The sequence below is a fragment of the Equus caballus genome, chromosome 5, assembly GCF_041296265.1.
Source record: "Equus caballus isolate H_3958 breed thoroughbred chromosome 5, TB-T2T, whole genome shotgun sequence".
Lineage (NCBI taxonomy): Eukaryota > Metazoa > Chordata > Mammalia > Perissodactyla > Equidae > Equus > Equus caballus.
In genome coordinates, this window is record NC_091688.1 from 20,118,380 (window position 1) to 20,184,133 (window position 65,754).

The 65,754-nt window shown below is 42.2% G+C and overlaps 1 long non-coding RNA gene and 1 other non-coding gene across 2 annotated transcripts; both read right to left on the bottom strand.

Annotated features, from left to right (window-relative positions):
• Positions 1–27,944: 27,944 nt before the first annotated feature.
• Positions 27,945–47,140, bottom strand: LOC138924025 (uncharacterized). Its single transcript, XR_011438495.1, has 5 exons — positions 47,019–47,140; positions 43,206–43,343; positions 42,397–42,440; positions 35,240–35,436; positions 27,945–30,414 (listed from the first exon to the last, which is right to left on the bottom strand). It is a non-coding gene; the product is annotated as an uncharacterized lncRNA (long non-coding RNA).
• A 9,535-nt stretch (positions 47,141–56,675) lies between these two features.
• On the bottom strand, positions 56,676–56,812 carry MIR8969 (microRNA mir-8969). Its single transcript, NR_127975.1, has one exon. It is a non-coding gene; the product is annotated as a microRNA mir-8969 (primary transcript).
• Positions 56,813–65,754: the final 8,942 nt, after the last annotated feature.

The window sequence follows — 65,754 nt, forward strand, 5'->3', positions numbered from 1 at the left end:
GGAGGTAGGAAGATCAGAGATCAGAAGGAGATATGACAACGGAAGCAGAGGTAGTGATGGAGCCACGAGCCAAAGAGTGTAGGCAGCCTCCACGAACTGGAAAAGGCAAGGAAAAGATCCTCCCCTAAGAGCCTCGAGAAGGAATGCAATCCTACTGACGCCTTAATTTTAGCCTCATAAGATCCTTTTCAGACTTCTGACCTCCAAAACTGTAAGATAATAAATCTGTGTCATTTTAAGCTACTGAGTTTGTGGTAATTTGTTACAATAGCAACAGAAAACCGATAAACCATCCATGCTACCTGATCAGCCCAACAAAAATGTGTTAATATCATATACCCCCTGAGATGGTATTAAACCAGTCATCTGTATGGACTTTGGCAACCATGGAAGAACATGAACTTGTAGCAGACTGGCATCAACATATTTTTAAGAACTATATCTTCAAGTGGGTCTGTGATTCAAAATCAAATCTGTTTCTTTGGGAATATGCGATACATACTAAATACCAGAGCCCTTGCAAAAGACTGAGTAGAATTCTTGCCAAAGATTTATGTGTTAAGTCATGATCATTTTCCTTAGCACTTTTAACAAGACTGATTCATCTTTACTGAAATTCATTCATTTCACAATTTTGAAGGGAAAATTTTGACTTATATTATAATGCACTCAATTAGCTTAGCTCATGGGGTACTATAATAAATTGATATACTATAGACCCAACATCAGCTTCTTGTGAAACCTCTAAAGAGTTGCTTGTGCTTGCTGGGTGCGCTTGTCTACAGAAGAAGAACAGTGCACTATTCTCCCAGAAACAGTGTAGAGAGACCATCAGGCAGTGATCAGCAACTACATGTTGCCTCTATGCTGGAGGCCAGATATGATTTCTGTTTGGTAATTCATTTTCCCTCTCTGGAGTTTAGAGTGACTAAGGACTCTTGTATTTTAAGGTATTTTGTTGTTTGCTTATTTTCTTTTAAAGATTTTATTCTTTTCCTTTTTCTCCCCAAAGCCCCCCAGTACATAGCTGTATATTCTTCGTTGTGGGTCCTTCTAGTTGTGGCATGTGGGACGCTGCCTCAGCGTGGCTTGATGAGCAGTGCAATGTCCGCGCCCAGGATTTGAACCAACGAAACACTGGGCCGCCTGCAGCGGAGCGCGAGAACTTAACCACTAGGCCACGGGGCCAGCCCCTTGTTTGCTTATTTTTAATCCTAAGAGACAAAGATATAATCAATGCTACCATCAATTCCCTTCGTGTTTTCTAACTTACTAATTTGATAAATTCCCATGGTTAGTGTGTTTCTTAGTTCATATTCTTAGGAATAAGCATCTGGTCCAAGTTCGCCCAGTCATTAACAGGGCCACTAACATTCCCATTAATCTCATATTTTTCTGATACTCTTAAACGCATACTCTACAACCTCTGATAATACTTCTAGCCCCTCACAAAGCACTTTCTCCAAGAGACGCTTAATACAGATTGCGCCCATTTCTATCCTGCTGCATTTTTGCCTGTCACATCTAGGGAAAATAACCAGAAAATCACCTATTTTCAGGATTCTTCCTGATGTTCCTCTGGGTTCAGGGATATTAACAATTCAAACTGGATGAACACTTGCAGCAAGGGAAATAGAAATTATATTTTTCTGGGAACTCCTGTTTTGTCACCATTAAATCATACTGTAAAATGGTTTCGGATTGGAAAAATTCCATCTCTGCTACATTGGCTTCAACTGGGCATTTTCCTTCAAACTATAAACTTCCTTTAGCTTAGTTTCAATTTAAATTAACTTTAGCAGGAAAGTGCGTAAAGAAAAATATTACGTTTCAACTGTAAGTTTGGAAGGGGTTCTGTTTTTGTGTCCCTTTGCAGATTTTGTAATGGCAAAATTGCATTGACTGCAAACAACGCTTCTTTTACCAGACGTGTGTGATACACATGATTTAGGAAAAGGAAACCAATTACGGTCTGAGATCCATTTGTAATGAAGTAATGTCTCTCAAATTCCCATTGACATTCTGCCTTCTTTGGTGGCCAGTCTTGTGAAAGCAACAGCTAAATGAATAAATTTGTTTCTTCAATTTGGGGAGGTTTATAACTGGTACTTCCCTTCATGAGTGCCTTAATGTTTCACTAATTGAGAGCTGCGTTCTAAATTAATTAAAGAGGACCCAGTAGGAGAAAATAGGACTGGCTGACTTCATTGTGAAGCCTGGGGATGTAACAAGTGTCTAGAAGTTAAATTTCCTAAACTGACTCTGCCTTTAAGGAAATGCAAACTGCTCTTCTAAAGACTCTAACTAATTAGCTTCTCCATCATGGTTTGGGAGAGTGAGGCACTGGATGCTAAGTTATTCTTTGTAAGAAGAGTTCATAAAAATGTCATATCTAGATTTCTAATTTTATGCAGGAACTTTAAGGATAATAAGATATAGTTGATTTTTTTGAAAGTTATATTGTATGGACTTGTGCTTCTGAAGGAATGGCAGGCCAAGCCTTCCACTGAAGATAACTAGAAAATCTAGATAAATTTGTTTTTAAAACTGCTTGATGGAATCTTAGCGCTAATAAAATAGTGAAGAAATAGTGAGCCGGAAGCCAGTGGAGGACACAGGCCTGGGAAGGAAGCCTGGAGTCTGGGGTCATTTTTCCTCTAGGGATATTTGCCAAGCCTGGAGGGATCATTTACCAATCCCTGGGGAGGAGGCTAAGGTTGAATGGTGCTTTTAACAGTCTCACAAGGCTTGAGGAGCAGAGAACGAGGTTCAGAACCTACCAAAGTGTATCTAACGAACCTCTTTCTTCATTTCAGAGAGACTGCACCCCAGGAGCAAGGGTGAACCAAAAGTTGACAGCACTCACGGAAAATGAAGGTCAGCTTCGAGTTATCTCAAGGCCTAAACTTGGAATAACGTCAATGAGCTAGACAGAAGCAAATGTAAATCTACCCTGGAGGAAGATTACATCTTCTTAGGACTCTGATTATTTCTATATTTTGCAGATGCAAAGTCTGGCATAATCCAAAATAACCAGGCACACAAAGGAACCTCATGACATGGATGAAAACTAGAAAATAAAAACAGACCTGCGGGGGCTTCAGATAGTGGAGTTAACAGACAGGGACCCGTAAGTGTTGAAAAAGAAAAAAAAGTTTGATCTCTGGTTATTCAGCCCCTCTACCCTCATCTCTCCCTAGAACCACTCAAACCTTATAGGAAGCCCCCCCTACACCCCCTTGCTGACACACCCCATGGTTCCTTCTGAGCGCGTTCTCCTTGCTGCTGAGAACTGAATAAATCAATCTAACTTAATTAGAAGTGTATTTCTTGTAGTCTTTGGCTGGTGGCTTTGACACAATGCAGTGAGAAAGTTAGGATCATTTCCCTCCATAAAGGATGAGAAAGCTCTATGCCTTTCCAGCAGTTTTAGACATGGTAACTTAAGAGTGAAAACATGAAATTTGATTTTTTGTGGGGTCATCCAAATGGTCTTGGACATTTCGCGCCTACTGATCACCTATCTGGAAAAGTTAATAATAACAACTGCATAATTCAGAGATTGTTAAAGCTATATATATATACACAAAGCAGTTCCTGGAAGGAGATAAAATAATATGACATAGACATCATGATTTAGCACTTCTCACACAGATGATACAGTCCCTGAAGTTTTGTATAATTCTTTTTCACTTCAACTTTTTAAAGTTGTAATTTAGCAACTTTAGCTTAAGATAAGTTTTGCCTTGGTCCCCAGTTTATAATTTACTTGAATTATATAAATATTGAAAGGTAATATTATTTGATTTCGTTTTACTTTACTTTTGATGGCTTTTCCAGTTGAGTGCCACACATAACATTCTTCTCAGTGCCTGAGCCGTGAAATCAAAATCTCTGGGGATGAGGCCCAGGCATTGGAATATTTCAAAGCTCCAGGTGATTCTGAAGTTCATCCAGGATTGCGAATCACTAGTTGACACTTCTATATCTTAAAGCAAAAACAAGCAGAAAACCTTGTTTAGGATAATGAAGAACATTTTTTCAGGTTAAATTATCTTGAGTGAATTAACCAAATAATTGAAACAAGGTTTGAATTATAATGATAGTAAAAGTCCATTTCATAACAAAGAGAAAGGTGCCATGTAGATCAGACTTCCCACTATATTTTTTCATTCTACAAAGATATATTGAGTACCTACTGTAAGTCAGGACTTGTATATTGGGAAAAAGAATGAACACGATAGATGTGGTCCCTCAAGGACCTTATGGTCCAGAGGAGCTGCCAGACATTAAACAAATAGTCATAGAATTAAGCATTTAAGAATGATCTTCGACAAATGCTATGAAGAAACAGGACAGAATGCTCTGAGAGAATCCATGGGAGGTGCCTGTCCTGGTCTGAAATGTCAGGGAAGTTTGCATTTGGGTTGAAATGTTTCAGTTGGGAAATTAGTACGATGGGCAAGAGTAGCCCAGAAAAAGGAAAAATCGTGTGCAATGTCCTCAAGAAGAGAAGCAGTGTAGGACAGTTCTTCTCAAGTTTTAATGTGCATAGGAATTATCTGGGGGGTGGTTACTGTTAAAAGGCAATAGATCTGAAGTGGAACCTGACACTTTCGTTTCTAACAAGTCACAGATGATACTGATACTGCTGGTCCACAGAACACACTCTGAGCATCAAGAGAAGGACAGTCAAGAAACCCAATGACTTTTGGTTTGACTGGACCACAGTGAGTCAGGCAGAAATGAGACAGGAGCCACATTATGCTTAGGGCCACAAACATCACTGAGTTCTAACAGTTTGCCACTCGATTCACTTGGTTTTTCTAGATTGATCATCATTATCATCAGTTTTTTTTCTCTTTTCTTCCAATCTTTACAACTCATTTTATTGCATTTCTTAGAACCTCCAGGACAATGTTGAATAGTTGAGAAGAGAGGGTCGTCCTTTTCTTTTTCGTGACTTTAATGGGGATGCTTCTAAGTTTCACCTATAGGTGTATTTGCTTTAGTCTTTATTATAAATGATTTTTCAAGCCAAGACAAATTTCTTGTATTCTTTGTCTGTTAAGTGGATCTGTGTGTGTGTGTGTTTACTTGTGAATAGATGTTGGATTCTATTCAATGATTTTCAACATCTCTTAAGATATCAAACGGTCTTCCTCACTTAATATAACAAATTATAATAATAATTTTCTAACGTAGAACCATCCTTACATTTCTGAGAACAGTCCAAGTAGGCTGCAGTATGTAATTTACTAATGTTTTACTCACATATGTGTTCATAAATAAAATGGGCTTAAAGTTTTCTTGTGCAGTTCTTATCTAATTTTGGCACAGGGTATATCCCACCTTCATAAAATAAATTGAGTAGCTTTCTATATTTACCTAGATTCTGGGACATTTGTATAAATGGGAATTATCTGTTTGTTGCTTGAAGACGGGCAAAGCTTGTCCACAATACTATGGGGATCTGGGACCTTTAGAGTTATATCTTTTGCTACCACACAAGCTTCTTATATGAATCTTGGTCTATTCAGGTTTTTCACTACTTGATGAGCTGATGTTGGTAATATATGTTTTATAAAACTGTTGGTATAATGTGATATATAGTATACTCATACTTTTTAAAAATCTCTTCAGTGTCTGAGGTACGTCCCATTTTTCTTTCTTGATGATGTTTATTTGTGGATTTTTCCTTTTTCACTTGAATATCTGGACACTCTTTTCCACTTCTTTGGTCTTAACCTTAGGTTTTCTTTTATTGAGCAAATTTTCTTATTTCTTTAGTTTCCTATTTCATTAATTTTTCCTTTTCATTTCTTTTTTTCTGCTTTCTTTGGATTTATTTTGTTTTACTTTATTTGGCTTCTTGAATTGAAAGATTACTGGATTTAATTTTGGTCTTTACTGTTTTCAAATAAACGAATTACCTTAAGTATTTCTTCTAAACGTGACTTTAGCCACATTCCACAGGTCTTATGTCATGCTGTCTTTCACTTATTCATTCAGCAAATATTTTGCAAGCATCTGGAGTTTTCTAAGGACTGTTCTAACTGCTGGGAGTACAACAGTGGGTGAATCAAATAGCTAGTTCTTTTCCCCATGGGACTTACATTCGACTCTTATTGTAGATGGACTGAACCGTCCCTCTCGGGAGGTAAAGTTGAGCAAGAATGAGAAAGAATCTAAAAAAATATCTGGCAGGAAATCATAGTGAGCATAGAGAACAGTAGGTACAAAGGCCTTGAGGTAAAAACTTGCTTGACTTGCTTGTAGCAGAGGAAGGAAGCCAGTGTGGAAGCAGTACATACAGCGAGTGAGGAGGAAAGTGAAAGGAGAGAAATACCCAGAAGAGACCTGGAATGCCATGGTTAAAATTCTTAGGTTTTATTTTAGTTGTGATATGAAGCCAATGGAAGATTTTGAGTAGGGAGGTGACATGCTCTGACTCATATTTTTGAAGTATCTCTCTGGCTACTCTATGGATAGTGGACTGTAGTGAACAAGAGTGTTTCAGTCCTCAGGGTTTTTTTAATTTATACTTTGAATTTTTTTTTTTAAGATTTTTTTTTCCTTTTTCTCCCCAAAGCCCCCCGGTACATAGCTGTACATTCTTCATTGTGGGTCCTTCTAGTTGTGGCATGTGGGACGCTGCCTCAGCGTGGTTTGATGAGCAGTGCCATGTCCACGCCCAGGATTCGAACCAACGAAACACTGGGCTGCCTGCAGCGGAGCACGAGAACTTAAGCACTCGGCCACGGGGCCAGCCCCTACACTTTGAATTTTTTAAACTTCAAAGTCATTTAGAAGATGGTTTCTATTTTATAAATGTACATATTTTTTCTTTTTTGTGTGTGTGTAAGGAAGATTGTTGCTGAGCTAACATCTGTACCAATCTTCCTCTACTTTGTATGTGGGATGCCGCCACAGCATGGTTTGATGAGCAGCATGTAGGTCTGCACCCGGGATCTGAACCCATGAACTCCAGGCTGCCAAAATGGAGCATGTGGACTTAACCACTATGCCATGAGGCCGGCCCCTAATGGATATTTTTTAATTTGACAAATTTCAATATTCATTGCACTGAAGGAAGTGAATATGCCTCATATATTAACAATTGTCTTTTATATTCTTGAAATGGAGGCCCAATTCGTGTTCAAAGTATTTTGTCAGGCTCCATAACCTTTTCATTCAAATCACAGTATCTTTCATATGCTTTGTCTACTTGACTTGTGGATTTCTGTGAAAAGTGTATGAGATTCTCCCTCTGTGACTTGTCAATATTTCCTTGTACTTCTATTGGTTGTTATTTAAGATATTTTGAAGTGATATTGTGATATATAACAATTCACAACCTTCTTCTTGGTACATTGCTCCATATCCCGTTAAGATGTCTCTCTCCTTGTCCCTTTTTTGCCTTAGATAACATTTTGTTCATACTGTTAACCCACTACCTTATTGCTATTATTTGCCTGGAATTCTGTCATACACTCGCTCACTCTCACTCTTGCTCTCTCTCTCTTTCTTCAGCATTCCTATGTCATTTTTCTTTTTTTTTTTTTAAAGAGAGTTGCTATTTAATTTAATTTATGTGTTTATTCTGAGGAGGAAGATTCAGCCTAAGCTAACATCTATTGCCAAACTTCCTCTTTTTGCTTGAGGAAGGTTTGCCCTGAGCTAATATCCATGCCAATCTTCCTCTATTTTGTAAGTGGGTTGCTGCCACAGCATGGCCACCAACGAGTGGTATCAGTCGGCCCCAAGGAAATAAATCTGCTGCAATGGAGTGCGTCAAACTTAACCACTAGGCCACGGGGCTGGCCCTGCCCTTTGGTTATTTTTTATAGTTAATACTTCTCTCCTTATTACAGTCATGGTTTTCTTCAAATCTTTGAACATATTTATAACGGTCATCACCTCTGTCATTTCTGGATCTTTTTCTATTGATTAATTTTTCTCCTCATATATTACAGTTTTCTTCTTTCGTGTCTAGTAATTTTTTATTGGATGTTAAACATTGTTGACATTTTATAGTTGAATCAATGAGTGTTGTTATCTTTCTTTAAAAGTGTTGAGTTTTGTTCTGGCAGACAGTGAATCACCAATTAGTTAACTCACCAGTCAGATTGATCCTTTTTAAGCTTTTCTTTAAGCATCTTTAGGCACATCTAGAAAAGCCTTTACTATAGTTTAGCCCTTTTTTAGGGCATACACTTTCTGGGACCCCTAGTGAATATCCCAAGTGTTTTACAAGATGTCTTCATTCTGGCTGGTCAGAACTGGAGCATGCAGTACTGTGCAAGCTCAGTTCTTGTTTGGTTTATAACTCCTTCGTAGTTATTCTTTCTCCAGTAGTTGCTGTCTGTCCATCCTTGTTATCTGCTCACCCCATGCATGTGCATTTTTTATTTGAGCCAAAACTCAGAGGGTTGTCTCCAGTACTCTGTCCCACAATACCCAATACCTCAGTCTCTCTCATCTCTAATCTCTGTCTCCTCAACTCAGAGAGACTACTGTGTTCTGCTTGAATTCTCCTTTTATGTGGTACAGTTTGGAAAGTGGCTCCAGGTAGAAAACTGGAGTGATTGTAGGCCTTATTTTATTTGTTTCCCATCTCTGAGGAATCAGAGTCCTGCATCATCTATTGTACAATGTCTGAAAACAGTTGTTTTCTATGTAGTGTCCAGTTCTCAAGTTGTTTACAGTTGAAGAGCTGGTCCAGCACCAAATACTCCATCCCAGCCAAAAGTGGAAGTCCACTACTTTTTGTTTTAGGTATATATTTTTATATAGCAAATAGAAGGATTTGGCTTGTTTTTATTTTTGTTTTTTAATAATCGTCTGAGAATCTCTGTTTTATAACGAGTGAGTGTAACCCATTTATAGTCACTGTTTTTACTGTAATATTTGGATTTGACCTTGACATTTTAAATTTTGACTCTCTGTTGACTGTATTTTTTCTTTTTTCCTGTTTTTCCATTTTCTGTAATTTGTTGCATTGTCCAAATTTTATTTGTTCCATTTTTTTCTTAAATGGTTTAGAAATATATATTCTATTCTGATTCTTCCATGAGTCATCCTTAAATTTTAACACAAATATTTAAAGCTACTGTATTCATTTACTTTTGTTATTGTTGTCAATTACCAAAAACTTAATGGCTTAAAACAACACAGAAATATTATTTTATAGTTCTTAAAGTCAGAAGTACAAAATGGGTTGGCAGGGCTGTGTTACTTCTGGAGGCTCTAAGGAAGAATTTGTTTCCTTGCCTTTTCTAACATCCTAGAGGCTTCCCACATCCCTTGGCTCATGGCCCTGCATCCTTCTGAATCTTGCTTCTGTTGTCACATCTCCTTCTCTCTCTTATCTTCCTGAATCCCTCTTATATGGACACTTGTGATTACATTGTGCCTACCTGGATAATCTAAAAAATTATCTCTCTGTGTCAATATTCTTAACTTAACCACATCTGTAAAATTCTTTTTGCTATGTAAGGTAATATATTCATAGATTTGGGGGATTTGGATGTGGATGCCTTTGGGGGACCATTACCCAGCCTAAAGTTAATTTCTAGAGTTAACTGTATTCACCTCTTGCCCTCAAGCCAAATAAGGACTTTAATAGTTTCCTTCATTCACCCTCACTTCAAAGCTACAAGCCTCCCATATTAGTACTTTCATTTTCTGCAGAATTTAATTTAAAATTTTGTTAAAGAATTTGTTTAGAGCTAATAATATGTTTACTGATTTCTTTGCTTTCATTGTTCTTTGTATCTTACTTATTACTCTGAAATTTCAATTTATTTTTTAATACAGCATATCCAGTAGTAATTGATTTAGAGAGAGTCTCTGAGATATAAATGTCTAAGTCTTGGGATTAAATGAAAATCTCTTTATTTTGCCACCACAGTTGATGGATAATTGGCTAAGGTATAGAATTTTATGTTCAAGGATGTTTTCCTACAAAATTTTGAGATTGTCCATTGTTATGTTAGCTATTGCTTAGTTAACCTTCTTTTGTATTTCTTTGTTGGAAATCTCTCAAGAACTTTTAGTAAATTTCTTCCATATTGATATGTAAGGGATTTCAACTAATGGATTCTGCTTAGCAATTAGTGGACCCTTTTGATGAGATAAATTATGTTTTTCTTAAATTCTGGGAAGTGTTTTTCTATTATTTAAGAATTGTGGCTATTTAGTTGTAACTTTTTTGTCCTTGTATATCTTTTCCATTTGTATAGACAGTGGAAGATTTGTCTTCTGTGACCTTTCCTTTCATATTGTCTATATTTTGTCCTTTTGTACTGTATTTTAGGGAAATCCTTGATATGAATTATAAATGCTACAATTTTTTATTTTTTTTACCTAGCTCCAAAATGCCACTAAGGTAATCAATTGACTTTTAATTTTACTGAGCCCATCTTTGTTTGCATAAACTTGAGCTGATTCTTTTTTATAAATCCTTTACATAACTCCAAATACATTAATTATTAATTATATTTATTCTAAATTCTGTTCAAATTGCCCTATTAATTCTATTTATCCGAGTATACCTTCTGCCATTTTCTTCGATGGTAGGGGCTTTCCTCAGATATCTGATGATACTTGTTTGTACGCTAATCTTAATATTTGAAAATCTCTCCTAGACTATTTGCTAGATCTCCATGGGTAGCCTGCTTTGGAAGAGAGTGGCGTGTGCCCTCTTCGCTGACAGTCCCATCAGTGTTATGACCATAGAGGAGTACATTTACAATTAAATCCCAGATTCTTTCTTTTCTTAGTCATTCTTCATAGTTTCTGATTCACCATATCTCTGATTCTCCTTATTTTTGAGCTTTGTTATCTATTAAGTAATTAATTTACTTATGTCATTTCTAGAGATTTTGATAAGAAGGAGATGTAGCATGTATTCAATCCATGATCTTCGAACCAACTTCATAAACAATTATTTGTAATGAAAATTTTATTTTTATATTTCTTAAACAGAGTAAAAATACTTTTGTATAAAAAGAAGTGACTCACAGTGTGGTAACAGAGATAAGGATAAATGTATAGACCAATGAAACAGGATTGAGAGTCCAGAAATAGACACATACATTTATGACCAATTGATTTTTGACAAGAGTGCTAAGACTACTTAATGGGGAAAGAACAGTCTCCTCAACAAACAACTCTGAGACAATTGGATAATCACATGCAAAGGAATTAAGTTGGACCCCTACTTCACACGATATACAAAAATTAACTCTAAATGGATCAGCAGTCTAATAGTTAAAAATCACAAAACTCTTCGAGGAAAACACAGGAATAAAACTGAATTAACTTGGTTTTAGTTATGGATTCTTAGATATGACACCCAAACCATGAGTGATGAAACAAAGAACAGATAAATTAAGACTTTACCAAAATGAAAAACTTTTATGTACCAAAAGTCATTATCAAGAAAGTGAAAAGATAACCTACAGAATGGGAAACATATTTGCATATCATACATCTGACAAAGGTCTAGTATCCAGAGTATAGAAAGAACTCCTATAACTCAACAACGAAAAGAGAAACAATTCAATTAAAACATAGGCAAAGGACTTTAATAGACATTTCTCCATAAAAGATATACAAATGGCCAACAAGCACATGAAAAGATGTTCAACATCATTAGTCTTTAGGGAAATGAAAATCAAAACCACAATGAGTTTCCACTTCACATCCGTTAGAATGACTATAATTTTAAAATAATGGAAAATAACGAATGTTGGTGAGGATATGGAGAAATTGGAACCCTTGTGCATTGCTGCTAGGAATGTAAAATGGTTTAGCTTCTGTGAAAAACAGTTCATTCCTCAAAAAGTTAAATATATAATTACCACATGACCCTGTAATTATACTCCTAGATATATACAAAAGAAGTGAAAACAGATATTCGGACAAGTACATGAACACACATGTTCACAGCAGCACTATTCATAACAGCCAAAAGGTGGAAACAGCGCAAAGGTCTATCAACAGATAAATGGATAAGCGAATAGTGAGATGTACAGACAATGGAAGATTATTCAGGAAAGAAGTACTGATACACGCTACAACATAGATGAACCTCAAAAACGTTATGCTAAGTGAAAGAAGCCAGTCATAAAAGATCACATATCGTACAATTTCATTTATGTGAGATCTAGGGAGTAGATTAATCAGTGGAGACAGAATGAAGATTAGTGGTTGCCAGGGGCTGGGGACAGTGAGGAGCAAGGAGGAAGTGCTTAACAGGTAAGGGGTTTTACTTTAGACTAATGGAAATGTTTCGGAACTACATAGAAGCGGTGGTTGTACAACATTGTGACCATACTAAAACATCACTGAACTGTTCACTTTGAAATGGTTCATTTTCTGTTATGTGGCCTTCACATCAATAAGTAGTTTTTTTAAAGTGGTGACTGACTTCCACTTCCATTTCCGGACTATATGGAGTAGACACACTTTCCCCACTCCTCCCACTAAAAACAGTAAAAACTGCTGCATCTTATATATGAAACATAAGGAAACTCTGAAAGCGGGGGAGGAAAATAAGACTGCTTAGGGACCTTGGGATCTGAGAAGCAACGTAGCCATATGTTTCTTGAGTTTACTTTTTGCTTTCAAAATGGGTAATGGAGAAGCTAGAAACTTGGAAGCCCCAGCAGGTACAGACAAAAAAAAAAAGCCCCCCCCCCCCAAAACAAGACATATACTTTTTAACAATAATTTCCCTACTCCAGCCATATATTACAGCAAAAAATTCCAGCCCCTCTTGACCCCCATCAACAAAGGCTGACGGAAGAACCTAGATTTCCACCCCCACCAGTCAAGAGGGACCTTTCTCCTCCCTGTTGAGGTGGGGTCAGAGGAGGTCTACTGGAGAGTCAGGATGTTTCACTACTGTGTGGTGGCAACAAGGCCGCCCCCTTGCCATGTCAGTGGAGGCCATGTGGGGAACAGGAACGAGACACTCCTTCCCTTCCCAGGCAGGGTGATATCAATGAAAGCCTAATGTGGCTGGAACACCCATCTGCACCAGCTGGGGAAGAAGAGCCCTTCCCTCATCCATCCCGTATGTCAATGGAACCTGGACTTCACTTCCATTTAGCAGTAATAAAGCAGGATTCCTCTTCCCCCACCAGAGCAATGTCAAAGACAGCCTACTGAAACAGAAGATTAAGTAAGATTCAGTGTCTCACGACAGAACATTAAAATGTCCAGGTGTCAAACAAAAATCCCTTGTCTTACTAACATCCAGGAAAACCTCAACTTGAATCAACAGACACCAAAACCAAGATAACACAGATGTTAGGATTATATGACAAGAATTTTAAGACCCCCAAATGAAGAGCCGAATGGAAATTTCAGAACTGAAAAATACAATAACCTCAATAAAAACCCTAATGGATAAGCTCAACAACAGAATGGAAGGGGCAGAGGAAAGAACCAGCAAACCTGAAGATAGAACAACCCAAATTACCCAATCTGAACAGAGAGAATAGACTGACAAAAGTGAACAGAGCCTTAGGGACCTGTGGGACTATACAGAAAATCTAACATTCATGTAATCAGAATCCCAGGAGGAGAGGAGAAAGAGATCAGGGCTGAAAACGTATTTGAAGAAATAATGGCTGAAAATTTCCCAAACTTGCCAAAAGACATAAACCTCAGATTCAAGAAACTGAATGAATCACAAACAAGATAAAAGAAAACATTGTTCTATTATCTTTAGGATGTAGGGCTTGGTGACGAGTTATTAGACATGACACTTAAAGCATGATCCACAAAAGAAATTATTGGTAAATTGGAGCTCATAAAAATTTAAAATGTTTATTCAGTGAAAGATCCTGTTAAGAGGATCTAATAACTGGGAAAAAATGTTGCAAACCACATATACTACAAAAGACATATCTAGAATATATAAATAACTCTCAAAATTCAACAGCAAAAAATAATTCATTAGAAAATGGGCAAAAGACATAAAGAGATATATCATTGAAGAAGATATACATACAGCAGGTAAGCACATGGAAAGGTGTTCAATATCATTAGACATTAAGGAAATACAAATTGTAACCACAGGGAGTTATTACTATATACCTATCATAATAGGTAAAATTTTAAAATAGTGATAATACCAAACACTGATGAAAATTCAGAGGGGCTGGATCACTTATACATTGTTGGTGGGAATTTAAATGGTACAACCACTCTGAAAACGGTTTGGCAATTTCTTTAAAAACTAAACATATACCCCTCATATAACACATCAATCATGCTTCTGGACATTTATTTCAGAAAAATGGAAAAGCAATCATAAAAAGCCTTCACGTGATTGTTCACTTGGTCTGTATTTGTACTAGCCAAAAAGTAAAATAAGCCAGATATACTTTAACAGGTGGATAATCAAATAAACTCTAGTACAGTCATGCGCCACATAATGACATTTCAGTCAATGATGGACCGCATATACAATGGTGGTCTCACAAGATTAGTATCATATAGCCTAGGTTTGTGGTAGGCTATATCACCTAAGTTTGTGTAAGTATACTCTATGATGTTCACATAATGAGAAAACCACATTTCTCAGAACATATCCCCATCATTAAATGATGCAGGACTGTATATCCGCACAATGGAATACTACTCAGTGGTAAAAAGGAATGGACTATTGATATACACAATAATTTTTATGAATCTCCAGGGAATTATGTTAAGTGGGGAAAAAAGTCAATCTCAAAGAGTTACATACTATATGATTTCATTTATATAACATTCTTAAAATAACAAATTAATAGAGATGGAAAACAGATTAGGGTTTGCCGGAGGTTAGGTAGGATAGGTAAGATGGTGGTGAGTGTCAATATAGAAGGGTAGCACAAGGAAGATATTTGGGGTGATAGAATAGTATCTTGATTGTGTCGGTGGTTACACAAATCTACACGTGACAAAGTGACACAGAACACACATTGTGCCAATGTCAACATCCTAGTTTTGATATTGTACTGTATTTATAATATAACATAATATAATGCTATTCATAATAGTACTATTGTACTATAGTTACATAAAATGTAACCATAGAGGGAAATAAATGTAGGGTACACAGTCCTCCCTGTATAATTGTTACTGAAAGTTCAGTCTCTGATCTGGACACCGATTTAAATAATGAGAACAGACTCTTGGGTGAAAAAGGAAAGGCTTTACTTTTCCAGGCAGAGGGAGCAAAGCAAGGGCTAGTGCCTCAAAATTTTCTAGCACCCCATTAGGAAATGGGTAGAGGTTTTTACTTGGGGTTTTAGGTAGGGGAGATGGGCCATGGACTCCTTGGTCAGCACTTTCCCATTGGCCTGTGTCTGGGGCTGCTTCCAGTGGAGGAGACGAAGGATTTCTCAGATGAGCGTCCTTGGCTGTTTGTCTCCGTGGTGGAAGGGAGACTCTGATGTCAGGAAGCCAACGAGTTGGGCAGGGGAAGCTTCAGTTTCTTGATATTCTCTGGACATTAGTTTCTCTGTAAAAGAACTTCAAGTTCCTGTGATTAGCCACAACTTTAGTGGGAGCTCAGCATGAGGCCATCTGGTCTTTAACAATTTGTAACTTCTATTTGGTTGTAAAGCTTAGGGAGTCAGGGGTCAAAGAAGCAACCATTTCCATATGAGTGTAACTACAGAACGAGGGAGCTGGGAATGTGTGCTTTTAGTTTTAACCCTTATGTGCTAGGTTCACTGCAGGGGACCAAAATCAGGGCTGATATTAACTAAGAGCCAGTAACGTAACCTTTGCAACTTCCTCTAAACCTATAATTATTTCAAGAGTGGTGACTGTAATTAGCCACTTAATTTGGAGGAGCTTTGCTTAGTCATGTTTTCTAATGATTTCGCATAACCCTCTGGGATGTTTGGTTGAAATTAGAATGAATTACCACTAGATGACACCATAGATTTCATAACCAAATCATCAGAACATTCCCTAAGGGTTTAAAATTTATTTAAGCATCTATTGTTTTCAAAAACATGATTTTTTTATAATATGAAAGATAGGATTTATAATCAGACAAAACTGTACTCTGTTGATCTTATATCACACTTTAATTTATGTCTTAAGCCTTATAGGTATTTTTGTTTTTAAATTTTTGTTCTGACTAAGAAAAGTCTTTAGTAAAAATAACCCAAAACCTCAAGTTCTAAGCACTTCATTGGAGGCACTAAAGTTACTTTGTGGCCATGATTGAGATTAGGGATGGTGGAAATACCACTGAAGAACTCTGAGACGTGAATCCTGCAAGTTGAGTACCAAACATGTAAGTTAAGTTACAAACCCACTTCAGATCAAAAGGTATCTTCATGGGTCTCCCCTGCTTGCTCTAGGTGTCTATGAATGTTTTCAGGCCATGTAACCCCACATTCATCTTTTTCTTGAAGGTGCATCTTTTTCCCTGGTCTTGGAGTAAAAGCAGTGTCATGTAAGGTGACAAATACATTCCAACCTCAGAACTTTTGGAGCAAGCAATCCACAATCGATCTATAAATCAAAATCAGGGTGAGTTTATTATACGAGCCAGGTCTGAGGACTATAGCTGGGTGGCTCCCTTTCCCAAGGAATTCGGCTATACAGAGTGGTTATATACCATCTTGGAACAAAGTGCATACGCCACACATGACAAGAATGTCCTTTTTACAACAGTCACAGGATACTTTTACCAGCACGGCAGGTCAGTGCACACAAGGTGAACACAGCAGGTCAGTAACTAATCCTTAGGTTCTAGGAAGAGATGCTTATCTTTAAAGAAACGTCAATATGGGGGAATCTAAATCCCTATCTTTAAGGGCATCATACTTGTCTTTGAGAAATTATAAAATGTTTAAAGTAGAGATACAATGCATGCTCAACAGGCCATGTCAACTTTTTGGAAAAACAAGGTCAGGCAGAGTTAGTTTTAAACCAAACGACTTCTTCATATACTCTAATATATCCTATTCCTTCTCATTTATTCATCAGAACCTTTGTTCTTGTTACCTTTTCCTAGAATAATCTCTTCCCAGATGTCTATAGGGCCCAATCTCTCACTTCACACAGTCTCTAAAATGTCACCTACTCAGAGATGTCTTCTCTGACCCATCCTATTATACACAGCACCTTCCACCAACATACATCACATTTCTCTAGCCATGCTATCTGCTTTCTTTTTTTTTTTTCCCTAGTACTTATCTGACATTGTGGCAGATTTTTTTCCTCAGGGTAGGAACTTAGTGTATTTTATTGACTACTTCCATCTGCCTAGATCAGTACAAACACATGTTTGAGATGACAATTAAGAACAATTAAGAGAGATATAAAGCAGTGCATACAGAACATGCTCAATAAATACTGGCTTCTAGGGCTCCTGAGTCTTCTCTATTGCTGGCAAGCCTGTTCCCAGTAGCCTCTTCTGACATCTAAAATCTACAAGCAAAACATGGTTGTTTGAAGTTCTTAACAGTTTAGTATTTAAAATATGATAGCTTTTCAATGAATTTTTATAATTAAGCTATATTTTTAAAACATCTTGTATTTTTAAAGGGCAGAAAATATCAAAACACAGGGTAGTTTCCAATGAAACTTGTAAATTTATAGAAGAGTTACAACGTTAGCTGTTTTTATATTGGCTTTACTTTCTGCCAGTACAAACCAAAACATTTTGGTTTGGCTTGTTCTTATGAGAAACTATCAAGTGTTTCCTAATACAAAATAAGTACAAATCAGTAGTAATATTATTTTTTCTTCTGATGCAAGTAGTATTATAACAATGATACAACAGAATATCAACATAAAAATTTAGTCCTCACGCATAAGTACCACCTCCTCATCAGTATTTTCTTATTGAATTTTAAGCAAATTGTGTTTTCAGTCATACACTTTTGTCGTCTACTTTATTCAGATTACACGTACACTAAAAAGTTGAATGTGCTAAAAAAAAAAATGAAGGCATGATTTATATTCAAAGCAAAACCTTATCCATAATTCTACAATTCAAAAAAGGTCTGAAAAAATGAAAATTTTTCTATAATCCATAAACTATGACCTGAGAAGCACTTCTGGAAGGGAAAACAGCAAGCTCTGAAAATCAGCTCCTCCACAAAAGCAATGAGAATACTGACAAAAATTGTGACATCAACTTTTTGAGAACTCTGGAAATTAACCAAAAGCTTGCAATAATGCAAGGAACATTCATGAAGAGCTGTCACCACTCAACAATAAAAAGACAAATAACCCAATTTAAAAATGAGCAAAAGATCTGAATAAATATTTCTCCAAAGAAGATATAGAAATGCCCAATAAGTACATGAAAAGATGTTTGACATCATTAGCCACCTGGGAACTAAACAATCAAGACCTCAGTGAAATCTCACTTCACAGTCACTGAGATGGCTATAATCAAAAGGATGAACAATAAGAAGTATTGGTAAAGATGAGGAGAAATTGGACCCATCATTCCTTGCTGACGGGAATGTAAAATGGTGCTGCCATTTTGGAAAAATTTTCCCAGTTCCTCAAAAATGTTAAACAGAGTCACCACACGACCTATCAATTTCACTCTGAGGTATAAACCAGTATGTTCACACAAAAATTTGTCCCTGATTGTTCATTGCAGCATTATTCATAATAAGCAAATGGTAGAGAACCCAAATGTCCACCTACTGATGAATGGATAAACAAAATGTGATATACCCATACAGTGGAATATTATTCAGCAATGAAAAGGAATGAAATACTGATAGATGCTATGACATGGATGAACCTTGAAAATATTATGCTAAGTTAAAGAAGGCAGACTCAAAAGGCTACATATTGTTCTGTGAATTATATGAAGTGCTGAATTATATAAAATGTCCAGAATAGGCAAATCCATAGAGACAGAAAGTAGATTAGTGGTTTCCGGGGGCAAGGGGAGTGAGAAATGGGGAGTGATTAATATATTCTAAAATTAGATAGTGGTGATGTTTGCACAGCTCTGTGAATATATTAGAAACCTCTGAATTGTACACTTTAAAGTGATGGAGTTTACGGTGTGTGAATTATATGTCAGTAAAGCTGTTTTTGAAAGTAAAAGAAAAAATATGACTTGAATTCACTTGATAGCAAAACCAAACTACTATAAAATTGCTCATTGTCTTTCTTTATGCCGCTTACTGTGACTATTCACATATTTTCCTGCAGAAATGTTAATGCATTTATTTATCAGGTGCTGTTCTGAACCATGCTAGCGGTGTTGCATATTATGAAATGTGTTTGCTGTTTACCACTCTAGAGTGCAAGAAATTTTGAATTCTTAATTCTGAAACCTATCAGGTTCCAGGAATTTTTGAATAATGAATATGAACCTGGATTATTATTGATGATCACGCATAATAATAAATATTAAACTTCAATTTTGGTTTCCCTCTTCCAACCCAAGACCAGGGCAAAGAGATGTATGTTTAATAAAAAGGCTGGTATGGGGTTGCTTGGCCTGAAACCACTCCTGGACAGAACAGAAAGGGACCATCTACGATCTATGCAGGTACCCGTGATCTAAATTTGCTTTGTAAATTAGGTTTGGTACTTAATTCACAGGATTTACGGCTCTCAGAGTTCTTTGTTGATATATCCACCATCTCCCATCTTTAATCACGGCCACGAAGAAATGTCAGCACCTCCAAGAAGTGCTTAGAAGAGTTTTTTTTCCTAAACACTGTTTTAACAGGACCAAAAACTTAAAAAACTGAAATAAATAACAAACCCAAACACACACCTGTACAATGTGTACTTCCTGATGCAAACATCTTCATCATCTATAAGAAAACTAAGGTTTCCTTCAATGAATCACCAGTGGGACGAAACCTGAATCGCTGGAACACCAACAATTCAGTCATAAGTCAACCCTAAGTCAATGTTTCTTTGCTGTTACAAACACAGACATCATCACAGTATATACACCAATGCAATAATAACACAACCTGTGGGTCCCCGCAGATTCTCAACGGATTTTTAGTAGTTCTTGGTCTACACTTTTGAAAATAATGACAACAAGAAAAAAGGTGAGACCATATTTTAGTTTGCCTCTTGTTGGGAGTTGAAAGATATAAAGGACCCCTGAAAATATGTTTAAACCAAAATGGTTTGGGTACCATATACGTAGGCCAGTGGTCTCCAAAGTGGTCCCTGAAGCAACAGCAGCAGCAGCAGCAGCATCTGTGTACTTGCTAGAAATGCAAATTCTTGGGCCCCACCAGCAACTTACTGAATCAGAAACTCTAGTCAGTGTAGGGCAGCACTGCATTTTAACAATCCTTCCAGGGGATTCCGCTGCACGCTAAAGTTTGAGAATTACTGGTCTATGCAAACATCCCCACATATTCCAAGATACACTGGGAAAAGGCTTTATATAACATTCTCCTTTAGAAAGTCATGCTGCACGTGAACTGCACATTAAAGGCTCTGAGTAGGCCTGCAGTAAGGGAGGCATGAAAGCTAGGAACCCAGGAGGACTAAAGCAGGGCATTACAGTGCCCTGGGGGCGGTCTGTTGCTGTGCCGGAGCTAGACCTTCAGCATGCAGAGACCAAACCTGTTTTCCCTGTGAGCACCACAGTAAAAATTAGTTTTAATAATCATTTATGTTCTCTTTTTGGCTTGCTGGGTAGCTATTGGTCTTTATGTAGGGTCCATCTGCCGGACTGTCATGGGGCATGGGAAACTTCCCATCCCCCCGGGGACCACATGGCTTGGCACCCTCCTCCTGGGGAATCCTTGGTTTTAGACTGCTGTTTTCCATAAAAGAAAAGCAGGGATGTGAGTCGAACCAGAGACAAGTTGCCAAGATTCAGAAGCTGGCACAGATGGGGTTCATGGGCAATATTCTAAAAAGGCCTAAGGAAGCCAAGAGTGGAACAGAATCTCTCTTGTTCTCTCTCATTCTTTGATGGACAGTTTTTTGTTGTACATCAGATTCACCCTTTGCCCTTTAAACATCTGTTTAAAATTAAGAAAGCAATTTATTATTGAAGAATCTGAAAGTCATACTATCTTTTTTAAAAAAAACACATACACCTTCACCCCTAGGCTTGAAACTTCAAACTGATCTTAAAGTAAGCAATCCTGGTTTCATCACTGTCTTCACCGCGCTCTATTAAGCAAAAAATTGTACTTTCCAGTCTCAGCAAATGTATAGATCATCAAGTTATATATTTTGTGCATTAGCCTTCTTCTTATCTGTAATATGCAGTGATCCCTCGGTATCTCCCCCCAGAGATTGGTTCCAGGATCCCTCGAGGATACCAAACTCCGCAGACGTTCAAGTTCGTTAGTGGGCCCTCCACATCTCAGGTTCCGCATCCGCGGATTCAACAAACCTAACCGTAGTAGTGCTGTACACGATCCGCCGCTGGTTGAATCTGACGATGCGGAACCCGCGGATACCGAGGTCCGACTGGATAGTCCTACCTTGGTTTTTCCTTTGCGTCAACCTTCTTTCTTCTAATTTACATTATACTTTTTATCATATGTTTTTACCATGCTTCTTTCAATTGCCTAAAAGTCCATAAATACAGGTGAATTTGTATTCTCTCCTTCATTTTTATATGTAAAGAATAACCAAGTTCGGTGTTTTCCTTTCGTCTCCTTTACACCTTAGCAAATATTTTTTGAGCATCCACTATGTCTGCCCTGTGTCAGGCACCATAGGTATACAAAATTATATTACTTCTATCTTCAAAGTACTAATAAAACAATTAGGCAGATAAAACACGCAATTATGGAACAATTCAAGTAACAATCCCAGACAAAGAGGAAGTGAAGAAAGAAATGTGGTGAGCAGCATTATCAAAATGACTGCAACCGGATTTCATAGACAAATTTAGAAAGCTGCCTGCGTTTTGTTTCTTCTCTGTTTAAGATATAAGTTGAAGATGAAAGATGGAGAGAGGCTTTGTTTAAATTTAATATTTTAGTGGCTTAAAATTAGTGCCATTCAAATAAAGCCCTCATATCTATAATATATAAATAGTTCTTTAAAAATCAAGGAGAAAAGAATCAAAAACCTTATTGAAAAAATTTTTAAATATATGAACAGACAATTCACACAAAGATATAATAATGGCTCTTAAACATAAGGAATGATGCTCAACCTCACTTATAAGTGGAGAAATGCAAATTCAAACTACACTTAAATACTATTTGTCTTCTATGTATTGGCAAAAAATTTAAAAGCATGGCAGTGCATTCTGGTAGCGGGCTGTGGGGAAACAGGCACTGCCATATATTGATGGTGGAATGTTTTGAGGGAAATTTAGCAAATTCTAACAAAACAACAAGTGCAGTTAATTTTTGATCTGGTAATCCCCATTCTGGCAATTTACCCTGAAGATTCACCTCCAGTGATACACAAGTGCTATGCACAAGGTTATTCATTGCAGTATTGCCCATCATTGGAAAATATTTGAAGCACTCTAAATGCTTAAACAGAGAAGAGCAGTTGGATAAACTATGGTACATGACACAGCTACGCAATGGAGGACCACATAACTGTAAAAAAAAGAATGAGAAAGATCTCTATGAACTGATATGGAATATTTTCCGAACTAATTGTTAAACAAGAAAATCAAAGTGCAAATGAGTATCTATAAGATGAAGGAAGGAAAATAAGAAAGTATATGCATCTCCTGCATTGTGCAAACAAACAAACAACACAACACAACACAGGAAACTCATAAGCTTGGGTACCTAGGAGGAATGGGGTAAGCATGGTGGGAAAATGGGGGAAAGGGAATGGGATGAGGGAAATGACACGATGAATAACATAACCCCAGTGGGGGGGCTGGGGAGCAAACCTCAGTAACTTCAGATAACAGTGTATTTAAACCACATACTCCAAGGCCAAGGACAAAAAGAACTATTCACAAATACAATATTCAGTTGATTTGTTTTTCGTGAGGATACGGGTTAGCTTTTGAAACTGCTTTATGTGTGCTCTAGAACTAAGCAAATAAGTAAATGTATCGTGGATAATGAAAGCCAGGAGTGTTGGAGTAAGGAGTGACAAACAAATTAATATCTTGTGAGGAGATAATTTGACTACATATTCTGTTTCTCGTTATACTTTCATCCACTCACGTTAGCATTTCTTGGTGATCTCTGCTTAAAACAATTATTATGGTGGTACTTGGCAAGTAGGGATTTTCGATTTCTTCTCTCCTTCTCCATCTATTAGTTGGAAGTCTACTAAAAGGAAGAGTTTTCCTATTTATTCAGAAAGGACTTATGAATTCTTGTTTTATTAAGTGGGTCGTGACCTATTAGATCATTATTTATTTTATTGTTCAAACTTTTCCAGATTTGGCCATCAGGAGTCCTTCCAGATAGTTCCCGTGGCCTTACATGCACCCCCATCATTTCTTAGAGCACCTCCTACTTTCTGGCATTGCAAGATGTTTCAGTTTTCTACTTTTCCTGCAGTCCTGGGATCAGCCATGGCCTCCCTGCCCTTCCCTTTCAGAGTCCACAGCTTGACTATCTGTGGTGGGCGGGCTTAGGAGTCCCCAACACCCCAGAAGAGATTTTCTGTCACAACAGCAGGATTGGGCAAGCTCACAGGAACTCAGAGCCCAGAGTCCTCACAGGCCTAGAAAGCCCCAGATCCTCCTCCGCCCTGGGTGCCCTCGACAGCCCAAAGGGGGAGGATTTCGATGTGCAACTGTGTGACTGTAGACTCGTCACAGCCCAGCATTTGGAGCATTGTGGTCACTGTGCATGATGCTCATGGGCTGCCTCACAGCTGGAGACACGCTCTAAGACCGAACCACAGTGTGTCAGAGCTGAGGGGGTGGTCCAGGACCTCATTTTCCCCAGCGCCCAGCTTTGCAGATAAGAAAGCAGAAGCCATGGGGCTGGCCCGGTGGCGCAGCGGTTAAGTGCGCACGTTCCCCTTCTTGGTGGCCCGGGATTCGCGGGTTTGGATCCCGGGTGCAGACATGGCCGCTTGGCATGCCATGCTGTGGTAGGTGTCCCACATACAAAGTAGAGGAAGATGGGCACGGGTGTTGGCTCAGGGCCAGTCTTCCTCAGCAAAAAAGAGGAGGACTGGCGGTAGTTAGCTCAGGGCTAATCTTCCTAGGGAAAACAAAACAAAACAAAAAAAAAGAAAGCAGAAGGCCAGAGAGGGGACACACAGGCCACACAGTGGGGGGCAGAGAGAGTCTGGAAGCTAGCTTTTGGATAAAACTCATTTCCTTTGGAAGGCTCCTGGGTGATGCCCTCTATACGGAACAACTAGGATCTGAAAACTCAGAGTAGCATACAGTAGGCGCTCAGTGGACATTTGTGGACTGAATAAATGATTATAACGGGACACCAAAAGCAGGCCATGAAGCTGAGAGTGGACCCCAAATCCTGACTTCCAATAGGAAGTCCCACTCCTCATTGATCAAGGGAAGTGGGGCTTAAAAATGAGGCAGAGGAGGGAAGAAGTGCGGCCATGAATCCCTTGTAAAGAGGAAACAATGGGGTGTGGAAGCCCATACAGCAGGCTCACCCCAGGAAACCAGGTACAGAGAGTGTGGCAGTTGAACCCTTGGCCCTGCTCCATCCCCCACCTGGAGAACAGGGAGCAGTTAGGGTTGGAACCCTGGGGGAAGAGAAATTCTATTTCTGTTGGGCTGCTGAGGGGCCATGGGAATGGCCTGTGACCGGTGGTGGCCATTTTGCTTTCATAAACAGAAAGCCCACCTGAGTAGGATAGCAGCACAGAGGGGAGTAAGCCAAGCCCAGAGGCTGGGAGAGAAGATTCCTGCTGATGGCATCAAGCACCCAGGTACAGCCTTGCCTAAAGCTATCTGCCTTTAGACTTCGTAGTTACATAAATCATTCTCTCCTGCTTTGTTGCTTGTTTAAGCCACTTTGGGTTTTCCGTTACTGGCTATCAAAAAAATTCTGGGGGCTGGCTTAGTGACATAGTGGTTAAGTATGGGCACTCCTCTTCAGTGGCCTGGGGTTCAGAGGTTCAGCTCCCGGTTGCAGACCCACACACCACTCATCAAGCCATGCTGTGGCAGTGTCCCACATACAAAATAGAGGAAAATTGGCACAGGTGTTAGCTCAGGGCCAATCTTCCTCACCAAAAGAAAAAAAAATTCTGACTGTTTCTTCCAGCTGGGTAAATGGAGCACCTGGAACAGCAGGAGTATTTAGGATTTAGGCTAGCTTCGAGGAAGAACTTCCAGATAATACTGTAAGACTCTAGTCTAGCCTGAAGATCCAAACAGACTCAAGCAATATCTGTTGGGGGCCTGCTACAGGCTGAGCTACCCATGTTTTCCAAATTAATCCTCATTTTGGAGGACAAGATTGAGGCTCAGAGAAGGGAGGTAACTGGCTGTAGCAAGGACGTGTGGAGATAGGCAGCAAACCCAGATTTGCTGCTTGCACTCTGGGAAGCTGCACGATGTGGCTTGTCCACGTGATAGGGGCTCAGCCACCCAGCGCCACACGCGGCCGCATGCAGGGAGTGCCCAAGCCACGGGAACTGCACGTGGCCGTCAGGAGAGTGCCAGAGGCCATCCGCACAGAAGGGAGAGAGGGGACCTCTGCTCTCTGGCACCACCACCCGCCCAGCTCCCCTGGCCCCATATCCCTTTCTCTTGCTTTGCTTGGCAGAGTCATGCTCATGTGACCACAAGGGCCAGTGTCTAGAGCTGCCACAGGGGAGGCCAGGAGCCTCTGCCACCCACCGTCCCTGGGGACACCTTCCTTTGGGCCTTGGGGGACCCTTTCCCCATTGGCACACTAGAGGTCTTTTCAGAATATGCAGAGAACCTCGCTCCTTCTGGAACGGGTTGTGTCCATCACTGCCGTTTCCATGTCTCCCTGAAACACAGCTCATGGCCTCCTTTCTTTGCATCACGGCCTCCCAGGGCCATCATGGGAGAGACCAGGCTGACAATCCGTTGACAGCTCAGCACTGGAGGACCCCTGGGAGGTGAGAGCTGCCAGCTGGGAGGTGCTGCTCGCCAGGGACCTCACACATCAGCTGAAGAGGCTGTTGAGGCCCTCAGGGCTGGATGCAGTGCTCGGGCGGAAGTGACCCCAAAGGCTTCTTGAGAGCTGAGGGCTTCTGGCCGTGGCGGGTGGGGGGTGAGTTCCCTGCGGTGTCTGAGGGCCCATTGTGTGCAGGCTCAGGGTACACAGAGAAGAAAGGGCAGAGGCTGGCCCCAGAGCTGTTCACAAACTAAACACGGATGAGCCAGTTAGGCAGACAGAGAACCACAGCTCAGGGGCTGTTTTCAGGGGTGAAGGGGGGGCCAGGGGCAGAGACCCACATCTGCTGGGGAACTAGCTAAGGACAGAGAAGTTTTAACTGAGACTTGAAGGCTGTACCAGTTAGATATGTGTTTGGCTGAAGTAACAGAAAACTCTACTAAGAGTGGCTTAAATTACAAAGGCACCTAATGTTTAATGTTCAAAGATGATGTGAGAGATGGGAAGTCCAGAGATGATCTGGTGGCCCAACAATGTCATCAGTGACTCAGAAGTCACCCCCGCTCTATCCTACCATTAACAGAATGTTAGTGTCACTCTCTCATGATTGCCTTGTGGCTGCCTCCACGCCAGCCATCATATCTGCAAAGTCAGTGCTCAAGCTGGAAGCAATGGGACATCTTCCTCCCTGCCTATCTCTTTCTTTTCCAGAAGGACAATCTCTCACAGAAGCCCCCATAGACTTCCTCTAATATCTTGTTGGCCAGAACAAGTCCTTGCACTGACCAATCACCAAAAGTGGGGGAAGGGGGTGAGCAATTGCCTGACTGGCTTGGACCAACCGTGATTCCTCCAAAATGAGCATCCATGAGAAGAAGGCAGGGTGGGCAGAGGCTGCTGTGGGAGCAACCAACTCAATCCTGCCATAAAGGAGAAATGGACAAAAGAGCTGAGGTTTCAATACAAGGGAACAGAAGAGCAGGAGAAGCAGCATGTGCAGAGAGCAGAGATGCAGAGAGCATAGGTGCAGAGGCACAGAGGTGCAGAGATGCAGAGGCGCAGAGGCACAGAGGTGCAGAGATGCAGAGGCGCAGAGGCACAGAGGTGCAGAGATGCAGAGGCACAGAGGCACAGAGGTGCAGAGATGCAGAGGCACAGAGGTGCAGAGGTGCAGAGATGCAGAGGCACAGAGGTGCAGATGTGCAGAGATTCACAGGTGCAGAGGTGCAGAGATGCAGAGGCGCAGAGGCACAGAGGTGCAGAGATGCAGATGTGCAGAGATTCACAGGTGCAGAGGCACAGAGGTGCAGAGAGCAGAGGTGCAGAGGTACAGAGAGGCAGAGCTGCAGAGAGCAGAGATGTAGAGCCGTAGATGTGCAGAGGCACGGAGGCGCAGAGTGCAGGAGATGGGCGGGCCGGTTACTATGGTTCATTCCGCAGGAGCACAGCACGGGTGGGGAACAGTGGGCAGAGCCTCCTATTACGTTTCATGCCTGGAGCGAGGCAGGCCCTGGGCAATAGCGAGCTCCTGAGAGAAGCTGAACAGAGAGCGAGCTTACGTGCAGAGGCCCCTGGACTTCAGGAACTGAGCAGAGCCATTCTGTGACCAGCAATAATGTTGCTAATAAACCCCAGTCTGTTCCAACAGATGATTATAACTGATGAGAGAGAGTAAGCATGACCTTAATTCATGAATTTGCTGATGGCAGAGACTCGTTTCTGGATATGAGAACGAGCACATGCAGCCCCGTCCTTTAGACAGCCAGGCTGTCACAGCTGTGATGCCCAACCTCACCTCTCCCCTCTGCCCCGGGCCCCCCAAAAACACACACAGGTGTTGTAACTTACACAGGATGCCCCCACCGCTGAGGGTGAGGGCAACTGTGCCCCAGCTTACAGAGGAGAAAACAGAGGCTGGAAGAGGGCAATCATCCAGGAGGCTGATTTCTTTCATTAAATTGCACCTTTACAACCCAATAGCCAAGCCCCTTGCCCTGTTCCCTTGTAGTCCTCAGCCTCTCAGCTTTTATTTCTCTCTGGGACCCAGTTCTTAGCTTCACATTGAGTCCCATCCTGGACATAAACACTGTCCCTTTCGCGAGTCAACTTCAGTATAAGAGGCGCTCTCATCCTCCCCCCTCCCTGTGTCGTCGCTGCCTCCACAGTGGGGGCACCCGGCCCTTCACTGAAGCTCTGCAGACTTAGGAGCTAAGGATTTAGAAGGAGGAGGTGGGGAGGGGTCTGCCCACCTGGCAGGGCGGCTGGTGATGACTGACCTATGAAGCCTCAGTAGGGGGAGGGTCAGGCAGCAGGGAGGGGGGCCACGGGCCCAGCAGCATCAGAGAAAGTGGATTACACATGTTAACCCAGGCACCTCTGCGATGGTGGGCCCTGGAGCGCAGCCGTCAGTGTGGAAGCCAAGCGTCCCATGTGCCTGGACCCGCCATCCAGAGCGCCGGGGATGAGAGGTTCTTAAATCAGGACACTGGGGTGCAAAGCTGGCTCCGCCGCTTGCTTAGTTACTAAGGCAAAATGGGCCTCAGCTTTCTCATCTGTAAAATGGGCATCTTGGAGTCTCTCCCTCCTGGGGATGGGGATTAAATGAGGTGCAGGCAGAGCTTGGGAGCGGCAGGGATGAGCGCTGCTCCCAGGCACGCTGTCGGTGCCATTGTAAGGACTGTCTTCTGGGGCAGGTCTGGCACACTGTTTCCATAAAGGGCCAGGGAATAAATACTTTAGGCTTCGAGGGACTTGTGGTCTCTGTCACAACTGTGCCAAAGCAGCCTCGACAGTGGGCAGTCCAGGCTCTCGACCTCTGCTCTCTGCATCAGACGCAGGAGCTCTGTCGCTTGTTGGAACGACCTGGAAACCAAGTTGTATGGAGCAGGGAATTCTGCCAAGTCACAGAAGCTCAGTGCAGACTTCCTGGGATGCTGTGACCTGCCCCTCCTCACTGTCACTGACGACAAGGGAATGGGCTCCGGCAGGGGACCAGAGGACCTGTTGGGTTACACTTGCTGCCCTGCTCAAGGAGCAGCTCTAGGTGACATGGGCAGACATGCTGTGCTGTTAAGCACGTAAGAGAAGGTCCTTCTGGGAAGACTGGCTTTTGCCCTTTGAGTGAGGGTCTCCTGTGTGCCAAACACAGAACCCTAGGAGTCAGGTCTGGAAAGCTGGGCACAGAGAGGCCCGGAAAAGCTTCCAGGTCACACAGCATAGGGGCAGAGTTGGGGTCCGACGCAGATCTAATGCCCAGGCCAACGCCCTCTCCACTTTCCCAGGAGCCAGTGGGATCCCACAGGTCCGTATCCCTCAGTGGGGCGCTGGGTATTAGCACTGGGAGCCTTTCCTGTCTTCAAAGGGAAGACAGAGACATTCCCTGTGTGCCTGTGGGGCAGCCATTCACGCCTGTCCACAGGGCCCGGAGGCTGCTCCAGCTGGGACAGAGCACAGCTCCAGCGGCTGAGTCCTGGCTCCATCCCGGGCTGAGTCACCGAGTGCTCCGTGCTCAGTTCTCCCGTCCATGCTGGCTGGAGTCAGCAGCTACTTCCCGAGGTCTCCAGGAGGAGGAAATGTGCAAATATGTCCAAAATCCTTGAGGCCGTGGCCAGCACATAGGGTGCTGGGGGTCAGCTGCACCAGGCTTCTGTCTTCCTCTCCCCTTTGCTGGATAAGGAGGAGACCTGACAGGGGCAGGGCTTGTCCCCATTCTCCCCGCTGCCCGACAGTGGGTGATGCCAGGGCTGGACTCCGCCCTCTGCCCCTCCTGGGTCATTCACATGCCTTGGCTGCTCTGAAATTGGCGAGGCTGCCCCACTTCCTGAGGCCTCTGTGCCTCTCCCCTGCCTTTCTGGCGTCTCCTCCAGGGGTTACTCCAGGGCCTCTGGCCCTGAGCCCGCACACCCTCTGCCATGCTGGGTGGGGGGCGAAGTGATGGACATGCACTGCACCTCCAGGACAGTCTGAGGGCACTCAGCATCCCAGTACTGTCTGCAGCCAGGAAAGTCCAAGGTGGGGCACAGCGTCTGAGTCTGCTTTCACACACTAATTCATTCAGGAATTCTGTCGACGAAAATAATCCATAACCAATCTATAAATGAAAATTTGGGTGAGTTTATTCTGAGCTGAAATCTGAGGACCACGGCCCGGGGCCTTTCTTCCTGAAGGAAGAAAGGGCACCAAAGAAGTGGGGTGCACAGAGTGGTTATATACCCCCAGAGAGGATGTTTCACATAGGATTGAAATGTCCCTTTTACAATAGTCGCGAGCTGCTCTGTCAGCACAGCGATTGATGGAAATAGCAGGTAGGTCTTCTGTCTCAGTGAACACAGCAGGGTAGCAGTCTGTTGTCTCCAGCTGAGTGGTCACAGGTGAGCTGGGTGGTCAAAGGTGAGTGCAGCGATCAGTTCCCAGCCTAAGGAAAGATGCTTAATCTTTAAGGAAATGCCAATGTCGGAGGGGGAGGGAAGTTGCACCTTTATCTCAAGGGCCTTTGTTCTTGCCATAGGGAATGTATATACAATGCATGCTCAGCGGCCACAGTCAGGCCCTTTTGGAAAAAACAAAGTCAGGTCAAATTAGGTTTATACCAAATGGCTTCCTCATATACTCCAATATATCCTATTGCTTGCCATTTTTATTTGTCAATTCTCATACCTCCTTTGTTGGGTGGTTACTGGGGATGGAGAGATGAGGTGAACACAGGCTAGCTGGGCAGAAAGGGGACCCGTGGACATTCACGGTGCAGCATGAAGAGGGGGTGACCAAACGCTGACCTCATAACCATTCTCAGCCCCGGTTTTGTCATTTTCACAAGCCCCAGCATCTTAGGGGTTTGTGAAGAGAGGGAGGTCAGTGTGCATCCCAAGGCTGAAAATGGGGGCGAGAGGATCACGCAGGCCCCCAGCCGGTGGATCCGGGGGGTGGGGTGCAACTAGGGTGGTGGGATAGGGAAGATCCCTGCCCAGGGGTGGAGGATCCCACTGGGGGTGGCTCCCTCACCAAGAGGGACTTCATGGAGAGGAGGCAGTGGCGGGGTAAGGGCTGAACTCCGTTTGGGACACGCTGACTTCGGGAAGCTCAGGGGACACCCAGACAGAGAAATCTAGGAGGAGCTGGACATGGGGGTGAAGGTGCGACAGAGGGTTGGGGTTGGAGCTTGAGACTCAGATGAGATGGGGCAGTGGAAGGGGCTGGAGGACATCGAGGACATTCATTAACAGGGGTCTTCAAGGTGGAGACTGTCCTGTTGATTTCACAGCCTCCTCGTGCCTAACACAGCCTGGCCCAGGGAGGCCATTTGATAAACTCGTACTGACTTGACCCAAATGTGCCCATCTCTACTTTAAATCACTGGAATAGAATTTGCTGAACTCAGGTTAATTAGCTAGTAATGTGAAACTAAGGATTACAAAGAAAACTGAAATACAGACTCATGATGCAACTAAGAATCCATGCTAATAACTAAGACTTTCAAACATGCAGCCCAGTGTGGCCTCAGGGCCTTTGCACTTGCTGGTCTCACAGCCTGGAACGCTCTATCTTCTGCATTGCTTGCTCTCTAAACACCTTCGGGAATTTTCTCCAACATCCTTCCTGACTTTCTTTTTCTGCATGGTACATATGGACAGCCTGACCTTGTTTATATTTTACTTATTTTTTCTGTCTCCTCCACTAGGCTGGCAGCTGTATGAGAATGGAGACTTCCGCCTGCTTCACTCACAGCTGCGCCCGGTACCTGGAGTGGGCCCAGCGAGCAGTAGGGACTGAGTGATGTGTGCTGGGTGAGTGAACTCTGCTGACCACAAACAAGCACGTTCGGGAGTGCTAAGCACTGTTGGCTCATTTGCTGTTTATGGAGACCCACTCTGTGCCCGGCCCTGCCTTAGGCTGGAGGCACAATGGCCCTGAAGGAGACAAACTCTGCTGCCCCCGAGGAGCAGACTTCGCAGAGGCCGACAAAGAATGAGCAGAGCACAGCAGGTTCTAGAAGGTAGGAGTGCTACAGAGGAAAAGCAGGGTTTTGGGATCAGAAGGCGGGGGGTGGAGCGACAGTTGTGGGAGGAGATGAGAGAGCTGGAGGCCCAGATGGTGCAGGGCCTGGGGGCTCCCGTGAGGACTTCTCCAGGGCAAGGAGAGTCAGGTTGGGGTGCTGAGCAGGGGGTCAGGCCCTGAACGCTGTGAGGGGAATGAAGTGGGTGATGGTAGGGAGACTGGAGTGGGGAGGCTGTCACTGTAGATGGAGTAGGCAGGGAAGGCTCCCCGGAGGAGGTGACATTTGAGCTGAGCCCTTGTCTGGACCATGTTTCTAGCTTCTGTAAACCTGATAGCTTTAATATCTGTCCTGTGTGCATACGTGGGACACTCCTTGTTCTGAATCCCCTCGACTCAGCCTCCTGCCTCCCTTGTCGCCCCTTCCCCCATCCCTAGGAAGAATCCTCCTTCTTGAGCCCACTTTTCAAATACAAATGAACAAATCTAGTGTTCGTCCACATCCCAACCACCTCATCTATTGGACACTCATACTCAGGTCCCTGTCCCCCTGCCCTTATCACCCAGGGAAGGTACCAGACAACTGGGACAGTCCCTATGCCCCAGAGCCTGTGAAATTATTCAGACCAGGCAGTCCTAAGCCTGCTCACCCTGCCTCGCGGTTCCTTCCTGCAGAAAACACAGTAAAGGCTCCTGCCCACAGGTCCCCTGCTCCCTCTGCCTGCTGACCACCCTGGCACTTCCCCATGGGACCCTGCACGGTGTGACATGCCCCTCCTTCTGGGAACTGTGAGTAACAAACTATTTTTTCAATGGCGTCGTCTCCTGATCTGGTGGCCTTACTGAACCTCCAATTTTCCATTAATACATTCTATTTTAAACCAGCCCTACAAGACACTGTGTAAACAAACAAAGAACAAGTGAACTATGTAGCCTTTTCCAGTATCTTCAACAAGCTTAATATTTTAGTACCCATTAGAGTTTCTTTCCCCTGTAAAATTGGAGGCCCCATAAGAGTGGAAGGCATATCAGAAATTACACAGACAAGACCGGGCCGCTGGGAAGTCCCAAGTATCTGTCTCCCCAGACTGAGAGCTCAGGCCAAACCTTGATGAGTCCCAGTCTCAGCCCTCCCACTGCGACTGAAATTTGGTTGGTTTTTCAAATTCAGCTTTTAAACTTGTCAGCTTAGCAGGGAACTTCTCAGTTCCAAACTCATCTTTCTGGCAATAATCAAGTTACATCGTGTGTGAGATGGCCTGTTCCCTGAGCTATTTAATGAAAATCTGCAGAAATTCTTGGAAAGAGTCAGCCCAGCTTATTTCAGAACAAGGTGCATCTTTGGGAGAGAGTGGGGGTGCACGGTATGGGAGGACAGAACAAGACGATGCCCTGGGAGATACCAGCTCCAGACTTATTTACTTGGGGGCATCGACCTTCACGCATGAGATTTCCAGGGAAGCATCTGGAGAGGGGAGTGGGTTGGAGCTCAGCTTCGCTGTCACCCCATGGAAAGAAGGGCTGAACATTTCAGACAGCTGTGGCCCTGGGAGCAGCCTAACCCAAGGGAACCACACAGAAAGTCCCCTCAAGACTGCTGTCCTGGTTAGTATAAGGTTCAGCCGCTGTAACAAAGGGCCCCCACAGGAGAGTGGGGCATAGAAGTTGGCATCTCTCCCGTGCTCAGTCTGGAGGCAGACAGTCCAGGGCTAGTCTGGCAGGGCTGTTCCAGGAGGCTCCTCTCCCTGTTGTCCTGTCATCCCAGAGGAGTTGTCCTCATCAGAGTGGGTCAGGACAGAGCTCCAGCCTCAGAGCTCATGCTCCTGGCAGCAGGACAGAGGGAGAATTAGAAAGAAGGGCCTGCTTCTCTCTCCTAGGAAATATCCTAGAAGCCACACAAATTGCTTCCCTTCCCATCCTGGAGGGAGAGCTAGGTTACACACCCAGCCTAGCTGCAGAGGTGGCTGGGAACTCTGTAGTCTTGGGTGGCCACATGCCCAGCTAGAAGTCAGGTGTTCAGTTGCTCTGAGAAGTGGACAATGCTATTGGGAGGCACGTGGACCTCTCTGCCACACCCCTCTTAATGTTTCCTCCTACCGCCCGACTACTGCCTACCTCGAGTTCATGTTTTATGAAAAACTGTCCATCAGACAAATTGCATTATGCAGTTCGCAATTCAGGAACCAACTGATAATCATGGGCTGGTGGATGCTTTTCATTAGATTTGCTGGCAATTCACTGCTGGGGCTCCATTCCGACTCTGAGGTTGTCTCCCACTCAGAGCCCACTGTGCACATGCAGCCAGAAGCATCTTCTCCAATGGAAGTCAGTCATGTCACTCCCTGCTCCTGGATGCCCTGCTCCTTAGAACAAAACCCAAAGCCCTTCCTGTGGAACTGAGCTTGGACTAATAAGGGAGATGAGAGGCAGCCGCTGGCCAGCCAGCCAACGCCAAAGCTCACAGAAGAGGAGAAAATCTCATTAGCAGTGTTCTATTTTGGGAGCTGACTGATTTCCTGGCCATGAGCTGGGGGATATTTAAGTTTGAAGACACAGACCAAAATGCACCAGTGGGAAGTGGTCCCAGAAACCAGGGGTACTGGTCCAACCCTCCACCCCCCAGCCTTGCTCCCCACCTCTGTCTTGTATGTGCCTAGCACTGCAGCTTCCTTCTGTTTAGAATGCCGCCTCTCCATTTCTTGTGGTCAGAGCCAAGCATCAGGGCTCTGCCAGATGCCACCTCCCTCAAGACGCTGTCCTGATACTGCCAGCAGCAGGTGAGCGTGTGCTGTGCTGTGACTGTCCTTCCTTTCTACCTGTGAACAGGTGACTCTACTCTAGTTAGGTCCCTGTCTGGTCTTCCCAGCTGGACCATGCTCTTCGGGCAGGATCTGTGTCTGATTCATCTCGGGGAGCCCGAAGGAGTTTGGCCAAGTGCCCGGCATGTGGGTTTCCCAGAGAGTAAACCTCACGGAAGAGTATCTGTGGGAAACTGAACAATTCAGTGTGAGCAAAGTGCAAGGAGGGGTGGTGGTAAAAAGGCCTAGGCGGGGGAACAGGTCACAGAGGGTCCTGAAAGCCTACTAAGGAGCTGGGACTCGCCCTGAAGGGAATGAGAGCCGTGGACGGATTCCAAGGAGAACAACACTGGTTGACCACACATTGGGCTGTTTAGCATAAAGAAAACCAAATTGGGGGACTGAAGGGGAGCGACAAGACTCCCAGCCCATCCCCAGCCCTCTTCTTACTTCCCTGGCCGTGCTGTCAGTGGTGAAGGAAAATCTTCTCTGACCGGTCAGATGCTGGGCCCGTCCCTGGGCAATCTCAAGAGCTTGTTGAAAGACTCTGCACACAGTGCAACCCAGCCTTGCGAGAAGCAGCCAGCAGCTTCCTGGACATTCCTCGGGCTTCTTAGGAGCCCATGTGGAAGCTCCCTGATAGATACCTGGAATGACAAATTCACTGCCTAAAATGGTAATACCAGGGAAATCTCTGGGCACCTGGAACTTGCCTTTTAATAGCCACCTTTCCGCCATCCCCTCTATCCCTCTGGGCTGCTGTCACAAATCCTCCCTCTGGAGCCCCCAGGATGTCTGGTTTCCCGGGGAGCTCCCCTGGAACCTGGAGCTGGCTGAACAGCTCATACTTCGGTCAGGACTCTTGGAGAGACTTCTCTGTGCCACTGTCATAAAAAGGAGAAATCATCACAGTGGACAGGCCCAATTCCTGCGTTACAGTCATAAAACTCAGCAGCACATGGAAGTGACCTGAGGCCATTTTGGGGGCCCACGCCTGTGCCACTTCTCTGACTCCCCACACAGGCTGGCTCACGGGGCTTGGTTATCCTATTATAGACTTCTTGGTTGTAGTAACAAAGGCCACAGGCTCACAAGTTTCCCGTGGTCCTTCTGAAAATGTTAGGCAATGTTAGTATACAGCTTCTACCTTTCTGCCCTGCACTATGGCTCCCAGCCTTTTCCCTTCAGAACCACTTTCGTTGCTGTTGAGAGTTACCATGATACTTCTAAGTCATTTTTCCATTTAGATGTTCTGATTAGCTCCAAGTACTACATCACTACACGCTTCTCAGACTGGAGCACACACAGCCCCAATGCTGTGCAGGAAGGATGCAAAGCAGTGTATCTGTGATACATCTTTCTGGAGCATCAAGTTTATTACAAGACTTGGAAAGCCGAGGGCTTTACAAGACCCATCCCTCTTCCCCACAAACATGGAAGAAGAGACAGAGAGGACAGGGGAGGGAAGAAGTGCCCCAGAACAAACAGTCCAGTCTCTGAAGTTTCGCTCAGGTAGGAGCTGAGGAGCAGACCTGCAGCGAGTGTGGCCTCTCCTTGTGTCCCCCAGGTGCCTCCAGGCCATCCTCTAAGTTCACCAAGTATTTTGGATACGATGCTTCTGAAGGCCGTGGGGGTGCCAGATACCATTCTGATTTGAGTCCCGTGCGGAGAACCTGGCAGCAGTTTGCCCAGCTCCGTCATCCAGTGGGCCAAATCTTCTCTCCCCAAAGAGTGTGCACTTACGGGTATGTACTTCTTGCACTGCTCCAATTCACAGCTGAATGCGTCTCGCCTCTGGCCAACCTCCACACCACATTACCAGGCTCTCTGGTGCTCGGCATCTTTATCTCCACTTAAAATGCAGGGGTGCAGCTTGACCTCCCCATGATCTTTGATTTGAACCCTGCCATGAGATTAAATTGGCTTCACTCTGTTGCGTTTGCCATGCTGGTTCTTGCTGTGCGGACAACAAAAGCATTTTATCAAGTTTAAGAATCTCCCTGTAGCTCCCTTTGGCCCTGGCTGGGGCCAAAAGGAGAGACTGGGGTGGTCCTATCAGGCTGCCCAGTATGCAGAGAGTTTCCATTGCAGGTACCCTCTGGGGCTCCACTACTGTTACTGGTGCTGTGGGTGGAGGCGAAGGCCCCAGGGCCACGCTGGGGGATTGAGCTGGCAGTGGTGGTCCTCGACTCCAGCCTGGGTGGTGGAGTGGTAGGCTCCCAAGTAGGCTGCTCATTTTCTGCCTTGCGGAGGCAGGCGGGCTTGATTTTATTGCGTTTTCTGGGAGAGCAGAGACCTTCGGCTGCACCTCGTGGGTTGGGGAAGAACTGCAGGTCTTGGGGTCACTGGAAGCGGAGGACCTTACGGTGACAGTGTGGCCCTCCACCTTGGGTTTCTTGGTGCTCAGGATCAGGTACGTGCCCATAACACTGTGAAATCTCCTCCTTGTTAAGGAATCCTGGATCTTATCCCGCTCAAAGCCCATGTTCATCATCACCTGTGTCACCTAGGGATTCCTGTTGTCACGGGGCAGCTCTCTGTAAGGCTTGAGTTTCTTTTGGCCCATATTCACCCATGGGTCCTTCATAATAGCTTTGAGAGTTTTTCTCTTGCTGGTGTCGAACGTCGTCAGTTTTTTCAAGAGGTTTCTGCATTTAAAGGACGAGAACATAGGAAGCTGGTATTGCCCTTTCAGTACCCGCCTTCCCACCATAGAGAAGTCTTCTCCCAGTAAAGGCAGGGCCTCCATGAGCAGAATGTAAAGGATAACTCCCAGGGCTCCCACGGCTGCCAGGGCCGGCATAGTCTTGGCATCAGAGCATCTCCGGGCAGAGTAATGGGGTACCGCAGTGCCTACTCAGCTTCCAGCCGAGGAACACGCTGCTCAGGCCAAAGTCGGACAGTTTCACATTCAGCTCTGCATCGACCAGCAGGTGCTCCAGCTTCAGGTCCCTGTGGACGATGCCTTTGTGGTGCCAGTACTGGAAAGCCAAGTCAAGCTGCCGGAACTGGCCTCGGGGCCTCCTGCTCCGTCATGCAGCTGTGTGCTTTACTAAGTAGTCTAACACGTCTTTCCGCTGACATACTGAGTAATGAGGAATAATGTTTCCTTGGTGTCAATCACCTCAGACAGCTTTATGATGTTTGAGTGATTCAAGGCCCGCAGGCTGTGGGCTTCATGGAGAAGTTTCTTGGTTCTGGAGAAGCTCTGTTCAATCTTCTGAAGGACTTTCATGGTTACCTCTGGCCCAGTTGGGATGTACCAGGCTAACTTCACCTTGGAGAAGGTGCCTTCACCAATGGTCTGGAGGAGCTCATAACTGTTACTACTGGTCTGCCTGTTGGCAGAGGCGGCCGCGAGTCCTGGAAGCATGGTGACCTGCTAACTAAACTAACTGATAATACTAGTTAATAATGCTAACTACGCTTACTTAACCATGCTAACAAAAAAAACTATAGTATGCTAACTAATACTGATTAATGATACTAACAATGCCATGTATGCTTACTATGCTAATAAACAACGCTAACAATACTAAATATGCTAACTATACTGACTAGACCAACAATAGTAACTATATCAACTGTACTAACAATACTAAATAAAAAAATTTTTAAAAATGAGAAAAAAACAAGAAAACACAAACTGGTGCAGCCGCTATGGAAAACAGAAGGGAGTTTCCTCAGAAAATTAAGAATAGATCTACCATATGATCCAGCTATTCCACTGCTGGGTATTTACCCAAAGAACTTGAAAAAACAAATGCATAAAGATACATGCACCCCTATGTTCATTGCGGCATTATTCACAATAGCCAAGACTTGGAAGCAACCTAGGTGCCCATCAAGGGATGAATGGATAAAGAAGATGTGGCATATATACATAATGGAATACTATTCAGCCATAAGAAATGATGAAATCCGGCCACTTGTGGCAACATTGATGGACCTTGAGGGTATTATACTAAGTGAAATAAGTCAGAGGGAGAATCTCAAATACCATATGATCTCACTCATAAGTAGAAGATAAGAACAACGACAAACAAACACATAGCAACAGAGGTTGGATTGGTGGTTACCAGAGGGGAAGAGGAAAGTGAGGACAGTGAAAGGGGTGATTAGGCACATGTATGTGGTGATGAATTGTAATTAGTCGTTGGATGGTGAACATGATGTAGTCTACACAGAATTCTAAATATATTATGATGTACACCTGAAAGTTACATAATGTTTTAATTCAATGTTACTGCAATAAAAAGAAAAATTTTTGAAAGAACCAAAAAACAAAGAAAAAATGAGAAAAGAACAAAGAAAAACAAAAAAGAAAATAAAGAAGAATAAAAAACAGTAGAGAAAAAATAAACAAAATGGGGTGAGGAGGAGAAAACAAGCTAACTGTGAGCTGAGTCCTCAGGTCACCAAAAATAAGCTTCTTGGGCTATAAGTACCAAAAACCTAGGCCTGGCTAGAGACTTATATAGAGATATTTGTAATCCCATTACAGTGGCTCCTTATGAGCTCAGAGCAAGAAATAGACCAATTATGGCTGCGGATAAACCACTTTTTGGTCTCAAGAGCCCTTTACTCTTAAAAAAAGGACCCAAAGAGTTTTACATTTATGTGGGATATTAGAGAGTGATATTCACTGTATTAGAAATCAAAATCTGCAGGATGTTTCAGTGGCCTTTTCATTTCCAATTTAAAAATCTGTAATAATTTTTGGCTTTTAAAGACTTCATAATGTCTACACTTAAAATATTTGATTCCTTTTCCTTAAACTCTGATTAGACTCAAAATGACCTTACGACTTAACCGATAGTATAATACTACAGGAAAATGTTCTGTTGCATAAGTCATAAGAAGGGACATCATTAACATTTATAAAGCTGAGAGAAAGAGCTTTCATCGTATTTTCCCCAGTAAGCTCATGAGCAGATTTCTTATCAGAAAACTTGGAGGCCAGATGGCATGGGTTGATGTGTTCAAAGTGCTGAAGGAAAAAAGAATCCAACTAAGAATCCTAGCTCTGGCAAAACTGTGCTCCAAAACTGAGGGAGAAATTAAGACATTCCCATATAATCCAAGGCTCAGAGAGTTCTCTACACTAGACCTGCCCTCCAACAAAGAGAGTCCTTCAGGTTGAAACGAAACACCTTATGAAGAAATAAAGGTTTCTGGTCAAAGTGAGTATGTGGACGACTATAAAAGCTAGTACTATTGCAAATTTGGTTTGTGGCTCCACTTTTTGTTTTCTACATTAAGAGTCTCAAATATTTTTTAAAAACCCAACTGTTCTTATATGTTTTTGGACACACAATTCCTAAAGATGTAATTTTGCGACATTAATAACTGAAATGGGGTGGAATTAGAGCTGTATAGGAGCCGAGTTTCTGTATGTTACTGAAGTTAAGCCAGCATAAATTGACATTCGAGTGTTATAACTTTAGGATAAGTGTAATCCCATGGTAACCACAAAGAAAAAAAGCTATAGAATATACTCAAAAGAAAATGAAAAGGCAATTAAAATGTTTCACTACCAAAAATCAACTAAATGTTAAAGAAGACAGTCACACAGGAATGACAAAAAAGCTAGAAGGCATATAGAAAACAAACAGCAAAATGACAAAGATAAGTCCCTCCTTATCAGTAACTACTTTAAAGGTAAATGCATTAAACTCTCCAATGAGAAGACAGATTGGCAGAACGGATAGAAAAACATTATTCAACTGTTTGCTGTCCACAAAAGACTCACTTTAGATCCAATGACACAAAAAAGTTGAACATGAAAGGATAGAAAAAGATAGTCCATGCAAATAGTAACCAAAAGAGAGCTGGGGTTCCTATACTAATATGAGATGAAATAGACTTTAAATAAAAAACTTTGTGAGACAAAGAAGGACATTATATATTAATAAGAGGTTCAATACAGCAAGAAGATATAACAATAATAAATGTTTACACAATTAATGACAGACCATCAAAATGTATGAAGCAAGAATTGACAGAACTAAAGGGAGAAATAGATCATTCTACATATTAGTTGGAGCATTCACTACCCCGTTCTCAATAATGGATACAACAACTAGGCAGAACATAAATGAGGAAACAGAGGGCTTGAACAACACAATAAACCAACTAGATCTAACAGACATACACAGGACACTGTCCAACAACAGAATACACATTCTTCTCAAGTGGACATGGGACATTCTACAGGATAGACCATAGCTTAGGCCACAATTTAAGTCTCAATAGATTTTAAAAGATAGATATCATACAAAGTTTTCAACCACAATGGGATGAAGTTAGAAAGCAGAAACAGGAAGAAAAGTGGAAAATTCACAAATATGTGGAAATTAAACAATATGCTCTTAAAAAACCAATGTGTCAAAGAAGAAATCACAAGGGAAATTAGAAAATACTTTAGAGATGAAGGAAAATGAAACTCAATGTATCAAAACTTCTGGGAAACAAAGCAGCGCTAAGGGCGAATTTATAGCTATAAACACTTACATTAAAAAACAAGAAAGATCTCAAACCAACAACCTAACTTTATGCAACTCAAGGAAGGAGAAAAAGAACAAACTAAACCCAAAGCTAGAAGAAGGAAAGAAATAATAAAGATTAGAGCAGAGACAAATAAAATAGAGAACAGAAAAACAACAGAGAAAATCAGCAAAACCAAAAATTGGTTCTTTGAAAAGATTAACAAAATTGACAAACCATTAGCTAGATTGACTAAGACAAAAAGAGAAGATTCAAATTATTAAAATCAGAAATGAAAGTGGGGACATCACTACTGACTCTACAGAAATAAAAATAACTATTAGAGAGTACTATGAACAATTGTACTCTTAACAAATTGGATAACCTAGACGAAATGGACAAACTTCTAGAAATACAAATCCTACCAAGACTAAATCACAAAGAAACAGAAAATATGAATAGACTTGTAACTAGTAAGGAGATTGAGTCAGTAATCAAATACCTCTTGACAAAAAAAGCTCTGGACCTGACGGCTTTACAGGTGAATTCTACCAACCATTTAAAGAAGAACTAACGTCAATCCTTCTCAAACTCCTCCAAAAAATTCAGGAAAAAAGAACACTTCTTGACTCATTCTATGGGGCCAGCATTGCATTGATACCCCCCCCCCCCCAAATATTTCTGGCCCATCTTCTAGATAGTCACCAGAGGATTTTCTAAAATATCCAGCCAGATGGTTCTTGGCCCGGTGACTTGAATCTGGATCCTGTAATATATTTCTACTTTCTGTGTGAAGAGAGGACTAGCAGTGCCTCTAGAATCAGGCTGAACCCATATGGACCCCATCCAAGAGCCTCAGCCCACAATGGATGTCCACATAGCAGACTTGACACAGCTGAAGGGAATATTAGTGAACTGAAAGATCATTCTGAGGAAATTGCTCTGGATGCAGCACAGAGAGCCAAGGAGATGGAAACATAAAAGACAGGCTCTGAAAGGCAAGAAGTCCCATGAAACTTGAATCAGAATCCCAGGGGAGAGAAGGGGGGATGGAAGAGAGCAAAATGGAATATTGCCCAAGCTAGAGCTAGCACTTCCTTCTCAAGCAAACATGGGCTTACCTCCAGCCCTCCCTCAGGATTCCAAGGAGGTGAGTCTCCAGAGGCTGTGGTGGAGAGAGGAGAAAGGAAAGAAGGAAGTGGATGTTAATTGAATGCTATTACATGTCACATACTGTCTCATCTACAGCCTCATTTAATAGGTCCATTGGCTGTGAGGCTGAGATCTTTGCTACCATTTTGTTGTGGGGCAGATATTCACTGTATCTCATTGGTCTTCATGCCCTTGGTGGTTAGCTCAAAAACACGCATGCAGTAGGTGCTCAATAAAGACTGTCGATTGAGTGTGAGATCTGAGGTTTGGAGAATTCAGTGTCTGGTCCATGGTGACACAGAAGGTAAGATGAGGAGAAAGGATTTGAATTCAGAATTAGCTGGCCCCAGTGCCTCTAACCCTTCCATTTCCTGGTGCTAAGAAATGTTTGCTCGCCTCCCAAGGCCATCTGCTCAACCCTTAGTCCATCACCTCTGGACACACCTGCAGGGGAAGTCCCCCAGGCCAAATCTGACTTGGGGTCAGCTCTCATTCCGTCCTGGAGGCTGAGAGTTCAGCTCTGTTTGCCCAGCACAGCAAGCATTCCCAGCTTTGTCTGCCACCTTCAGCAGACATTTTCATACCTCTTTGCACACAAAATAAACCACACTTTCTCATTTTGTGTTTGGGGAAAAAAAGGCCTGGTTAATTACAAAGGCCGTCTTGCCTCGGTGCCAAGAGAGGGGAGATGTTCACAGGAAAATTAATTAATTTTGACTAATTGCTTTCACTTACACATCTTGGTTCCGATTAAGAAAACATTTGTAACTGAGCCCACCTTCTCCAGAAGAAGCTCCCATGCTCCGCAAAGAAAGAGTCTTCGGATTTAACTGACTGCTGCCGGCCCTGCGCCACTTGCGGCTGCCTTTGGAAAATGCCAGTTCAACATTTCAGAATCTTACACAGGGGAGGCGACCTATGAGGAAGAGCTTCATTCAATGTTTTTCCGAGGATCGATCACCTCACACTTGTGAAGTGGGCATAGCCTAAAACTGGACACAGAGAGGCCATATGTTCAAGCTGCCAGTTAGAATTGTTGTTAAAAATTCAGATTCCAAGGCCTGGCTCAGACCTGCCCAGGTCAGACATGATAAAGTTGAGGTCTGGAAATCTGTATTTTCAATAGGCGCAATGGGCAATTCTGACTTGGAAAGGCTTTGCTGTGGATCTCCTGGCTCTGCCCTTGAAAGCCACATCATCCTAGGCAAGCTGTTTAATATTTCCCAGCCTTGATTTCCCAGAACTGAAAAAATGGGCGTAATAACAGCTCTCTTGAAGGGGTAGGGTTGGTTGTGCAGATCAGGTGAGGCCGTGACCCACAGTGAACACTGATTAAGAGATACTTATTGGTAAATAAATGAAAAGCAACAGGATATATTGAAGTATATGAGGAAACCATTGAGTGTAAAACTAATTCGGCGTGAGCTTGTTCTTCCAAAAGGGCCTGACATGGCCTGTTGAGCATGCATTGTACATCTGCTTTAAACATTTGCTATGTCCCAAAGACAAGAACGATGCCCATAAAGGTAGAGATGTAGCTTCCCCCATATCAACATCTTTTTAAGGATAAGCATCTGTCCCTGAAAACTAAGGATTAATTACTGACCTGCTGTACAGACCTTGTGACCACCAATCCGTGGTGCCAGCTGAGCATCTCGTGATGGTAGTCAAAGAGATACTCCTGTCACATGTTCCGAGATGGTATATAACCACTCTGTACACCCCACATTTTGGTGCTCTTCCTTTGTTGGGGAAGGAAGGCTCTGAGTTATAGTCCTCAGACCTCACTTATAATAAACTCACCCCAATTCTGATTTTTAGATTGATTATGGATTATTTGTGTCAACATTATTTATATTAGTGAACATGGCTGAGTTCATTTCAAGGGGTTGATGAGAGCCAGGAGGAAAAAAAAAAGATAATGTTTTTACCCTGCAGAAAGTCCTTGCACCTTAAATACAGTATCAGCGCTCTTTCTGGGCCCTCGATTCAGCTATCCATTCTTTTCAAACTCCAAACTCCACAAACCTCTTCTCTTCCCATGGTATCCCCCTAAAAAAATCATTAGAAGACTGAAAGTTGGGGGCCTCTGGATCCTCCCTGAGAATGGAGTGAAAAGCAGACACATGCTCCCTGAGAACAAGGAGCAAAATCCTGTGTTTGCAAAATGGTCAAAAATGAGTCATTTTGAAACCAAGAATGAAAGAATTAAAATTTCCCTGGATTAGGGTGAAACTGAGCCTGTACCCACAAGGTTGATGTCGGAAACAAAGTAACCAAGTTTCTGAGCTTGTTTTGCACAACAACAGTAGGACACTGATAAGAGAGCAGCTTCCTGACAGCCTCCCTCCCACCCCTGCCTGACTAAGCATCTTGCAGGAGCATTGAGAAAGTAAAATGACTGATTGTAATGTTAGATGTTACGCATGCAACACATAGAGCCCCCTCTAATTTGCACATGTGGCCCGTGAAGAAATATGAAAGACGGTCACTCCTGTGCAGAGGACTCTTAAGACTTCAGCCCCCAAGGCCACATGGATGCTCCCCTCCCCTACCTAAAACTCCAAATAAAACCCCTTGCTTGTAGCTTTTCAGGGAGTTTGGGATTACAGCATCAGCTGCCTCTTCTCCTTGCGCAGCACTTTGCAAGGAAATTCCTACTTTCTTCCACTACACCCCATGTCAGAGACTGGCTTGCTGGGTGCATGACAGGTGAGAAGACCCACTTCTGGTTCCGCAACAATTTAATTTGTGGAAAATGAATATATCTCATCTTGCAAATGTCTTGGGAAAAATAGTGCACACGAATTCACAAACAGGCTTCTCTGGTACAAACAGTTGCCTGCTGCTCCAGGAGGCTAAAACAGCCCACCAGAAAGGTGGCAGCTTGGATCACTTGAGTCTAAAGAAAAATAACATCACCAAGCAGGGACCCCCCCAGGGCAGGGAGTGGGGTCCAGGAGGGATTCTCAGGGCTCATTTCCTTCACATTTAGCAGAGACCATCAGCTCTTGGCATGCATCAACACTGACAAGAGATTTTCACATATTGAGGTATATGGGGTAACTATTCGGGTTCAAAACTGATTCAGCTTGAACTAGAAAGCCTGACTTATGGCCTATCAAACAAACACTGTACATCTGCTTCAACCACTAAAGTGAAGAACGCACTCTCTTTATGATAAGAATGCAGACTTCCCTTCCTATGCCCTGTTGGTAACTCCCTGATTAGTCCCTTTCCTGACATCACAGTCATGTTGACCTGCTAATTTGCAACTGAACACCCCTTTGAAATGTTGATGAAAACGTATCCTGGGTGTATGCAATGTATGTTCTTTGTTCTAAAAAGATATAAGACTGTACAGAAACCTTGCTTCTCTGGAATGCATTCTAAAGCCTTCCCAGGTTATAATCCTCATTCTGGCTCAAGTAATCTCACTGTATTTCTCTTATCTATAGGATGGTTATTTGTTATTTTGCATCGACATTGCTTGGCATAGTCACAGCAGGATTTCAGAGGAACCCACCAGAGACCACCTGGAATCTACACTGAACCAGCATTTGGTGCCAATAGGGGCCCATTGAGCCCCCCTGGATCACTGCATTCTTCAGGTGACCCTGGTGAGTTCTCCTGAAACCCAGAGCTCCTTATTTTAACTTGATAGTCCAGAGTTTATCTGAACTATTTCAAACCTTCAGACTAGGTATCTTAAGGGGTTACTGGTACACACCCTAGGTAAGAGGAACCTAGGAGGGGAATTCCTAGGAAAGAGAAACCTAGGTGGAGTTTCCCAGGCTAGGGGAGCCTAGAGGGAACTTTGGCATGAATGGAGCAAGCTGACCTTTTTAATTTGGCTTTAAACTGGCAACGATTATGTTTATAAAGTCTGAACAAACTGCTTGATAGAGAAATGAGAGACTGAATGTGTTCAGCTCCAAAGAAAAGGGACATTGCTTCTCCTGGCCGAAAGGCATTCTCAGGTGGCTGAGAACCTTAGCGGGAACATTGGAGGATCGAATGCCTCATGGCGTGTAGTGGTCCCATAGGGAACTCCACTATCATTCATGTTAGTTAGCTAAAGGCTCATCTGGGGAAGCTCATATGAGGGCTGGTCACCCAAGCCCCAAGCCCCCATGGCCATTTTAGGCTGCCAGTGGGAGAAACCGAGGCATGTAAGAGAGTGTTTACAACCTTTCTTTAGGGAGTAACACTCACAAGCAGCCCACTTCTGACCCACTACACTGTCCTTAGGAATTGTTCAGACTTTATAGCAAAACAAAACTAAGAGAAAAGTGGGAAATCAAGCTTCTAAAAGCCTCCCAGTTCCTGAATGGGCAGTCTCACCTCCAAACTCTGGCCAGCTTCATGTTGAAACTTGCAAGTGCTTAATGAAATAAGGATAGCTGTAAATGACTGGCAAGATAAGCCAGGATAATCTGAAATTACAGTGGCCACTGTGGGGCTCATTTCTAGGAGCTAGGTAACAGAGAAATTTCTAAAGAATCGAGCTCGCCACCTTCCAGCATATTTGCTCAAACTAAAGGTTCTGGAAGCTGTAAATATTTACAAAGAATAGCAAAAAATATCTTACCAAGCTTGTTTCATGTCCTGAGGGCTGAATGCAGTTGCACCCCATTTTGCTGTCAGCGATAGTCACACAGAAATGTGGGTTGCACTCTATTTGCGGCTAAGGGCCCTACCAAGCTGCTGCCAGCCTCGGGAGAATTACATTGGCCATTAGAAGGAACATTCCGATTAGATAAGATCATTTAAAAGTACACTTGAAATGCAAAAACGTCAACATTCCAAAATAATCTTATTGCAAGTTTTGTTGCAAAAAGCTAGTAGAAAATTAAGTTGTAAATAGTACTTAAAGGAATATATTAGGCCATGACGTTACAGTCACCTCCATAATCTACTCTCTGAGTTAATGAGACTCAGAGATTTTCTGGGAAACTGCTACACCAAAGACTACTGGAACTGTTCAGTACCATCAGGCAGTTACTGTTTGTCGTGGCTGAAACCTGACAAGGTATTCGAAAGGATTTAGTAATTTAGGATCAGAAATTTGGCCAAACTGATATTGGCCAAACTGAAATTTGGCCAAACAGAAGCTGCTATTCAGAGCCTGATAGGGATTTTTTTCTAGGCCTTCTTCCCTAAGTTAAAATAAAACTAAGCACCCAGAGGGAAAAAAGCAAATTAGGGTGATGTGGTTGGATACGTAGAGCAACTATCCTCAACTTACAAATCCTTGTAGAAAAAAGCAGTTCTAGAGGCAGTTCAGATTCCACCCAGTTCTTTTACATCACAAAGAATTATGTCCTTGCCCCTTGGGAACTGTTATCTAGCTCACCACTAACTCCTAAAACTGAAGGGAAAAAAAGGGGGAACGCCAGAAAAATGGCCATAAGAGCACCCTCACCAAAAATCTAGCATCTTGAGTCTATTCTTCACAATATTAGTAAAAAAGAAAAAAAAGCTTAAAACAAAATTTGGATTCATATTTTGGGAGCCTCATATTACTGTACTTGATTCATGGCAGTAATTTTAAAACAATAGCTGTGGGGGGTCCGGCCCGGTGGCGCAGCGGTTAAGTTTGCAAGTTCCACTTCAGCAGCCCAGGGTTCACCGGTTCGAATCCCAGGTGCGGACATGGCACCATTTGGCATGCCATGCTGTGGTAGGTGTCCTACATATAAAGTAGAGGAAGATGGGCACGGATGTTAGCTCAGGGCCAGTCTTCCTCAGAGAAAAGAGGAGGATTGGCAGCAGTTAGCTAAGTGCTGATCTTCCTCAAAAAAAACCCAAAAAACTGTGGAGTCTCTATGTATGTGTGTCTATATGTATATGTGTGTGATATTTTTACCTCTGGATGGCATAATTTCTAGAGAACTCTATTCAATTGAGTTAAAGTAAGTGCTTACAATTTTTTTTTCTAAATGAAACTAATCCAAATGTCTTTCAAGTTAACATGACATGAAATAATCTTTGGTAAATAAAAGCTTGTTTAAGTTTGTTGGTTTGATTAAAATAGGCATGTCCTTAAAGTTATCAACATTGGGTCTGATGCAGACATGCAGCCTTTGTTCTATGTTTATTAGTCAAATAAGCTGATGTTATCCCTATTACAAAACTGGTTAACAAAGATAATAACATAGTGATGGCTAATTTTGCCTAAGATCTCATGAAGTTTTGTAGGCAATCTAAATAATTATTGGAAGCAAGTAAACTAAATAGATACGAAAAAGATAAAAGTGTTAGGTGAACTTTTAATAATAATTTTGTTTTATGGTGTATGCATTTAAAATAGCTTGCATAATCTCTTTGGTAACGTGAAACTTTGAAGTTTTGCTAGGTTAATTTAATTGATAGAAATTCACTAAATATCTAGATCATCCCCAAATAAGATAAAATAGACATTAATTACTAAATATAAGTTTGTCTACTTTTGGCTAGAGAAAAACTAAAAGGTGTTTTGAGTCTATTAGTAAACATGTCTTGTATTTTATTGAAAGATTATAATATGAAGTAGCATGTTTCTGAATATTATAAAAGGTATTTATAAAGTCACCAAGCCACAAAATGCTAATGTAAAAGACAGTTCACAATTGCTCACATTTTAGTTTTCACTAAACTGTGTAAGGAGTGAAAATTCTAATTAATATATGTAATTAAAGCTACTAAAAATTAATAAGGAAAATATCTTTGTACTCAAGAAAAGTAAAATGTATGCTTTCAGTAAAGAAGCTGTAAAGAATGGAAATATTTTTGTTTGTTTTGTTAAGGAAGGTAAATTTGTCCTAAAGTACCAGAAGGGAAGAAAGAAAGCATGGGACAAATTCTGAATGTAAAAAAAAGAAAGTGACAAAAGGTTGACGGAAGTAAGATCCTGAGGAATTTTGTATGTGGTCAACTTGGCTAAGATTGAAATGAATCTAAGCAAATGAATTTTAATATAAAAAGTAATCTGTTACAAGAATTAGAATTGGGCTTTCTCTCTTAGAAGGGATAATTTTCTTAAACTCTCAGTCTGCTCTTGATAAAGTGGTTATACAACGTTTCTCTTCACCTGTGAGTAAGTCTACCTAAAGGACAGAAAATCTGTGTTTTGTTAAAATGATTTCCTGGAGCCAGCCCCATGGCCAAATGGCTAAGTTTGTGCTCTGCTTCAGCAGCCCAGTGTTTTGCTGGTCCAGATCCTGGGCACAAATATGGCACCACTTGTCAGGCCATGCTGAGGCAGCATCCCACATGCCACAACTGGAAGGACCCACAACTAAAATATACAACTATGTACTGAGGGGATTTGGGGAGAAAAAGCAAAATAATAATAATAATTTCCTGTGTTCAAAAAGACTGAGGTCTCTCTATTAAGGTTTTTTTGACTGTTTTAATGCTCTGTTTTGCCCTTGACTGTTTCTGTTGTCACTTTGTTTGAATGGATAACTAAGCATTGTTTCACAGAGACAAGATCAGCAAACACTTGATCTTGTTTGACCGAGCACTTTAAAACCTTTTGATATTTTTGACAAGTTCCTCAAAATTCATGTCCTACATAAAGTCTTTGTTTTGACCCTCTTCTTTGAGAATATTCAGAGGGCCCTGGGACTTCTCAAAGAGATTTGTTCTTTCTTCCTATAAGGGGAAGATGCTAATTAGGCTTGTTTGGTATGCTAAATTGCATGGGAAGCATTGTCAAGTAAATGATGATAAACCTTCTTAGGTTATATTGTGTACGAAAACATTACTCACTATTTTAACCCTGATACCTTGCTTCCAACATCACAAGGGGAAAAGACCATGACTGCATTCCATCATTTAATTGTTTTACAGATGGGTCTTACTTAAATGATAAGCAAGGATGTTATCAAGCTGGATATGCCACCCAGCTTCAAGAATGCCCACTACTTTCTATTAACTCTGCTAACCCAGTAAGAGGTTTCCTTCTATAGGTTCACGAAATCATCATGGAAGAAAAGAAATAAAAGAAGCAACAAAAGGGGGGAAACTACTTCTGGAAACTTTCTCCCACTTTGGCTCATAAAGCCTACACTCGTGCTATATGCCCAGAATATAATCTAGGGAAACTATTTCATGAATCACAAGGCCACTTTCCCCTTCCTAAGAGACCCTTTGAGGTACAGCAATTGGACTTTGTCCAAATGCTGCCATCTCAAGGATAAATATATCTTGTAATCATCTGTATATTCTCACAATGGGTTGAGTCATTTCCTTCAGAAGAGCAATGGTTTTAGGTAAATTATTATTGAAAAAGGTAATTCCTGTTTGAGGAATTCCTACTGAGTTACACAGTAACTGAAGAACTCATTTCACTGGACAAATAATTAAATCTATTTGTAACATTTGGCCAATAATGCAGCATTTCCACTGCACTTACCATCCCCAATCCTCAGGATTGGTGGAAAGAACTAATGACACCATCAAAACTCAATTGGCAAAGCTTTGAGAAGAATTTCCTCTCTCAAGACCAAAAGCTCTTCTGCTAGTGCTTCCTTTTTTTTTTTTTTTTTTGAGGAAGATTAGCCCTGAGCTAATTACTGCCAATCCTCCTCTTTTTGCTGAGGAAGACTGGCCCTGAGCTAACACCCATGCCCATCTTCCTCTACTTTATACACAGGACGCCTACCACAGCATGGCTTGCCAAGCGGTGCCATGTCCACACGTGGGATCCAAACCGGTGAACCCCGGGCTGCTAGGAAGCAGAACGTGCACAATTAACCACTGCACCACAGGGCCAGCCTCCCACTGATGCTTCTTAAACTTAGATTTACACCCTTATGGTAAACATTGGCTGTCTCCTTTTGAAATAATAGGATGACCTATGCAATTAGATGAGGAAATATATGAACCAACTTCACTTAAGGGAGATATTACGTTGTTGTCAGGCAGCTCTCATTGAAATGCTTAAAAGAAATGAAAGGTTGGTAGCTGATTCTTTTCACAGAAAGGTCCCAGACCTTAAGGATCATGGGCTATAACCTGGAGAAATTATTTTTTGGAAGAGGCATCAAATAAAAGACTCTTTGCAGCCTTGTTGGAAAGGACCATATCAGGTACTTTTAAGCAGTTCGTGCACTGCAGAATCAAAAGGCATAGACTCATGGATTCACAGTTCTGATTTAAAAAGTCTTCTCCACTTGAGTTGGTTTCAGATCCTATTTCTGATACCCGATTTCAACTGACCAAGGCAAATACCTCCAAACCAGGATGAGAAGAAGACGGCATCTGTTGCAGACAGCTGTCCCAAGACTCTGGACCAGGCCTGCATTCCCAACATTGTATCTCCTCATTTAAACCTTTGTTATGCTTAAACTGTATACCTATTTTATAATTGTTCTACTTAAGGTTTCAAAATACTATCATACTTAAAGAAAGTGACTGATCTGGAAGACTGGTCTTGAAGACTGGTCTTGAAGGCCAGGCATTTATCAGTGCCTCCTAATGGAACTCAGTGGTTATTGTGGAGCAAATCTCTGGCCTTGGCTACTGCCTGGATGGCTAAACACTGAACCCTGACTTTCCCTTGGATGCAGGGAAGGATTCACACTGAGCTAACACCTATTGCCAATCTCTCTCTCTTTAAGGCCAGATGGGCTAATTCAGTGTTCTACTGGTGTGACCACCAAGCAGCCAGGTATAGTTGTTCTTTCTTTGGGGCTAGAGGATATCATATCACACACACAAAGCCTTAACAGTAGTCAAGCAGGAATAGCCTTTTTAGATACTAAAGTGTCTTTAATGAGAAATGCTTTCCTTCAAAATAGAATGGCCTTAGATATTCCTACAGCACCCCAAGGTAGTACATTTATATCATTCAAACTGAATGCTGTGTTTTTATACCTGATGAGTCCTCCAATTTATCATCTCTGCTAAAGCACATGAAAAAACCAGGTGAATGCCTTAAGCAATTGTATACCTGGTCTTGATTTGTTTAGTTGGCTCCCTTTTGCTATTGGCTTCCATTTACGACCTGGATTGCAATTCCTATTTCTATTACTCCTCGGAATTCTTGTACTAGTCATAATATTCAAGCAAAATACTGTTTTCTCAGTGTTGTAAAAATAGCTTGCAAGCTAGAGTGATGATTGCTCATTGACTTGAGATGGTTGATTGCTCCTGCAACACTGGACGAATCCTCTTTTCTTATTAAGGCTATGCCTAAGAATTCATCCTTAAGCTAATCATCTCAAGTATAGGATTACCTGTTCTATAATTGTTATAGACAACGTAACTATAGGAAGTCATGTAAAAGCACATGTGCAATATTTGTGTGATAATCTAAAAATAATTGACAAATTTCATACCTATGAAACACTTCCCCTGCTAATATATACCTCTATGCTTGTCCACTATATCTGACTATTTCCCCTCAATGTGGATAACTGGGCTAATCAATGAAATAAAAGCCTAGCACCGAGGGACATGATGGACCCGGGGCAGGCAGCAGCCACCCTGGCACCGAGGGACACTATTTTCATCAGCAACACTTTCTATCAAAAGATTATTGATCAAAAGGGAAAAATGACAAGCAATTTTCACATATTGAGGTATATGTGGTAACTATTCAGGTTCAAAACTAATTCGGCTTGAACTAAAAAGCCTGACTTACGGCCTATCAAACAAACATTGTACATCTGCTTAACCATTAAAGAATGCACTCTCTTAAGATAAGAATGCAGACTTCCCCTCCTATGCCCTATTGGTAACACATGGATTAGTCCTTTTCCTGATGTCACAGTCATGTTGACCTGCTAATTTCCAACTGAACACCTCTTTGAAATTTTTAAAATGTATCCTGGGTGTGTTTAATGTATATCCTTTGTTCTAAAAAGATATGACTGTACCGAAAACCATGCTTCTCTGGAATGTTTTCTAAGGCCTTCCTGGGTTATAATCCTCACTCTGGCTCAAGTAAACTCACCTTATTTCTCTTATCTATAGGATGGTTATTGGTTATTTTGTATCAACAATACCTCAGTGAGCCAACCTAATGGAATCCAGACATAGATTTTCTGAGTCATCAAATGCAGCCCCTTCTGCCCACTATTTTCAGGAGGGTGCTTTGTGGAAGGGGGACAAGAGAGGTTTCTCCACTGAGCATGGTCACTGGTCCACTTCTCTTTTTCCTTCCAGTTTATGGCCTGAAAATATTTACGTCCTGAATCTAATTAAACAAAGATTAATTTGTGCCTGTTCTGTGCAAGGCGTCATGCCTGGGGTTCCCAGCAATACCAGGTAGAATTCATTCCACTAATGTAATTGCAGGACCAGGTACAGAATTTGCCACCCCAAAATATGCCTCTTTGGCATAAGGGCTATTTTGGCCTGCTAATTATTAAAAAACAGCAGACACAGGAAAAGCTCTGAAAAACTAGTAGAATTTACCCTTTCTAAGGGAAATTGACATTTATAAGAGAAATCTCCATTTGTAAGGGTGCCTCACTCTCTGTGCCAGGAATGGGGTGAGGGGAGGTGACTCTAACATCTTAATCAATAGAGAAGGCAGTCACTTAAATCTACATAACAACTTTACCCTTGTTTACTGTACTTCACCCAGTAACCTCCCATGACTGACCCCATCTTAACAACAGGATGTTAAAGGTATTTTTCATGGGTGGTGAGCCACCCAGAGCATGCACAGAAGAGAAAATTTTGACCTGCCAGTCGAAACTCCTCCTGCCAGTGCTTCCACATACCAGCCAGCCCTCCTTGCTCCCTTAAACCTTACCTCATACTTTGGATGGGCCAGACAGATATGAGAGCCTGGCCTCCTGTCTCCTTACTCATCGATTGTGCAATAAAGCCTTTCTTCCCTCGAAGACAGGTGTGCCACAGTGTTGGCTTGTGTGCACATTGGGTGGCAAGCCCTTGCTCTGTAACACAAAGGCCCATTGGTGCCTGCTCTGTGCCTGGTGGGTGTTGGCCCCACCTGGAGATGACCCAGAGGCCTCATCCAAGGTCCCTTACTCTGCCTGGGGAAATGAGAGAAGTGTTCAAGTCACTGGAACACAAAGAAGAATGAACTTGGATATCAAAAGCAAGCACAGAAAGCCACAGAGCACAAGCAAGGGGAATGGCACTTCAGCCACAGCTCCCCCGCAAGCGTCAGGGAGGCAGCAGTGTGGGGGATTCTGAGAAAGGTGTGGGGTCTGCTGAGATGAGGTGTGGAAGAAAAAGCACAAGTCACACAAACAAGCCAGAAGGCAGGCAGGGAATCACTGGATGTGTGTAGAGGGGTGAGTAGCATCATTTGGCCAGAGCAGCAGGGGAAATGGAGTAGAAACAGGGCTGCACAGGCAGGAGGTATCTGGCCAAGGGGGCCTCTGTGAGTGCCGCAGCTGCAGTATGATGGCACTGAGAGAAGCAGGGAGGGCCCCTGTCAGACTCGAGGTTGGGAACAGTCCTCTAGGGGGCCTGAGAGGGCAGAGGTACTGTGGGAGAGACCAAGGGAGACTAGGCTGTCTTAAGGAAAGAGACCTCATGGACACTCTTAACTGGGAAAACAGATACTACACTTGTCCAGTGGGTAGCTACTGGAAGGATGGGGAGTGGGAGCGGGCCCACCAGGGTTCAGAGCTGAATGGTTTGGGGGCTTCCAGTCCTGCACAAAGGGAAGGACTTAATATGTGTGCCCCGTGCCCATGCTTGTGCACAGAGGACGTGATGTGTGACTGAGGTCTGACACCCATGTCCACAGCTCCCTGGGGGTGAAACACAGAGCCTGGCACGGGGCAGAGACACAGTTGAGGCCAGACAACAGCATCTGAAAGTCCTAGCAATGTTTTCTACTGTTACCAAAAGTTTGGTCTCTGATCCCAAATGACGAGAACAGAGACTTGAGAGAAAAACGAAAAGCTTTACTTTGCCAGGCAGAGGGAGCACAGCAAAGGGGCAGTGCCGCCAAAGTTGCTTGTTCCTCATTAAGAAATGGGTAGGGGTTTTTATTTGAGGTTTTAGGTAGGGGAAGGGGAGTCATGGCCTTCTTGGTCAGCATTTTCCCATTGGCCTGTGTCTGGGGCTGCTTCCAGTGGAGGAGACGAAGGATTTCTCAGATGAGCGTCCTTGGCTGTTTGTCTCCATGGTGGAAGGTAGACTCTGACGTCAAGAAGCCAAGGAGTTGGGCCTGGGAAGCTTTGGTTTCATGATATTTTCTGGACATTAGTTTCTCTGTAAAAGAACTTGAAGTCCCCGTGATTAGCCACAACTTTAGTGGGAACTCAGCATGAGGTCATTTGGACTTTAATAATTTGTAAGTTCTAGTTGGCTCAGGGAGTCAGAGGCTAAAGAAACAAGCATTTACATATGAGTGTAACTAAAGAATGAGGGAGCTGGGAATGTGTGCTTTTAGTCTTAACCCATATGTGCTGGGTTCACTGGGTTCACTGTTAATATCAGGGCTGATATTAACTAAGAGCCAGTAACACTACCATGACTCCTAAAGGTCTCTGGACCCATCCCTCCCCAGGAGTCCACACAGCACAGTGGACTAGACGTTGTTCGGGGTTCTTCAGCCCTAGAAGAACAGAAATGCAGCTTTTTCTGCTTGAACTTACATCAGTTATCTTGCTTACCCATCTCCTCATCTCCACATGTCCTGCTGAGAACCACTGGACTCGAGCTGGGAACACACGTTCAACTTTGCATACAAGCCCCCAGCCAGCATTCCAAGGTCATTCCTTATTCTCACCACACAGGTCCTTGCACATGCTGTTCCACTCACTGAAGTGTCTTTCCCACCCTTCCCCTGCTCCCCGGGCTCTGGGAGGCAGCAACTGAATGAATGAATGAATGAGTGAGGGTGGTGTGGCTGGCCTCATGCATCCCCTATTTGGTCTTTCCAGCATGTTTCTCCACTACCAGCTCTATTTTCAAGTACTCAGAAATCAATTAGACTGCTTCACAAGGAAGACAAGCCTGAATGTCAAGAAACTGGACAATTAGATCGCATCACACACTCTTGAACTTTCATGGAGACTGCAAAATACACGGCATCCAGTGCCAGCGACGCCTTCCCACTCTGTAATCCAAAGGAAAGGGAGTTTGGGATTAAACCACATGCTGCTGACGGGTAAGCCACAGTTGGGCTTCCCGGGCCTGAAGGAGCAAAGGGCTTTGAGCAAGCTCTTTCGGGAATCTAATCCCTGAATGTCCCAAATTGGATTTTATTGCCAGAGAGCTTCAGAAATAAAAACACACTTAACCTAAAGTCAGCCGACTTTTTGGTAAATTGCCTTTTCAGTAATTACACAAACAAGCTGCATGACCCCATCAGCACAGAAAGCCCAGGGGATGGCTTCTCCCACTGAACCACCTCTGCTGATTGCAGGAGGCCAGCCTGTGCCCCTTTCCTATGTCTGCTGTGTCAGTGACAGTGTTATCCAGGTTGTCTTTCAAGCTGATTGACAGTGCAGTTCAGGATAGTTTCTCCAGGATGCCATAATGCAGTTGTCAGTTGTCTTAAAGGCTCTGACTGTGCTGTGTCAGAAACTGCCTTTGCCTCTGAATCTAGAGATTTATGGCAAGTAAACACACCCCATATCATCACAAAAATAATGTAATTAATACTTTTAAAAAAATGTAATGTAATGGGCTTTCCGTTTTCTGGTTCTGTACATAAGGAGCTTGGAAGTAACCATTCCATCTTAACATGAAGTAAAAACCTAAACAGATGAAAAATCAACAATTCTTCTTGGATCCATAAGAGAAGTGAGCCCACAGAGCAAACTACTACCCTCAAAATTGGAGAGACCGACAGGTGAATACAGAGAATCACAACTCACCAAAGCAGAAACCCATGAGCTGAAACCTTCGTGGGAACCAATGCCAGGGTAGGAAAATCAGAAGAGTAATTGATGAATTGCTAGAGGCTCAGATTGGACAACTCTGAGAGTTAAAAACTCCAGGGGGACCCACTTATAGGGGGACCCCCATACTTTCGGGAATTTTACCTCTGGCAGCCTGACCAGGTTCCGACCAGGTTCTCACAGTAAGTTTGAAGAAAAATCTCCTTGTGCTTCCGGCAGAGGGAGAGGAAACGGAACCATTTTTAAACACACCAGAACATTCTATTCTTCTTAACAGATCTGCCCTCAGGAGAAACTACTTAACTAGATCCTAACCAGCTGGGGTTTTATCAGAGGCTAACTGACCCAGGGGAAGGGAAATACCCAATCCAGGCAGCTCTTGCCATCCTGTTCCACATAAAGGGGTGGGGGTAGGGGTAGAAATGGAGAAGCACCTGTGAAGTTCACTGTCCAGAGTCGTAGGCTCACCAAAACACTGAGACCTAATTATAGGACTACCAGAATGCTTCCCCTCCCCTACACCTTACCATCACATTACTAAAGGCCAGTCTCTTTTACCTAATACATCATATACTAAAAGGCAGAAAATACAGTTTGAAGAGACAGGGCAAGCATCAGAACCAGATATGGTAGGGATGTTGGAATGATCAGACCAGGAATTTAAAACAACTATGATTAATATGCTAAGGGCTCTAATGGATAAAGTAGACAGCATGCAAAAACAGATCTGTAATTTAAGCAGAGAAACAAAAATCTTAAGAAAGAACCAAAAAGAAATGTTAGAGGTCAAAAGCACTGTAACAGAAATGAAGAATGCATTTCATGGGCTTATCAGTGGACTAGACATGACTGAGGAAAGAATCTTTGAGCTTGAGGATATATCAGAAGAAACCTCCAACACTGAAAGGCAAAGAAAACAAAGACTGCAAAAAATAAAACAGAATATCCAAGAACAGTGGGGCAACTAAAAAAGATATTGCATACCTGTAATGGGAATAGCAAAAGAAGAAAAATACAAAGGAACAGAGGAAATATTCGAAAGAATAATGATTGAGAATTACCTCAAATTAATGTCTGACACCAAACTGCAGATTCAGGAAGCTTAGAGAACACTAAGTATGATAAATGCCGAAAATACTACACCTAGGCATCCTGTATTCAAAAAAGATCCTAGAAGAAACCAGAGGGGGAAAAACAACTTTACCTGGAGAGGAACAAGGAGAAAATCACAGTGGTCCCCCTTATCTTCAATTTCACTTTTCACAGTTTCAGTTACTTGCTGTTAATTGCAGCCTGAAAATATTAAATGGAAAAATTCCAGAAATCAACAACTCATAAGTTTTAAGTTGTACCCTGTTCTGAATAGTGTGATGAAATCTTGCACTGTCCTCCTCCATCCCACCCAGGACGGGAATCATCCCTTTGTCCAGTATGTCCTCGCTGTATACACTACCTACTGGTTAGTCACTTAATAACCATCTCGGTTATCAGATCCACTGTCATGGTATCGTAGTGCTTGTGTTCAAGTAACCTTTATCTTGTTTAACAACAGCCCCAAGCACAAGAGTAGTGATGCTGGCAATTCAGATATGCCAAAGAGAAGCTGTAAAGTGCTTCCTTTAAGTGAAAAGGTGAAAGTTCTTGACTTACTAAGGAAAGAAAAAACATCATATGCATAACTTGCTAAGATCTATGCTAACTTTTATTACTGCATGTTGTTATAAATGTTCTATTTTATTACTAGTTATTGTTGTTAATCCCTTACTGTGCCTAACTTATAAATTAAACTTCATCACAGGTTTCTCTATATAAGAAAGAACATAGTCTATACAGGGTTTAGTACTATCTGTGGTTTCAGGTATCCACTGCGGGTCTTGGAACATATCCCCAAGGATAAGGGAGGACTTCTCAGAAACTGTGCAAACAAGGTTTGTGGAGTGAAACATGTTTTAAACACGGAGTGAAAGTGTTTTAAAGCGCTGACAGAAAAAAATGTAATGCATTATGGAATGGTGTCATTTAAACTGCTCCCTGTGAAGTTTTGAGGTTTCCAAAATGGTGACATTCAGGATCAAGTTTGAGAGGCCGGGCTGAAAAGGCATAACCCTACTCACAGTTTGATGCAAGGGATGTTCCATTCAATGTCTTTTTTACCAGTCGCCACAGGCACTTCATAAAATTACTCACCAGAGATGGGAGTGTTTTCCAATTTTATCTTAGGGGTGTGCTCTACTTCACTGGAAGAAAAATCAGTTTATGTTTTATCAGTTTTGTAAGATTTCCGTATTAGTCAGGCTATGCTAACTGCTACTTAAAAAAAAAATTCTCTCAAATCTCTATAACAGAATTAAGTTTATTTCTTGTTCATGGCACAGTCTGATCCAAGGAATAGGAGAGGAGGCCTCCCATCCATGATCATTGAGGGGCCGGGCTTCTCCCGTGTGGTGGCTTGCCATCATCTAGGGCCTTGAAGTCTGCCACTGTAGGTCAAATGAAAGGGGTATACATCACTTCTGCCCACGACCCGTTACAGTCACATGGCCCCGCCTAACTGCAAAGGATGTAGGTAAATGCAATCCAGCCACGTCCTCAGGAAGAAGAGAAAGCTTGTTTTCTATTCCTCAGTTTCCACGTGAAGACTTATTAACTGGCCCCACGTTTCTGATTTATTCCAGTATGTTTTTGTGACAGCTGTTGTGATGGTTTTCCCTTCCCAGCTCTGGTTGCAGGCTATCATTTGGATACTGACTGGACGCCATCGAGACTTTTACATTCATATCATAAGCATTCTAATATATTTGCTTTCTCATAAACTATTTACTGTTCACATTAATTTAAAATGGCAGACAAGAAAATGAGAGGTGTTTATAAAACCTATTTGAACGTATCGCCTACGTCTTTTTCATTCCTTGAGACAATTTATTTTATTGAAGCATGTGAATTACATGCCACAGAAACACTTATGTGACTCGAAAGACAATTATAACCATTTAGACAATAGTTATAATTAAGCCATAAATTTAGCATTAAACTTTCTAGAAGCCCATTTGAATAGTTGTGTTATTTGATCATATATGGGCCCTAATTATTTATCATCATAGCCATTTCATAAACTATTTTGGAAGGCTATGGAAAATGGAGGAGAGAACCAATGACCTGGCAGGAACTACTGAGCACAAAGGAATCCCTTTTCTACTTCTTGTGAAATTGTCACAGATGTCCACAAACTTAGACGAATGCTGTATGTACGGATTATATGTTTCTTGAAAAAGCCATCAAAGGAATAGAGCTTCATATCAAGATTTGCCCCAGCCGGAAAATGGGGATTGGAGAGGTTGATGAGGTTGTGCGACAAAATTGTACCATGTACCAGGGAACTCTTCTGATTCCAGCCTACATTTTTCCTTCTCTACTTTAAACCCATTTTCTATTGGAAAATGTCATACTCTTCCATATGCTAATCATCAAGTCTCTGAAGACAGTCTTCTTACCGTGGCATTTGGTATCATGTCAAGTAACTCTTAAACTCATCTAATAAAACAACAATGATAATGAAATATACTTACATTCATTCAGTGTTCTCTATGTAACTAGTATTACTCTAAGTGCTTTATGTGCATTAACCCCTGTGGATCACTACAACCCCCTCCGAAATAGATACTATAGACACAGAGAGGTTAAATAATTTACTCAGTTTCACACAGCTAGTGATAGGCAGAACCAAGATTTGTTACTTTATTATAGGAATTTTCATATAATATTCTTCCTATCCACAGAGACAGTTTTCAACAGCTTTTCAAAAGTTTATGATAAAGGCCGGCCCTGTGGCCGAGTGGTCAAGTTCGTGCGCTCTGCTTGGGCTGCCCCAGGCTTCGCCAGTTCTGATCCCAGGCGTGGACATGGCACCACTCATCAAGCCACACTGAGGCAGCATCTCACATGGCACAACCAGAAGGACTTACAACTAGAATATACAACTATGTACTGGGGGCTTTGGGGAGAAGAAGAAGAGGAAGAAGAAGAAAAAAGAGATCGGCAACAGATGTTAGCTCAAGTGCCAACCTTTAAAAAAAAGAATTTATGATAGATCACCAATTAGATTATGAATTCATATTTCTCTGTTATTTCACAGTATAACAACACCTTTCTAAAGCTTATGTGGAACAAATCAAACACCTCATCTACGTGTTTTCATTTTATTTACTGTTTTTACTAAATATGCCTACATAATAGGTACAACGTAGTAAATTTAAATTTATTTAAATTTACCTTACAAAGTGTTCTATTATATCTGGATTTGCCTCCAAACTTTACATTCTGCTGCCCTATTTTATTATTACATAAATTAAAGTCCTAATTATCCGAAACCTACTCAAGTCTGCTCCTAATTCTCTGCTTAATGTTGAATTGGTCAGAAACTAGACATGGTTGCTTTTCCCAAAGTTAAAATCAAGGTGTGAAGCCTAGCTTATTAAATTCACTCAGACCAAGATGACGTAACTGCAGTCATGAGTTTCCATGCTTTTTTGAAAATACAGTTTTCTCTTCTTTAATTGGATATTTGTTAATGTCTGAAAAAGCAAGTCAAGGAAAAGTATCAAAAAAACCTCCAGGGTACATACGAGAACGAAAATAGTCCTAGTCCTGAGCTGCGGCAGAAGTTTATGATCTGATGTGATTAGCTGCTCCTCCTGAGAAAAAAAATTAGAACTCTACTTGATACATCGATTTTAATGAGTTTAAGAGACACTTCTTGACCCCAAGCCCTTGTCTCTCAGCCCTGGGAGGAACCTAGTAACCTGTAATGTTTAGTTGCTCAAAGAGTCTAATGATCTTAGACTATAGTCCTTTATTTTCTTATCTAACATAACTACATATGGGTTTAAGCTCTCTGCATTCCTATTAAATATCTCTGCCAGGAGATACATCATTCAGTTGGTTTTCTCAGAGAACTTTTTCCTTGGAGCAGGCTCGAAATCAAATTTTGACTGCTTATAATGATTTCGTTTGAGAAATTGCTTTAGAAACATTTTTAATGGGACTTTGTGATTTTTATTAAAATGCAAATTCAACTGAGAGGTAACACAAATCCTTATTAGCTGCATTGTTGAATTTACTCATTTCCTTTTCGAAGACTAGCTTTAGATGGATGGCTTTGATAGGGGGACAGAGCTGCAGGACATTGGTGCCTGAGGGCAGGAGAGAGGGGGTCTCTTAACAGAAGAAAGTATTAGATGCAAAAGTCAGCATAATTAGAAAAGCAAGAGAGGCCCAGGACACCATTTGATGTGCAGTAGACAATAGTCCATGACCACAAACCCTCAAGTCAAGGCTGAGTTACGGAAGATTCCACTTTGTGGAATTTACGGAAGATTACTTATTTGAAACAATTTACCTTTTGGAAAAAAACATAAATCTCCCTGTGCATCATTTATTTCAGGATATTATTTGCTAACTCCCCATGGACCATACAAGAACTGACTAAGATGACTGATTTAACTCTAACATCTGCTCTCTGAATGACTGAAATAGAGTTGCCTAGTCTATCTTGACACGAACGATAAAATTTTGAAAATATAAAGATTTTTTAAAATACAAGAAAACTCATTAATGTCATAAGAAAATTTTATTAATTAAAATGTGATCCTTTGAGGCACTGTTCCATCAAATAACTTTGTCCCAAAATGTATAAAGTTTAAAAAGACACATCTCCTGACTTGCAAATTCTCCAGACACAGTCCCTTTGTCTGCTGAGAAAGGTTGTGGATGGGACGTATTTCCAGGGGGGAGGTCTGGTCAAATGTCCACCAGATGGCGCTCCACCCAGTCAGGCCTCAGTGTCTGCTCACCTTTCCTTGCTCAGCTCTGTTCCATTCTTGTCCCAACGTCCCAAACAGATCTACAATGTCCGCTTCCTACTGCTGTTTGTGGACTGTCAAAGGGGCTAGGTTGTCTCCCACCTCCAACCTGCCACCCTGGAGAGCAATTACCTTCCCAGATCCAAGTCTCAGAGCGGTGACTCATTCTTTCCTTCCTTAAACCTCCCTCACTGATCCTTACTTTTTATTATGTTCTACAATTCCCTGCGGGTTCTTTCTCACTAACACTAGCAGTTCTGGAATTCTATGATTTAAGGCAAAGTATACTTTTCTACTGAGATTTCTCTTGGGATTCCCCCATATAACTTTTATACTCCCCCTGCCTTTGGTTTTCATCAGATTCAGTCAATAACCCCATATATGCTGGTCAGTCTATCAGACTCCTAGGGTGAGCCCATCTGTTGTCACGAAAAGCTCGGCAACAGCTGCAAATAATTAGCGCTAGCAGCTTTTAAAATGAAATCTTCTGAAGGAGTGAATGATTTGGTGTGTTGCCAATGGCAGGAAGCCTGGACTAGCGATTAGGTCACCCCATCAAGTCTTTGATTCATAGATTTGCTTCCTGTAAGAAGCTTTAAAATATTAGAATTGAACCCAACTTTCCTTGATGCAATGAAATAGAAAAAGGGTGTTCAGGTGAAACTCGAAGAGTGAAGGGAGAGGAATAATAGCTCAAATCAGAAGATATAAAGTGACCTATTACTCAAAAGTAGTTATAGTTCCTTGACCAATTTCCCATTACCCCTTCGGTGAGTCACTGTGGCCGTCAGACTTCATTCCTGTTTATAACAGTACATCACTTACAAGAATCACCATCAAGGAAGAAGAAACTGGCTGTAATCTGCGAACAAACGGCCATTCTTACCTTTTCCCTTCTATATTTCAAAACTTTCACTTGCTGTTAGAGTTGTTTTCTTTGCATCATGATTAACTATTGTTTTTTTCAATGATGAAACAACATATAAACAAAAAAACACATTGTTATCTCTCTGGTCCTTAGATACCTCAACCCAGGACTCTAGAGTTGCCGCATGGGCCAGACCCAGAATCAGCCGAGCCAGGACTCTGCGCCTGACCGAGGGCCCAGGGGAGAGGGCAGGGATCTGCCCACTGTCCTCCATGTCAGCCTCTCAGGTTGAGGATGTTCTCTCAAACACTTCAGTTATCTCTACTTCTCCCTTAATTGGTGAGAGCTTATTCATGCTGTCAGTCCCTACCCCTCCTGGTGGCTATAAGCCTCTGAAGCCTCTGAAAGCAGCTGTAATGAGGATGTGCCTTTTCCTAACGTTTCACATATTGAAAGTCATCTTATTATTCAGTTTTCTTAGAGGTAAAGTTTTAGAGTGGTCCAGATGTAACTTCCGGTTCTGCCCAGTGCCAGCCATGACTAGCTACTTCTATATCATCTAGATCTATAATCTCAAAAAGAATCTACTTAACAAATCCATTGATATCAAAAGCTTTTGTGGATATTGTGGGATTTATAAAAGATTGTATAAGAAACAGGGAAAGGAGGAATGACATTGCACACCACACAGCACATAAAAAATCTCCATTCGTCAGTGGTCGTTTATCTAAATTCCCTCTTCAGCCCTGCTATCACCCCATCAGAGACACCTTCCTCTCTCTCCCTGTTCCCTCCAACCCAACACTCACTCCCTCTGCTTCCTTCTACCCTTCTTTATTATGCAGAGTGCCTGGGTACCAACCGGGTTTTACTTTGCTAAGAGCTTGTTAAAGTCTTATTTCAACAAACCAGTCTTCACAAGAAGGCAAATGGGGCACAAAATGAGTCGTTGCTCAAAAAAATAATAGTTTTTCCAGATCATTACGTTACACAATACGTAGTTTCTTTACTATTCCATGTTAAACTTTTTGGATCCAAAAACAGAGCCACAAAATAGTTAATTTGTTTCTCACAAGTTTTAAGCAATTCTAATTTTAGTTTTACTGGCATTTGTATAAATTCTTCTTCTTTTTTCCCCCTCTGGTATTCCTACCTGCCTTCCACCAGATGGAAGATAGATGGTTCTGTGCAAGACTGTGTCATCTAATTACATCAAGACTTATCTTTTTTGGCCTTTCACTTCTTTAATTCTGAAGTCCCCCACATTCCTCTTCTACAAAAAGGATGGTAGAGATAAAGGGTGGCGAGAAAGAAATTAGTTTTTGGCTACTTGCCTGAACTTTGACCTTCTGTGTTTATCTGCTAACTTTCATGTCTAGCAGTATACTTTAATATAAGAAAAAAAAGAACCAAGGCGGAGAGCAGTTTCTGTTTTCAGCGCTAGGGAGGGCTAATCATAAGTTTTCTGAGATCTGGGATCATTCAATGGAAGGTTCCTTCAGAAGTCAGTCGTTTCCCAGCACTGTTCCTTACCTTGCTGGATTTTTACTACCTCTTTTCCAAGGCCAGAGATCACATCCATCAGACAAGTCTCATTTCTACTAATGCACTGTCAGATGGAAGAATAACAAGGAGTGTGTGTGTAAGCAGAACTCATTTCCATCGTTGGGACGGAAAAAAAGAATTTGAAAAATGCCCGTCATACTGATGACAGTGCTACATTTCATTAAATTGAACTTGATATTTCACCAAACACTTATGTACAAATCCTTT